The following is a 72,089-nucleotide window of genomic DNA, read 5'->3' on the forward strand; positions in this document are numbered from 1 at the left end:
CCTTTTCTTTAAAGGAGACAGTGATCCTGGCTCATCTTATGGTGTCCACCACAAGCTTATTTTTCTATAAAAAAGGTTCATTCTTTCACCTCACAAGGAAAAAAAAATATATTGGAACATCAATTTTTGACACTTCTCCTTAGCACTTACAGAGTGACTGTGTGATACCTTAGCACTCTCAAAAAGAGTGCTAAATTGCAACAGGAAAAATGTAGATAAACTTTAACTTCATTGCTAGGCCAAGACCATGAGCTTAGTAAGATCTACATAGATATAAATCATGCTCATGTTTAAAGTTGCCGTTAGTCTGCATTCTAAAACAAATTTTCTAAATTTAATTCAATATTTTCTAAATCAAAATGGAGGCAGAGGAGAACAAATTGCTCTATGAGCTCACAAGCCAAGTCTGTCCCAGACTGCAGACATATAGCCCAAAGAGGAAAAGTCGTTAATTCCCTACAATTTAGCCCTTTCAGTGGAGGACACTCTGTACCTCTAGATAAATGCTCTCCTGCCTCTGCTTCTACTATCTATAGCACAGAGGAGCTGAAAGTTCCTTGAACTGCTCAAATTCACCTAACATTAGCCCAGTCCTTTCCCAGTTAATCTCCCAAAATCAAGTTTCTGCTTACTAGGATGCGGTCATGTACCAGGAACTGAGAAGGAAAGAAAGGAAGTGGCAATTTGGAAAGGTTTCTATTTTTAGATCAGATATAAATCATTTAATGCCTTACAACAAAAGAGAAATTGAAAACAGACTTTGTCTTCAAATCTGCTTCCACCATCATAGAAATTGTTTTGCAGACTTGTTCCTTTTCCTTTTTATGCAGAAAGTATTTGAAGCAAACCAAGGGCTCTGAAAGAATATAGAGAAGCAGAATTATCTCAGAAGTTTCAGATGTCTAACAGCTTTATTGATAAAAACTGCTCAGAAATATACCTATTTTAACATCCAAACAAAGAAGAGAAATTCAAAAGTTATTCATGCCAAAAACAGTCATACATCTCAGACAATAATTAGAACTTTGTGATTTAGTTTTACTTTAAATTCCCATCCTGAGTTTTCTTATGAGGGAGTTCCGTGGGAATTCACCCTGGGAGGATTTTAAAGCACCCAAGTATTTGCAGTTCTGATTAAGGACTCACAAACTCTTCCACTGTAGCAATCAGCTGAATAATGCAGTTTAGATTTAAGTCAAACCCCATCATAAAGTGCTTTGGAGAGTCTTCCAGACATGCAACACTCCTGAGACAAAACTTCTGTCTCCTGCATAAAAATCAAGGCTTTCCACTTAGGGTTACAAGGAAGAAACAGAGCATGAGTCCACCTCATGTCCTTACAGAGGATGATCTGAATTTCTACCTAAAGTAATACAATTATGCCCTTTGGCTAATGGTCAAAATTTTTAGGGAGAAATGGCCGTACTGAAGAAGCAGAAACTTGATGTAATTCATCATCTGAAGAGCCTCAGATGTTCTGTCCACTCTGTCACCACAATGGTGACATAGGAGAAGGATTACTACAATGAACCACTTAAAACAAGAAGAATGTGACCATACTGATCTGAGGACGCCTCTTTTTATTGCCATTTTTATTGCACACTTGTGAAGGTAGAAATGTTAACAAAAGGCTCAGAATATGATATTTGTAATAACGTTCAGATCTGTGCTTTTGAAAATGTAAAGAAACCCCCAAATCCCTTGATGGCTTAAAAAGGGAGGACACAGGAACAGTCTTTTGCTGTCAAGAATTTTAATATTCAGTATAGCAAAATACAACGTTCTTCCATTAAGAGAAAAATATTTCTAGAGATGTTGAAAATCCTGCAGCGTTGATCCTGAAAATTTTTTTTTTTTTTTTAACATTATTTGTCCCATTTTTTAATAGTGTCATCCAAAAATTAGGCCTGGCAGAAAAATACAGATGAGTGGGTTCTCCAACACAGAAAACATATTTGAAGCATTAATTGTTCATTACCACTTCAAGCAAACTCCCTGTGCTTTTTCTGCTTGCCATTTACAATATAATACTGAAGTATTGAAGCATAAAAGAGTAAATTTTGTATTTTTATTAAATTTCAGTTTTAATGGATGTTAGTTCAAGTAAGAAAAACCTACAAACAAAAGAACAAAGAATCACAAATCAAACCAAAATATAAGTAATTAATCTATGCATTTTTTCTGCTTTGGCTTAAAAGTAAATTTTATTAAATACCATGGATGGGTATTTTCTTCTTGGCTGTCAATACATCATCATCATGATTTTTCATCTCATTTTGATATGAAATTTTCAAACTAAATATTCGGTTTGACTGGTCTTTGACACGGTTCCCACATCATCCCTCACTTTAAGTTGGAGAAGTATGGAGCTGATGTTCAGTGGATGAGGAATTGGCTGGATGGTCCCATCTGGAGGGCAGAGGTCAGATGGAGCTCAGCGATGAGTGACGCCCCATGGGGACCCACACTGAGCCCAGTGCTGTTTAATACCTGCAGCAGTGGCACAGTGGGCTTGAGTGGCAGGCACACCTAGCAAGTTTGCAGATGGCCTTGCCTCTGATGAGCCCAGTGCATGTGCAGGACAATGAACCACCACCCCCAGACACACAGCAAAGCTCAGCCAAGTCCTGATGCAGAGAGACTGCACTGCAGAGAGTGCCTGTGATGAACACAGACCAAGAAAGTCTCAGTGATTCAAAACATTTAATTTATAGTGTGGACAGCTGCTCAAACAAACAGACAATGATTTTTTTTTCCTTTTTTTTTTTTCTTAACACTAGCTTTCTTTTCTTAATTCTCTTTCATCTCCCAAAGTAGCTAAGGAACTTCATTTTCACATTGTAAATATTACACTTAAATATGCAGCTATATATAATTGACAGAAGGAATTACTTGCACACATAAATGACAACTCCCAAATTAGCTCTCTGTTTAAAATTAGGATGCCTAGTTTTCCCCAGCTCTTCTTTTTGCTGTTGTTGCTAGACTTTCTGGTATCTGTACCATCCCTCTAGCAGACAAGGACACATTTGTGTAAATTGGTTTTCACTAGGGGAGCAACCACCCCAGCAGGAGAATGAAGTTTGGGACGTAGCAAATAGATGCTCTTCAGAGCTACTCCTCCCTCTCATCTTGCCACAGGTTTGACTAAATGAGAGTCTGTAGAGAGCAATGCACCCCTGCTTCAGCTGGGCAGCTGGAGCAAGAATCACACGGACCTTTATTTTTTTCTCTGTCCCACAGGACTGGAGGTGACAGTCACTAGAAGTCCATGTGCTACAAATTAAAGGCAATCCAAAGAAATAAGTAATATCACATTTTAAATACAGTACTGGAAGGCAATTGTGGACAAAAGCACAGCTAGCTTCCTGCAGAAGGCCCAAAGAGAAAATTTCTTCCTTTTTTTCTCTGCATGTGAGAAGTGAGCACAAAGGACAAGAAATGCCAGTGACAAGAGATATGAAAAATAAAATCCAAACAACTTGAGTAGCAAGAAGCTGATAAAATATTAGTTTGGTCAGTGTTCTTGCAAGCACAGTGGAAATGCGTGATGGAGTTGCTTCAAGATGTAACATTTCCAGACAAGGATGGGTACAACTGCTCTCATGTTTCAGAAAGGTGAAAAAAGAAATGTGTTCTTTGCTATCTTGAAGGAAGATCTAATTGTATCAATTGTGCTCACTTAACTGAAGACATGTCACAAGCGAGGAACAAAAAATGGTGACTTTTCTTTGTAAAAATGAAACAGGCATGTAAGTTCATAGCCACCAAGATATTTTTGGCTCTTCAGGGGATTAGTGAAAAGACAGAGCCCTCTACTGGCCTCTGCTCCCCTCTGCGCTGAGACCTTTAGAGATCCCAGTGTCAACACTAAAAGCTTTTCTGCCATATGTAGTGTTCTTAGTCTAAATCTATCAGGATGGAGCGCAATTCAAGTTCCAAAAGCCATTGTTACACCTCCATAAAACTATTTTTGTAAGAGAAGATTGGTATCTTATCAGAATAGCAATGAAGAGATCTGGGTTAGTTCAGTTCCAGTAGAAAATGTTGCATATAAGAAATACTTTACTTTTACTAAAATAAATTAAAATCTTTGCTGCTGACACAAATATTTCCAACAGGTTCAGGTACTAAGATTCCAGAATATTATGGGAAGCACATTAAAGCACTTGCCTTTCCCCTAGTACAGATCTCATATCTATTTTATCCCCTTTATTTATTTTAGTTGAGCACTATCCCCTTGCAGAAATAGAATATGCACCATGTTATTGGCCCTCTGCAAACACAAACAGAACATACCCACCCAGTCCAGGCGGATTTCAGATGAGAGGATTGCAAACTTGAGACACCTTTAATTCTATAACGAGCACATCACTTTGGAAGAAAAATGAGCCGTTTTCAAATGTAAAAGACAAATCTGGTTTCACCTCTTTGCATACCCTAACAGAATTATTATCTATTAGCACAATGTTTGTTGTGCTGTTCATTTAGAGCACAGCACTTAATTTGGAAGAATTCTGTAATATTTTTACTTAAAATGTATATTGTAATATTTTTACTTAAAAGTAAAGGGTCACCTTTTAGGCCCAGAGCAGAGATGATGGGCACCCACTCCATTTTGTCTGCCCTGATTGCAAAGCATTCCCACATCTCCTTCCCAGCCACCTGACTGTACAATCTCTGCTTTTGTACCCGCTCCTGGTGTCAGGACAAACTTCCATCCTCTCCAGCAGAACTTCAGCCCCTTGCCTGGGGATCAGAAATTGTCTTTGACTGATGGACTTCCAGAATACCTTTAAGCAACTGAGTTAGGGCCCAGACCAAGTTAAAACAGTGCTGTACAGCATTATCCTGAAAAACAGTTTAATTATTGTAGCAGTGTGAATGAACCAACATTTGTAGGAGGGCTTTTACTGACTGAAGAGCCTTCAGCTCAGTTGGTTAGACACAGTTTTGCAAATGATGCCAAGCTTGTGAGTTTGATCCCTGTATAGGCTGTTCACTTAAAAGTTGAACTCTTTTTGGGTTGCTTCCAGCTCAAAATATTATGTGTGAAGGATGTACTTAGTGTGCAGGATGCCTATGTGTCAAGAGGTGAGAAGTCTACTCAGGACAGTCTTACTACTATACAAAGAAAGAAACACAAGTGGCTCTCAGGCATGCACAGTATAAACTAAACTTGTTGCATTTTTAACAAGCTTAACTTACATTTGTAAATCAAATACGGACAGCATGATTGTCTGAAGAGAATAAACAAAAACAAGAAATTGTGGGACACAAGATATGCAAAAAGCTGACCCAACAGACAAACAGGAGACATAAATTTGGTATGTGTTGTTGAGAAGCAGGAACCAACCATGGGCTGTATAGTTTTTGTACAGTGTTGCATATTACCTTTCACATTACTTTAAATAATGAGACCTGCAAAATGCTGGCCCTGGGGCAGGACATGATAGAGAATAATGTCTCATAGGTGTGAGAAAGGCACATTTGAGAGCCTCACGTAAACAGCTGACAGCACAGAGCACACACCTGCCTCTCTCTGGACCCTTCAGGCTTCCCAAAGGATACAGCTGTTTACAACAAGCCATGTACCACAGGCACACAGACATTCACTAAGTCACTTTGCAAGATGGGAAGAATCCCTCCTCCTCTGGGCTGCATCTTCTCTGAAGATGTGTTTTGGAGCATCGCAACAGACTCCAAATTCCTTATCTTGTTAGATCACACATGATCTAGGGTTTTCCAAACATCTGTGAACAACTCTGTGGCATATGTTACTTAAGTCCTAAGGATGTTGCCTAAGTCCAGGATGACAGAAAATTTCATTGTACATCCAGTCTTGCACATATTGGTAAGGGTGAGAAGAAACATATTTGAAGTTGCATCCAAGAACTGCCCAAAATGCCATATTGATGTGGGACATTAAAGGATCTTTCAACTTGCTCCATGGTTTCACTTATGAAGAGTGGGACATTAATAGAATAAGGGCTAATAATGGTACAGTTACTACCCTGCTACTACAATTCCCCTGGAAACAGATTTCAGCAGAATGGCATAATGTAATTAGGAAGAGATGTGGAAAAGATGATGGAAAGAAAACTTTAGATGCAAAAAGAAATACTATTTGGGGGATTTCTAAGCACACACTTTCAAAGCTGACCAGCTTTCACAGCAACACAGGTATGAAAACAAAACCAGTGGAGATCTTGAATTATATTTATCATAAACTTGGCTGGACTTACCAGTAACTCCTCAGGCAGGAAGTCTCACACACATGATGGATACAGCACAACTGAAGCAACATAACGTGCATTACTGGAAAAAAATCTGGACCACAAAGAAACAATAAATATCCCCTAGAAAGACAAAATATAGAAAAACACCCTCACAGACCAGTATTTTCAGAGAATTTATTTATAGAATTATTTCAATTTGGCACACAATTGGAAAATGCTAATACAATTTGGTGGGACAAGAGTAAAAATGCTGGAGTGTTGCTGATCCTTTGGAGAGAAAAAATGAAATATGTATTGCAAATAAGGAACAATTGGTGTACGAAACAATGTTACCTGAAAGTGGGGTCTATCAGCTGTAGAACACAAAAAAACCCTGTAAGACCTCAGACATTTCAAAATGTAGGCTGAAGCTGTTAAGAGGCAACTTTAACACAACCCAGGTTATTTGCTCTATTGACAGAAGTTGAGCTTTTCAGAATTTAGCTTAATTTACTGTTCCTATTTTATCTGGCTTGGTGCAGCTCACATTGAGTTCTGGGGGAATACTGCTATCGAGTTCAACAAAATCAGGCCTTTCACAGAGGGCCAATGCAGTCTCTTTCATAAGCAATGAAGCCCTGCACCCAGGGGAGGCACAAATGTCAAATGCTTGGAACATTTTAATGAAGAACCATTTTCTCCTCCTTTTGGGTGGTTTGACTTCTCCTTAGTCCATCTGCATCTTTTCTGTATGTTCAGTATCCCTAACTGCATAAACCTCTCCAAGTTCCTATTATTTCGTTGGCAACTATTGCACTTCTGGTTGAATCAGTCACTACCTTAGACCCAAACATTACCAGCTTCAGGATAAATTGGATAGTTGACTGCTGGAGTCCTCTCTCTCTGGGACTGCCTTCATCTCTGATCTCTCATTTTTCTAGTCCACATCGACTAAGAAAGGATCAAGGATCAGAATGGAACAGAGAAGAAGAGCAAAGAGGGAAAAGTGGCCACTAATTACTGGCTCCAGAGAGAGGAAACTGGATGAGCACTTCTCACAGAAGAGCTGCAAGAGCTGCTGTGCCACCTGAAAAGCAAAATATGTAAGGCTTCAACAGCTTCTCAATAGTGTGGGTGCATGACCTACTCACGGTGTGGGAAGACACAGCAAGTACTAGAACATCATTGCAAGAGCTGCCATAAAGAAGTTGTGGTTCAGCAGCCAAGCAACTGGGTCCTCAGAGTTACCACATTCTTCTCTCAGTGAGTTACATTACAGTGAAGGACAGATATAGTCCAGTTTTGTCACTGAGGACAGATTAGAAGACAAGACTATCGGTGATATTTTGGCAAAGTCAAATCTGTAATTTGTGTGAAAGGGCTTAAACCACTAAAGCACGGATAAAGGGCTCAGCATGAGTGGCCTGACTGAAAACCATCCATTGAGGTTTGCCTTGGTTAGAGGCAGTCCTTCCTGCCCTCCTCCTGCTTGGGCTTAAAATCCCACAGGCATTTATTTGTGGTCCAAATAAATCTTATCTCTACCATTATCTAACCCCTGAAAGACAAGAGATATTAAACAATTACTGCAATTTAAAAATAATTGTCCTCTGTTGCACAGCCATCTCCTTCTTTCCACTGCTTGTTTATTTCAGAAAACAGATCTACAAAGAGGTTGGGCATAACTGGGGAGACAGTAGCCTGGAAAAGCAGTTTTCTGTGCGAGAAACTGCTACTGGAGTGACATCCAGGAGACAACAAAGCAGCCATTCTCTGCTGCATAACACAGCAGAAGCCCAGAATGACACTTGCTCACTTCTCACTGCACAATTCTTGAGAGATGCAGACTCCTTGTTTTAGACATTAAATCAGAAGTATACAATACTGCACTACTGTTGTACAACCCAAACAGATAACAGGATGCTACAAAGACTTTGGAATACACTTATTTATAAACAAAAAAGCAGAGGTGAACCCCAATACTGACTCCCCTCCCCACCTCTGGTCTCCAGCCATTTACCATTAAAAAAAAAAGAAAAGAAAAAAAAAAAAAGAAAGCTTTTCTCACATCTGAAGCCAACTAGAAGATCTGTCCTCTGTAATAACCATGAAGTAAATATATGTAACAATATCACTAGATATTGTCTAGATACCACTAGATATTATCACTTTGCAGCTTCACCTGTATGGTTAACTCACTCTCCAAGTACGCCACATCTGCTAAGTATTTTCATTATTCTTACATGCTCTGTAGATCAGAATAAACAGCTCTTAAATCCATCTGTAAAAGTCTGGCAAACAGGTTAATCTCAAAACCAGTTAAATATAATATTCAACCCATTTATTTATGTCTCCATTTATTTAAAAAACATTCATTCAAGGAATGAAAGCTAGGACTCTTGGTAAAATATCTATGCTACCATACACTCTTTTTAGAAGAATGAAAGAGAATTCTTACAGCTTTAGAGTAATTTCACTTGCAACCACCTTAATCATAATAGCCACTCAAAATATCCACCACTGGAAAACCAATGCTAAAATAGTACATTATCTTCTTTTATTTGGAGTTAGAATGCTACCATGATTTTTTTAATTAAGATTTTTAAAAAATATATACTTTTGTAGGACCAACCTACAACATGCAATTGTTTTAAGTAACATCCCTAAAATTGCTGTGCGACAGCTTCAAGTGGAAAAGGCTAAGATGTAAAGAACACTGTTGTAGCCCAGCAGTGAGATTTGGGTATGGTATGATTTCCTACCCTCTGGGCATAAGGTTAAATCACATCCACACTGATGAGACCAACAAATATTCAAGCCAGAATTTAAGCAGAACGTTTCAGAATGGAGTGTAAACACAGTCAAAGAAATGACAAGCAGAGTGTTAACACCATACAAACAAAGTGCACTGGGATGTGTGCACTAAGCAAGCACTTGTGAACACTTGCTGGTCTGTGTAACAGTTACATTTATTGCAAAATGACATCTGAAACTGATATTCACCAGCTGCTCACCTATTCTCACACCAAAGCAGCTGTTCTTTAAATTACACTGGGAGACCACAAGCACTACCCTAGCCTCAACTGTGGGAAATGAGCTCAGGCTCTACTACAAGTAGTTAACTGGGCACCACATTCTCACCTCTTCCTCAATTTCACCAGGAGTGAGATTAGGCCAATAATGGTCCCCTGTGAAAGGTACTGAACATTGTGATCCGTTGCAACAAGGCAATTTAGGATATTAACGTGTCTAAACAAGCACAAGTCTTCCTAATGGAAGGCTTGGCATTTTAGCCAGCATGTGGGAGGAAGGAAAGGAGGGCCTCTCCTAAGATACTTCGTTTTCCTAAGGAAAAATAACATAGGCAAATACTTTTGTTCACTGGTCTATGCCTTCAACAAGTAAGTCCTTGTACATTACATAACATTTTTCATCTCCCATACAGGAAGTCTGATCACAGCTTATGCAAATAAGTGATAGAAACATTCCCAGAATAAAAGCAGTCCCCATTTTTAGGAAGTATGTTTACATAGGATTTCAAGCTGATTCTAAAACCCCAACTTGCCACAGATTTCATCTTAATTGCCTACTTAAATATTGTGCATTTGATCTCTGTGACACAAGCAGGTTTTTATACTAGGCTAAGTATGGCTATTTCTCATATTTAAATTTTTAACTCATGTTCTTTAACAAATAAACATACAAACAGCTGTTTTTATTAAATTTGGCTTTAAGACATTTAAATCAGCCTTAAAAAGCAATCTTCTTGTAAAATCTTAAAACCTTGATAAAACATTTCTTTTATTCAAACCGAAGTTTGGAAGATCAAAAACTTTTTGAAATAGATCAGATCCTTTTTTTAAAAGGGCATGATCACTTATTTGTCATAGCATATAGCAGTTTCTTAAATTTAAGAACTGAAAGTAAAATTGCTTTGTGTATTATCTACATGTGTAAAAGTTAATTTCAAAGAGCAGCAATAGTGTCTGTGTTGGAAAAGAAGTTCTCCAAAAACCACCTGTACCAAAAGGCTCATGAGACTAAGCTTCAGTCTCCTTTGCCAGTAAGTTTAAGAAATAAAAGTTTGTATCTGTAGTTAGGCAACATCTGGGAAGTCTTCTGGAAATGTGAACTTCAGATAGAAGTTGAAAGCAGTATCTAAACATTCTCCTCTACTGACCTAAGGAGAAAAACCTTTTTTAATCAAAATAGCAGATCTTATTAACAACATAAAATAAGTTAAAGAATTAAGGATTTGGATCAAGCAGCCCAAGCCTTTACTGAACAAACTTTGAACAGAAACTATCTATATTAACTAAGAATTTTAGCATTCTTGAGGAGAGATGAGCAGCTTCTTTTCTGATAATTCAAATAACACATACATTTTAACTTTCTGAAACCTTTCAGGGGGATGCTGAGAACAACAATGCAGATGGTTTCATGTTTGGAGATAGAAGTCCACAACTTTTAGAGGTACAACAAATTGTCATTTCATATCAAGGGATCCACATTCTGTTCTGTATGTACCGGATTGCAAAGAACATTTTTCAGTAAAGTTTTGCAGACCCTGTTGTACTTCACGTGCCATATGTTCTTCAAACTTGCTTAAGCAGATTCAAGTTCAAATGGTCTCTCCTCTGTAAATTACCACAAACCAAATAAGCACAAGCTGTTTGGAATTGCTGAATTGCTTTCTGCAGGAAAGAGTCTGCTGCAAGCTAAAAAGACAAAGCTCTTCCTGGAGTTGTAGAAAAAGTGCTGGTTTACACCTTGTGTTGGATGGAAATAACCAGTCAACTTACTATTTCTGTTAAACTCATTCCCTATGACTCTGTCCAATGGAAAAAAATCCAAACATAACAGGTACTGAAGGAAGAGGCTGCTTCTATAGGCACAAAGATCACATGATTAACAAGCCCTACATTAGAGAAAAATCTAGCATGCATCTTCAACACTACTTGCAAAAAACAAGGACAAGAAGTAACTGCTAAAAACTATACAAGGAAACGCTGCCTTCTTTTAAAAAGGTATAAGGAAATAATTACACTGATTAATAAAACACTGATATTCACAACCCACCTGAACTAAAACTGGCTTACATCTTCAGGAAAGAAGTCAAAAAACATTTCCTTTTTTATCTTAAAAAGCAGAGAGTGCCACACTGTCAAAGATAAACTGCTGCTGCATATAGATTTGAATCGACCTTCTTGTGCTTTCCATTCAGGGGATACAAAATACGAGGTCATGATTCCTGATAAACCGTTTACAGTTATCAGATGCCTGTAAAAATCAAGCTTTTTTTCCTACCTAATTTATTATGGAATCACTAAAACTACAATAAGATGTAAAAGGTTTCAAGAAATTCCTGTGAGAAATGCTTAGGTTATTTTACAAAAAAAAAAGGATTTTTCTTTAGTTCACCAATATATACGGTAAATGCACCTTGAGTATAAGAACTGCATGAAAACAGCCTGAAAAAAATAAAACATGGAAACTGATGTGTGAGACCATCATCCTCTTCCTACTTCCAATTATTATTATTATTATTTTATTATTTTTAAATACCACCACTGACAAAACCCAATGCAAGATATAGTCCCCAAACCCACACCAAACTGCTTTGCTTTGCTGTGCATCTTTTCCAGCAGGTTTTCACACCTGCTTCTTCAGACAGAGCATCTGGAGGCTACAAAAGCACAACTTGTACTTTTCCACCAGTCATGCTTATTTGTGTGACGTTTTTTCCAGATCTGGAAGTTTTTCAATTAGTGCTTTATGGTTCATGTTGATACTGGCTATAAGTCCTCCTTCATTGCCATCTGAGCCAGTGTAACTAATTTCTTCACCAGTCAGGGTGGTCATATGGCCACCCAACGCTTTCAACACTGCATTTCCAGCACATATGTCCCACTTCTTAATGTAGGTGACATGGATATACACATCAGCTTCTTCTTGATTCTTTTCAGGCACGTCAAGGAGGGCCAACACTTTATAACCTAGAAGAAATGGGCAGAGGTAAAAAAAAAAATTAAACCAAGCTTTCCTGTCAAAACACATTAAAAAAACAAGACCAGACACTCAAATATAGTTCTGCTCTTATGTTTACTCATTCATTTCTCAATCTCTGTATCATGCTCAAGTCTATCTTTTTCTCCCTGGCTTTTTACTACAATAGAAGGAAGATGTATACACCACTTTTTAATAAAGTACATCAGCCCAGGGCATCTCCCGTTATTATTCATTACACAGTACAAAGTAATTGCTTAAAACAGTATTCTTTTATGGAGTTTTTTCAATTTTTCAACTCTTCTACCAATATTCTTGTTTCATTTATCTGTTCATTTCTTCATCTTCTTAAAGAGAGTCATCTGCTATAATCAGTTACAATTTCCCTTTCTTTGTCATTTAGAGTCATTATCAAGAAGCAATACAAGACCTTCTTGACTAAACAATCTGTAAGGGAACTCTGGCTTTTGGCATTAAAGACACAAAGATACATTTCTGCAAAAATAAGCAAAAAAACCTAGTGCCTCCAATTTATATTCTGTCAGTAAGACGCACAAGGACATTGCGTAAGTAAAAAATATTCTAAAATTTCTTTAAATTGAGTATTAGGCAGATTAAAATGGACTTTAGTGATACTAATTTTCTCTTTTGACATAAACTTTAATGGTCCTTTTCTTAATTATTTTTAAAATCAACCATACCAACAGCTAACTAACAACCAACAGATTTTCTTCCATGATTGTACCTGTGGTCACACAACCCTCTTTCTCCCACTGCGGCATGAGTGCCTTCCATGAACACACATCAGTGTTTCAATGAAGGGAGCACAACAACATTGCCGGCCCAGGCTTAGACTCAGTAACACACTGACTTGTGAACAGCCTGAAGTCTGAACCAAGTTTGCATGTAGGCTCCTAAATACAGAAAAAGCTCTGTCCCTATTGTCAAGTGCTTGCTTTCAGTGATGTGAAGATCATTTAGCAAGAGGAAAAAGAGAAGACACCACAGAACGTCCTTTTGTCTAGTAACAGCTCCACCATTAAAACACTCAGAAGCAAAACATGGATAGGATGCTTAAAGAACCAAACCTGCTCCACCAGCGGGGATTATCACAGTTTTATTTCCAAATGTCTGCCGTGCAACCTGCTCAACTTTTCCTGCATGGGAGCGGGACACAATAATCCTTGGAGTCTTCTCATTGTAGGAGGAACGAGCTTTTACATTTGACCCACCATCCACCATTGCCCAAGCTACAAGAGAAACAAAAATTCTACTAAGATTTACAAAAAACAATCTCTGCTAAGTGTAAGGATAAAAGGGTACTTATTTAACAATATGTAATTGATACCTCTGACTGAATATCTCTCACTACTGTAAAAGAGAAAGTTAGGGCTGACAGAGGATGGGGTGCACACAAAGAGGCCACACACATTGGTGCATATGGCATTATCCTAAGCCTGACTGGTCTTGTGTAATACTTCCAAAAAATAGAATAAGAAGGAAAAATACAACGTAGTTAATATATAGAATTTGTAATTGGAAAGCCACCAAAGTTAAAAGGACGGCTCCTAGTCAAAAATACATCCAGTATTTCCTCAGACAATGTTTTTATGTAAGAACAAAAAGCCCCACTACCCTTTAAAGCAGATACGCTATGGAGCCGTTTTGTTCAGAAGGATAGTAATGCTCAAGAAGGAAATAAGCTCAGGAGGATAGTGCTACAAAGAAAAATATTTGATGTTGTGTTTCAGAGAACGGAATTTAGAATCCACAACCTCCCACTTATTTCATCATGAAGTTCAAAGCCAAGCTTGGTAGGTGGTATCCCTTAACCATTAATCTGACATTTACTTAGTAAAATACCCAGCAATTTCATCTCAGTAGAGAACCAGATTGTTTGGCAACAGACTGAGCTCTGTGTAATAACAATGCTACTGCCCTTTATTGCTTTGTGTTTGTGTGGTAGTATTAGGAATAATCTGACTCAAAGCATATCAGTATTTCCAGCTTGGAAAATGAATACTTGTCACACAGAATGACAGAATTCATTGCATCTCCTCTGATTCCCTGTCTGAACATCGCACACTTTGCTATTATCAGAGACAAATTCTCAACATTACAATGCTAAAAACCCATTTCTTCAGATAGGTACTGATACCCAAAAAAATATGTTCCTAAACCTCTAAGATTCTTGAAGCATATTGCAATATAGTACATACTTAAGTGACTGATAATTAAATTCATATTTATATGATAGCAAAGTATTTAGCACAAAATGTTGAGTGTTTGGCGAACAAAAAAAGAACAACAAATAAAAAATGCATTTATTCAGACTTAGTTTTTGTGCCAGAGCTACTGCAAAACTTCAGAACTCTAGAGGTCAGCATCGCCTAAGGGAAAAAGTAAACAGCAATTCCTGTTTTAAGTACACAGTAAGACATGAATACTTAAACTACTTTGAAGCTTTCAGAAGTGCATGCAAATTGCCAAACTTGCAGCAATGCTCACTGTTACATCATTAATACTAAAGAATTAATTACTTCACAGCCGTGGCATTAAAAACATGTCAGATAATCAATAAGGCTATGCTAGACAGTCTTGCCTGTTGCACACAAACAGCTGTCATTAAGATTTTTATTCAATCTTTTTTATTCACACCAAATAAGCAGCAGCTCCTGGGTATATTATCACAGACCCAAGCTATTCTGCTAAATGAGCAAAGCACTCTTTTTGCTAAAAACTGAAAGCACACATCAAACCTGTCAGTATTTATATGCTTAACTATTTTTTTGTTTGTTATAAGCACTCTAACTGAAGGGATCTTAGCACTTTAAAATATTTTCAGTTAATTTGTTTTAAATGCATCATTTTTATTTTAAACAAGGGCAGCATTTTCCTTTGTGCTTTTGTAGCACGGAATGCATCTACAGCTCTAATTGTGTGGTCTGCTGTAGTGCCCTTTTGCTACTGGTACTATTTTCTCATTTATACCTAGAGATGTTCTCTCAAACATCAAATTTCAGTTAATACTATGACTGACTGTCATGGAAATACGTGAAGGCGTGAAGATACCTGTGTATGATGAGAAGGGCTTGTGTATCACACCTATTACTGGTTTACCATTTACAGCCACACAAACCATGGTCGTGACATACTGTCGAAGATCCTCTGTGGACAAAACAAGAAAGTGAGCAAGTTTAAAATCAGATGCCAAGAACACAAAAGGAAAATAGACAGGAGATTATTCTCTGAAGACTAGTTTATATTCTGCCTCTTGCAGTTATGTAACTTTGATGTATCTTCAAATTACCTTTCAGTTTTCAAAAGACTCTGAAGACTTTTCAGGTTTCCAGCAATTTTTCCTGTTCAGTAGATGTAACCTATACTCCTACTAGATCTAATGCTCCTACCAGATCTAACAGCTGTGTCTTATGCAACATGTATTTTCATAGCAATCTGTGCCTTCCATTCTCCCTTCTCTGCCTCACCTCCTATCTTAATTGGCTCAAAAATGATAATTCAAAAACCAAAGAATATCCACTGGAAAGGATAATTGTATCAATTACCTAGTCACAAAAAAAAAAAAAAATCCCACTTTTCTAGCTGCTCCTTAGTACTTTTCAGCAAGAATTTTAGTTGGATTGCCTTGAACTGCTTATGTGACATTCTAACACATTTGAAAAGGGGGAAGATGAATTATGCATGCTTTTTTGAAAAATGACAACAAAAAATTACTTATATCAAGTTAAATAGGATACTTACTTAGTATTACCTTTAAATAAACAAAACCAAAAATCTAAGATACTCAGAGTTGCCACAGTAATGACTAAAATAAAGAAACGTGTAATTCCAGTATAATCTGTAATTGACAGTTACCATTTATTATAGCAATTAGTTAGTTGTAAGGATACCAAAGTAATTTCAGAGTTGGAATATATAAAAGCAAATGTTGTAAATTGAGAACTACAGAGATTTCATGATGCAATCTGTTCATTTAAATCACGCTAGCTTTGACATAAGACACTTTAACAAGAGATGTCCTTTTAAATACTTACTATCTTGTCTCCAGTGTAAAAGGCAAACATCAGAATTACACACATGATTTGTCAACAGGAATCAGCTACCTGTGTATTCTTGCGTAGCATCTAAGGGATCGATCCAGACAGTGACACTTTCTGCTGGCACCTCTTTAGGCTGTATCTTTTGCTTTATGTCTTCAGGAATACTGTGATCCCAGGAGACCGTCTCCTGATCAGCTGTATCAACACGCTCCTCAGAATTTATCTGTGGTGAGACAACAAAAGCAGTTGCATTAACATATCAGATACAGTAACTGTGACACTTGGGAAAATTACAGGTTTATTACATTTATATTTTATCTTCCTTCATTCACCTCAAATGCAGGAATTTTTTCATTATTATGGTCATGTGATAAGCAATGCAAAACCATAATCCAGAATTTTACTGTGAACCACAGCACAGCTGGACACTGTTGCTTTGGCTGCAGGTCTCTCTACTGAACATTCCCCAAGTATGAATCACGTTTTTTTAAAATCAATATTTAAATGCAGTTGCTTCAAGTACTACAAGCAGAACATTTGACTCTGGAGAATCATACAATACACAGACAGTAGGGGGTCTAAAATTCAATTTATACAGACCCGTAGAAGCACATGGAAATGTAAAGATATACTATCACCAGATATTGTGCAGACTCTGCATGACTTGGACAAGAAGAAATCATAGTATGTACATATTCCTGCTGCAAGCATTGAGTAAAAAGTAGAAATTTAAGCAGCTCAGTTGAATTTAACCACTACACAACTGTCAGACGAATTTATTTCACCAACAAGTAAGTAATATCCCATATCCATTTTTAGGGTAGGTTGGGGTAAGGTCCTAAGATGGCCCAGGAAGAACATTTATTAACAGCAGTCAAAAGTCACATTTAAGCCTAACCTGCTACCCAGCTTAATGAACTTTACTCCACACCAGAGGGCATTTCATCAAGCAGAGTTTGACCTGTTAGTGGAGCACACAGCACCAATCTCTTGAATGGAGTAACATACTGCAAAACCCAACACAACGTCCTTGTGACTGCAGTAGCACAGTATTTCTGGATGACCAGAGACACAGTTGTCCCAAAAGTTGTAGGTAAATGACATGGAAAGACAAGGAAAATGAAGGAGCTATCAGACTACATTTGACTGTAACAGACTTCATGAGCAGGATTTTTACATAACTCCCATCATGACAAGAAAATGCATCACACACACCTCAACTGTAACAGGGTATTAGCCAAGGGTTAGGGGCCATTTTCTCCAAGAGAGCTCCAAACAAAAAAAGGAAGCAGAACTCAGCAACTCCAGCCATACATCATAGCTGTCTTCTCACGTAAAACCAATATTTGAAGCACTATATGCCAAACACGGAGCTCTTGAAGTTGCCGTGACATTTACAAATTAAACATCTGTCACTATACAATAAACCTGATGATTGCATTTTCCCCCAGGGAAAACAGTCCTGCAAAGTCAAGATGAGTAGTTCCACAGACTTGGCAGTCTCAACATAGCCCAGGGCAGTCTAAGTTCCACTACAGCACATGACATACTATCATAAAAAAACATTTCCTCAACAGAAGAAAGGGGCCTCCACAAAGTTAAAGGGTTGGAACCAATGCTCAAAAGCAAGAATATCTTGTTAAACCTGTTGTTACAGTACACTAGAATGTAAAGTCTGAAACTATCTGAAAGGTACTGTTTTCAGAGAAACACCACCTACTAGCTCAGATTTTGTAGCAGTGCTGTGACACTGCAGCATTTATAATGCTCATGAGGAGTCTCTCTCAACAGACATGATTATTCCACTAGAAAAAAAACTGGGGAAAGAGTGATAAGGTTGCAAAGACATCTCGAGAAAGTAAAAAAACCCACAAAAACAAACCCCCAAAGTGGGTCACTTATTCTTCCATTTATATGACCATTTACTCTGTAGCTTTTGCTGAATATTTGCTCACCAACATTTAAAACTTCTTTTATTCCTCCTGGTTTTTCGGGTTTTTTTTCATTAATGAAGGAAAATATACCTGGAAAACACACCTCTGTGTTAATTCCATGTTCCTATTTGTCATTCTCATTTGCTGGCAGCCTCCAGAGGCCATGACCTTACACTTTAAACTTTTCTCAAGCAATATGGGTATAAGTTCACTGCAATCCCAAATCCTCACTCAGAAATTAGGAGTAGCTGTGGTAGAAAGACAATCACAAGGCCAGATATTTCAGGCACTAGACCTTACTTAAGCAAGATGCTCTTGGGTTAATTGCCCTACAGCTGTAAGGTGTAAAAGCCCATCGGGGGAAGCTCTGGAAGCTGAGCACTGACATGAAGGTTAACTACATTTTGGCAATATTCCCAATTATGCTTGAAGCAAAAGCCCTCCTCACAAAGAACTGCATCAAACACAAAGGTTTAATAAAATATATGTAAATCAGTGCATGAAATACTGCTGAAAAGTTAAAAAGAAAAAACCCACAAACCATTATTTCCTAAACAAGGCAGTGTGGCTGCATCTCACCAGTACAGAGTTTCCCCAAAACCAGCCCATAAGGTGCAGAAATTCCATAACAATGAGGGATGCTGCTCATGGGAGCCAGCAGCAGAAGTCCAACACCAGGATCAGTCCATGGTGAGCCTTCCAAAACAGCCAGGAGTTTCCAGCCTTCGGAAACCTCTGCACAGAGAGCACTCCTGTCCAGCATGCTGGTGACTGGAACACAGATCTGCTCAGGAACACAGGAAGCAAGACCAGTGTACCACAAACTTGTCTGGATAAATGCAGTGCTCTGAACACCCAACAGTCCTGGCTGCCCAAAGACTTGAGGGACCCTCACAATGGCTCTTTGCCCTGTGCTGATTTAGTACCTAACAGCACTTCATGCAGTCTTTGTGGCAGCTTATCACCCAAAAAGCCTGCTTGAATACTACCTAGCTATCCCTGGCATGGCGCACAACTTCAGGCTTTTTCTTGGTCTGAAAGAGTGGAACACAACTGTAGTTTTGTCTTTGAATTCACTCATCAAAGGTGAAAAAATATACACAAACACACATCCTCTGAAATCCAAATCTTAGTGCTGTTTCATTAGAAAATAAAAAGCACAACACAAATACTATCACACCTCTATTATAAAAATACCAAATAAGCTACTCAAGTTGAAAAAAAAAAAAAAACCAAACAAAGAAACCAAAACAACATCCCCACACAGAGTTCAGGTAACAAGAAAAGTTAACATTTACCAGTCAGAATATGAGCATAAGAGTATTCCTGGTATTACCTTTAAAAAACAGATTGGAACAGGTTGCCCAGAGAGGTAGTAGATGCCCTATCCCTCAAGTGTTCCAGGTCAGGTTGGACAGGGCTCTGAGCAATCTGAGTTGAAGATGTCTCAGCTCATTGCAAGGTTGGACCAGGTGGCCTTTGAAGGTCTCTTCCAACCCACATCATTCTGATTCTATGACTCAATGGATAAGTCTATTGATTTGAATGGGACCAAGGAAATGAAAAGCCTGGAGGCCTGCAAGCCTGGAGTGTGCACTGGGGAACATTAGTAAAACATTAATAGGTGATTGTTTTTGTTTTGTTGGTGCATGACCTACACAGCCACTTCACCAGTGATTATCATGCCCAAGATCATGATCACGCATGCCCAAGACTCAACTTTGCAACCTATATCCACCCGACATGAGATGGAGGAAAGAAGTGGAGAGACAAAAGTAAATGCAAACATTTCCAAACAATAAACCAACAGTGATTTCAACACCATCTTTCTGAGTGACTGAAAGATGTCCTCTGTGGATGGTGGAAGATACCTTATAATTACATATACCTTCTGTACTAATGTCTAGAGCAACCACTAAGAGTTCACATGTCTGTCCAACCTGGTGGCGTTCTAGATGGAGTGAGTGCAACAGTTGACAAGGGTGTCAAGACCAGCTGGTGTCACCTACCTAGACTTCTGTAACGCCTTTGATTGGGTCCCACATCACATCTCCATTATTTGATTGGGTCCCACATCACATCTTCCAAGTTGGAGAGACACGGATTTAAAGATTATTCAGTGGATAAGGAATTGGATGGATGGACACAGCCATGAAGTTTGAGTCAACAACTTGTATGTCCAGGTGGAGATCAGTGATGGTCTCCCTCATGGCTCTGTTTTGGGACTGGTGCTCTTTTACATCTTCATCAATGACAATAGTAAGATCAAATGGACCCTCAGCAAGTTTGCAGATGATAAGAAGCCAAGCAATGCACTTGACCCAACAGAAGGAAAGGATACCGTCCTCAGTGACCTGGACAAACATGAGAAGTTGGCTCATGAGAACCTCATGAAGTTCAGCAAGTCCCAGTGCAAGATGCTGCACCTGGTTTGGGGTAATCCCAGGCATGAGTACAGACTGAGGGAACTCACTGAGAGCAGCACAACAGAGACACACCTGGAGTTTATCACAGATGCGTGCTTGCAGCCCAGACAGCCAACTACCTCCTGGGGTGCATCAAAAAAGCAGCATGGCCAGCAGATGGAGGGAAGTGATTCTCCCCCTCTCCTCTGCCCTGGTGAGACCTCACCTGGAATGCTGCAACCAGGTATGGAGTCCTCAGCATAATAATGGTGTGGACCTCTTCGAGTGCGTCCAGAGAAGGGCCACAAAGATGATGAGAGGGATGAACACCTCTCCTATGAAGGCACGTTGAGAGCTGGATTTATTCAGCCTGGAAGGGAGAGAAGGCTCCTGGGACACCTTAAGGCAACATTCCAGTGCTTAAATAGTGCTTATAAAAAAGGGGAGAATAACTCTTTACGTGGGCAGATAGGGATAGGACAAGGGGAAACAGTTTCAAACTAAAAGAGGAGAGATTTGGCTTAGATTTTAGGAAGAAATTCTTTACTGTGAGGGTGGTGAGCCACTGGAGAATGTTGCCTAGAGAAGCTGTGGATGCCTCATCCCTCAAAGTGTTCAAGACCAGACTGGATGGGGCTTTGAGCAGCTTGGTCTAGTGGAAGGCATTCCTACCTACTACAGGATACAACTATCCCTTCCAACACCAGTCATTTTATGACTCCACAATACCCACAACTACACACCTTGAAAGGCATACTGACCTATGAGATAGCTGCATGGGACTGTAATTGATTTGCTCTTATGTGACTGTGCTTCAGAGATGTCCCAACTCCAAGGAGAGTGGTTCAACCAGCAGTCTTTGGGATTTCCCCCACTTAGAGACCCCTTCAAACACTGCTGCTGCACTGCACTGCACCAAAGAGCAGCCCTACAGCCCCACTGTGCTACACTGACTGTTTTACCTCCTTTGGCTCTGCTTCTCTGTTTTCCTCCTCAAATGTATCAGAGGTGAAAGCTGTCTCAGCTTCTCACAGCATCTGTACATACACATATCCTGTGAAGGAATCAGATGCCAAAAGCTCTGAATGTAAACACCCACTAGACAAGTCAGGACATATCAATATGCTCAACAGGAGAGCACTCTCCAGGAGAGCAAAAATCACTCAAAGCACCATTATTTCCAGTATCTGAGGAAAATATCTAATATACCCTGGTTACAAAACAAGGCTCCAGAATCTGTTACAGAGGGAGGGGCGTGCTTTCACACCAAGATCACACTAAGACTTAGCTCACCTGCATCCAGGACTATTCATGATCCCTCCCTTCCAACTTTCAGATTTGGGGGTGGTGAATAGCAGTTTTCACTACAAATGAAAGCTGCTTCTTCAAAGCTTAGGTTACTTAACTCTGAAAATAATGCAAACTGTGGAATCAAAGTACCACTTATTTTTGTAAATTCAAAATTCCTTTAAGCTTTAAAAAATTTAAATAGTAGCCTTACCAGCATTGTAAAAAAAAACCAAAAAAACTTGGGTTTTATTCAACACATTGACATTTTTAAACCCAGCTGCTTGCTTTTGAAAAGGTCCTTTTCCTACTTAGATTACCACAACTCATTAGAAAGGAAAAATAAGCTTTTACAGATGATCTTCATGCCTTTCAAAAATGTCCCTCTTGCCAAGGTTAAATTTACATTGTTTTAGTAGGGCAGATTTTGTTACGAAAGGAAAGAAGACCTTGCAGAATCATATGGTCTTCTGAAAAAAAAAATAAAAACAAAACTGATTAAAAGGTAATTAAGTTTAGAAACTATAAGTTTAAAGTCCTAACTTTTAATTAAATTTAAAACTATAAAGCATATTTGTATATAAATGTGTAAGGTATAAAATCATACAAATGTATAAAATAAAGGCATAAAACCCACTGGTCTCATGTTGCCATTGATTTGATCAGAAAACAACAAGTATTCTATAATTATACCACAACACTGAAAAAGGACACATGCCTTTTTCAAGGCACCTAAATCAAGGCAGACAGAGGTTTTCCTCTATCATCAACTACATCTTCGTTTATTTTAGCAACAAGAAGTTACTTAATGCAGAAACAAGATGACAGAATATGCAAAGAAGAATCTGGACAAGTCTAAATGTCAAGAAGCTCAATTAGTGCTTATCAACACTCATTAGGTGACTTTGGCCATTAAGCCAGCAGGAAGCAGACTGAAACAAACAGGATTTAATAAATGACAAAGACATATCCAATGACAACTCTGCTTCTGCGGACTTACAATGAATAGAGGTTGGTGAAAACAACAAAAGTGGAATTGAGGAAATCAGCACGGATCACAGGATTCACTGTTTCCACCGGTAACCTGCAGAAACAACTAGAATTTTAGACCAGGAAAATAAAGCCACTTGTTCATTAGCTCACACAAGTGGTTTCAATAGATGGCAAAATTCTCCATAATAGTTCTATACAGACCCAAGTCAGCAAAGAGAAAGAGATGACTTACTTGTCACAAGAGCTGTAAAACCAGTAAAATAGATAATACACAAAAAACGTCTACTGTTTGTGAGTGGCTACACTAAGAAATTCAGCTCTCCAGATGCTCAGATAATAGATTAAACACCCGCAGTGTACAAACAAGCCAAATAAACTATTTGTAATTGCATCTGAAAAGATAATCACAGAACTCATTAGCATAAAGTTACAGTCTAACTTCATTTTTATGCAGAGAGAGTGGGCATAAGTCATCTGGCATCATTTGGAACCCATGTTAGAAGATGCATCATCTCCAGACAACACCTATTACAGAGATTTCAGATTAACATTCACACTTCTTACTTAGAAACCCACTGGCAGTGGGTTCTGCAAAGATCATCCAGGTCAAAAGAACATGAACTTTATTAAAAGCCTTAAGACCTGAGGAGGCTATTCTCACAACATGAAAAGACAGAATCACAGAATTTCTAGTTTGGAAGGGACCTTTAAGATCATCGAGTCCAACCCATGTTCTAACACCTCAACTAGGTCATGGCACCAAGTGCCACATCCAGTCTTTTTTTAAACACATTCAGGGATGGTGACTCCACCACCTCCCTGGGCAGATGATTCCAGTATTTGACCACTCTTTCTGTGAAAAACTTCCTCCTTAACTCCCTTGGTGCAGTTTGAGACTGTGTCCTCTTGTTCTGTCTGTTGTTGCCCGGAGAAAGAGACCGACCCCCAGCTCACCACAGTCACCCTTCAGGATGTTGAAGAGAGTGATAAGGTCACCTCTGAGTCTCCTTTTCTCCAGGCTAAACAATCCCAGCTCCCTCAGTAGTTCCTCATATGGCTTGTGTTCCCAGCCCCTCACCAGCCTCATTGCTCTCCTTTGGACACGCTCAAGCATCTCAACGTCCCTCCTAAACTGCGCGGCCAGAACTGGACAAAGCACTGAAGGTGTGGCCTCACCAGTGCCGAGTACAGGGGAAGAATGACCTCCCTGCTCCTGCTGGCCACACTATTCCTGATACTGGCCAGGATGTCATTGGCCTTCTTGGCCACCAGGGCACACTGGTGGCTCATGTTCAGCCGACTGTCACCAGCACCCCCAGGTCCCTTTCCACCTGAGCACTGTCCAGCCACACCATCCCCAGCCTATAACGTTGCAGGGGGTTATTGTGGCCAAAGTGCAGGACTCGGCACTCGGACTTAATGAACTTCATCCCATTAGATTCTGCCCATCCATCCAAGTCCCTCTGCAAAGCCCTCCGTCCCTCTAACAGTTTGACACATGCTCCCAGCTTAGTGTCATCTGCAAATTTACTAATGAAAGACTCTAAACCCTCATCCATATCATCAATAAAAATATTAAAAAGGACTGGCCCCAGCACAGACCCCTGAGGGACACCACTGGTGACTGGTCGCCAGCTGGCTGCAGCACCATTCACGACCACTCTCTGGGCCCGGCCATGCAGCCAGTTCCTAACCCAGCACAGAGTGCTCCTGTCCAAGCCACGGGCTGCCAGCTTATCTAGGAGTATGCTGTGGGAGACAGTGTCAAAGGCCTTGCTGAAATCCAAATAAAGAACATCTACAGCCTTCCCTGCATCCACTAGGCGGGTTACCTGCTCATAAAAGGTGACCAGGTTGGTTAAACATGACCTACCCCTCCTAAACCCATGCTGACTGGGTCTGAAAGACAAATTACTGAACCTACTCACTGAAGTGCAACACCTCTAAAATTTAAGTAGTATTTCCTTTTTTAAACCTACTTCTTTAACACACCTATCTTTCACACAGAATCAGTATCAGTTACAGAGCTTGCCATCGCAGATGAAATTCCAGTTTTTTAGGTATGGTAGTTGGCACTGTGATCAGAAGCCTGTAAACAGCAAGTTGAAACCCAGACAGTACTTCAGATAGCCTGATAAAAAAAGGAATGCTTGGAGTCATAAATCTTCAAAAGTCAGATTAATTTAGGAGAAAATCAAAGTAAAAGTGACATGTTCTTAAAGTTTCATTTCAAGCACTGATTGCAGCATTATCATGCATAAGCTTGAAATGTGGTATTTATCATCAGTCTTAAGTGGGAAAGAGACATAAGAACATTTGGATTTAGAATAGTGACAAGACTCATAAAAAGATGCTCAAAGACAAAGACTGGGACAGAAGACGACTTGATTTCCACCACAGTAACAATACAAAAAAAAGGGAGCAAACAAGATGAAACTCTATTCAGTATTTACACTAGAAAACAAGAGATATAGCTGGTGCAACTTTAGAACAAAAAGAAGCCAAAACAGCACAAAATGAAAATGTAGGGCAGTATACAATCTGACTGATAAGACTGAAATCTGCATCCTCTGAAAATAACTCTAGCATAGCACAGCAGTGAAATAGCAGAATCGTGTGGGTCACTTTAAAATTGGCTTTTTCAGTTAGAGGACAAGAGGTAATTGGTCAAACTGCAAGTTTAAGGAACAGTCTCTGTCAATCATTTCTGCCTTTGTGATCAAGCAGGGCTGCTCCTTCAGCTGGAGATGGACTGTAGTGGGAAATGAACCAGGGTATTCCTAAAATACCCTAAAAGAAACCTTTCTTTTAAATAACTTTTATTTTAAATTTTTACTTGGAATACAATCAGTTATCAAGATCCTGACATTGATCCCTGGACAGGCCTCATTAAAAGAGTAAGACCCTAAGGCATGATGCTGAAACCCTGGTATTATGAGATCATTTCTTCACAGAAGCTTTCCTGAGCAGAACATACCAGTGTTTCTGGCTAGTCTATCACTGAATTTGGAAATAATGCCTCCCCAGCAGCAGGCCAGGTCAAGCATCTCCTTAATCTCCTCACCTAATTCCCACCCTAGTCCTTATCACACCACCACTGTGTCACCACAAGAATAAATAAGGCTGCATGGAGAACCAACCAGGAAAAAAGTAACCCAGAAAAGACAAACAAAATAAATAAAAAATGAAAGCAGCAGAGGGTATGATTACAGCTGGATCAGAACTTAACTCTTTCTTAGCATGACAAATGAACAAGGACAACATATGCAGGAAAAGTAACACCTCAAGCCTGTAACTGCAGTTGAGAACTTAACCAAGAAAAAGCAATGCATATGTTTTAACATTAAGTATATTTTAAAATCAACTGTATAAAGATGCTTAATTGAACACACATACAAATATTTACTGCTGGATGTTAAGTGCAACCAGACAACACTGGGTAATACCCAAGGCAGCAGTAAGTGACTTGCCCCTTTGTCTCTTATCTTTCCCAGGTCTATTTCTGAAGGATATAAAAACACCACCACTAAATCTAAACTAAATCTACACAGTCATAAAACACAATTGGAGCTGCTCCTCTTTGGTCTTACCTAACAGAGCCTTGAGAATTCTGAACTGATGCAAATGCATCTATTTATATCAAACAGAGCAGCTGATGTCAGCAGTGGAGTTCCTCTTCCTCTGTAGAAGACAATACCTTTACTCAAGAGAACAAAGGCAAACACTTTCTGTGGGATTTTTTCCCCTCAGATTTTGAAAGGGCTTTTTTTATAAATCCTATCTCTTAGTATTATAAGGCTTCTTCCAGATTTATTTCAGCTTCTGCATGTGAGAAGCCTAACTCTTCTATCTTCTCTTAATAACCACACTTTGAGAGATTCAGATCTGCTCCAGAAAGACTGTTTGCATGCTTTCCCTTTGAATACAATGCTGACTGACTTAAGTTTATTTCAGTTGAATGACTATTTCACTAGGTTATTTTGAAATATTGGAAAGCCACAGTTATTCTTAGAGAATCACAGAGTAATAGAATGGTTTGGGCTGGAAGGTACCTTCCAGATCTCACTCCAACCCCCCTGCCATGGGTTGGGACACCTTCCACTAAACCAGGTTGCTGAAGGTTTATCCCACCTGACCTTGAACACTTCCAGGGAGCAGTCACCCACAACTTCTCTGTGCAACCTGGTCCAGTGCCTCACTACTTCCACAGTAAAGAATTTTGTCCCAATGTCCAATCTAAACCTGCCCTCTTCCAGTTGAAAGCCACTCCCCCTTGTCCTGTCAATACATGCCCTTGCACAAAACTCCTCTCCAGGTCTCCTACAGCCCCCTTCAGGTACTGAAAGGCTCTGTAATGTCTCTCAGGAACTTTCTCTTGTCCAGACTGAACAACTCTATTTCCTTTGCTTTACAAGCATATTTTAGCACCTAGCTTTTGTGCTTGTTCATCTTCTTCCTGGATGCACCATTTGGCAACAATTTAAATACTGAGGTACTCCTGTTAAGCTCAAGAACTTCGGGATGTGAGAAAATAAGCATTTTGCATAAGCTTACTCTTGGAATTACTGCAGTTTTTGTTTGACAGCTTTTATTAGCATCATTCTCAAGCAAGGAGAGTAGAGGAGGTTTACTTGACTTCAGCAGCATCTTTTATTCTGGAGTGTCACTCTGTACAGGGGGATAAAACTACAAATATAAAGTAAGATATTTCTTACATTATGCAATTTGCACTGCTTCAGAAAATCCTCTATAATCCTTATATTCACGCCAAGACTCAGCAGGTCTGTTCTATGAAAGAGCTGCAGTTTTAGATGGGTTGCTCTGAAGTTATACTTGAAGGATTAGTAGACTCAGATGATACCTTGCCTTCACACCTGAGCAGCACACATAGTATGTATATAGCAGTAAAATAAAGCTTTTATTTTAGTCTGGGCAAATGTTTATGAATACATCTTCTTCATGGACTTCAAGAGAAAAAATGTCTTATCAGTATATCAACAGCTTAGTGAGTATTTTTTATCACCACATGAGGTAAGCTGTTATTATCCCCATCATGTTCTCAGGATTCTTAATGTCCCACAGCTGATCTGTTAGACTGAATAACTCCAGATCACCTGAAAAATTTGTCAAGTACACTCATCCCAGATATCCTCAGTGCTCAAGCTCAGTCAATCTAAGGAGGAGTTGGGAAAAAGAAAAGACAGATACCTGGTGTCTTCCAGTTCCACAGACCTATGCACACATTTTCAGTTTTATACTGCCTTTGAGAACATCTGCACTTTTGAAAGTACCGTTTATTCTTAAAGACTAGCAGCCACATCACCTGTGCGAAAAATAAAAGGGAGTACCAAAGTTTTTTAAAAGTAGGTGTTCAAAGTCAACACCCCCTGCCAGAAAGACACAAGTCAGACTGTCACTGCTAGGAATCCCAGGCTCCAGAGCAAGTTTACATGTGACCACAGAGCAAGCAATACACAGTTCACTCTGTTCTTCAAATTCAGACAGAATCCCCAGCCTTCTCAAGAAGCACAGACAACTCTTACATCTAGATTAGTCCCTCCATCTGTGAAAGGGAAGAAAGCATAGAGATTTCAAGCCAGCTAAGCTGTAAAGCCAAGATCTCTAAGGGCACTGAATAATGTAAGAGAACAGGAGTCAATACTTTTTCTTCCTTTAACACTAGGCCTGTGAAGGTGCCTTGTCACCAACACACAATCCAGGAATCTTCAGAACCTGCATAATCATCCTGTAGAGGAAGATCAGTCACATCTCAAGTTAATTCAAACACTGAATAATTTATTGTTTCCTCTAGATTTCATATTCAATAAGTTCTTTACAACACTTTAAAACTCCACCAAATCAAACAAACAAAAAAACCCAAAAAAGCCAACACACAAAAAACTACACATTTTTCTACGGAACTTTCAAAACAGCTACAAAAAATCGAATAGTAACTCAATAACCAAAAAACTGGACTTAGCTATTTCTTCTCTCAACCCATCCAGCAGAAGCATGCAACCACCATCTCTGAGATTCAGACTTAGGGCTTTCTATCTGTTTCAAATGGCCATAAAAAGCTAAGGAATTTGACACCAAAAGATGCAAGTTCCCACTGATTGAAGTAAAAGCAGAAACAATGTCAACAAACTCAAAAAATCCTTAAAATAAAGTTCAAAGGTTAGGGTGCAACCTTAAGAGATAGATCCAGTTTCCAGAAGTGAAGGAGAGCAGGAAGGGGTGTACACCTCTGAAAGCAAAGTAAACTCATTTTGCTCAGTAGGCAGTGATGCACAGTATTGACACAGCTATGCTTATCAGCTGTCCCACAGCCACGAGCACTGAACACTGGGTTATTGCAGCGCTGTGTTCCTAAGCTTCGAATTCCCAGTCGCGGCTCCCGCCCCTGGCTCTCCCCACAACTGACGGCAGGAAGGACAACTGGCAGGAAGGATAACTACCGAACAACGGCGTTCCTAATCTCTGCATCTTAACCGTAGGCGGAATTTGCGCTGCACAACTGCCTGTATCCCTAACCACAGAGCTCATGATCCGCAACAGCGAGACCTGGTGTTTCCCCCGCCCGTCCATGCCAGGGGTGTTTGATGCTGTTTCACCTCGCGTGGCTTCGCTTGCAACACGCCGCAACTCCTTCCCCTGCAACCCAACACCCACGGCGAGGAGCGTGAGGTGGCACTGCCACAAATTCAGCGGGAGGGGAAGGAAAGAGCACAAACGAGGGCAGCGCTTCCCGCTGGCGGTTACAGACCGGAGAGCCGCCGGTGCGGAGCAGCCCAGCACCGGAGCTCCACAGCGGGGTCCCAGCGCCGGAGCTCCACAGCTCCGGGGCTCCACAGCGGGGCTCCACAGCGGGATCCCAGCAGCGGAGTCCCAGCGCCAGGCCCATGGAGCAGCAGCCCCCGCCCCACGGAGGGCGCCTGGCACCCACCTGCACGGCGGGGAAGGCGCCCTTCAGCAGGTAGAACATCCTGCGGTTAGAGAGGAGGTCGCCGGTGGTCAGCTGCTCCTCGGCCCCCTCTCGCGTCTTCCCCTTCGCCTTGGCGTTGAGGACGTTCCCCTCGCGGACCCGCTTCACCTCCTCCCCGCCCCTGACGGCGGCCAGCACGGACACGGCCAGCAGCTCCCGCAGGTCCACGGCGCCGCCGGGCGCAGAGCCGTGGGGCGTCTCGGGCCCGCCGGCCGCCGGCTCGCTCAGCATGAAGAAGGCGAAGCGGCCGGCCAGGAAGCCGGAGTAGAGGTGGTAGAGGACGCCCAGCCCCAGCAGGCAGAACACTGCCATGCCGAGCGGCGAGAGGCGGATGCCCATGGGGGCCATGGCCGCGGGGCGGGCGGGTGGCGGGGCCGGGCAGTCACCACAATCCCATGGCACGGCCGGGGCGCTCCGCTGCTGCTGCTGCGGCGGCGCCGGGCCGGCTCCACGCTCGCGGCCGGGAGGCAGCGCCGTCTGTATCCGGGTCAGGCGGAGGCGGAGCCCGCCGCGCGCACTGGGCATGTCCCGCTGCCCCGCGGCCGCCGCGCTCCCGGCAGGAGCGTGAAGGGTTCTGCCGCTCCCTGCCGTGCTCAGCCACGGCAGCCCACGCCGGCCATCGCCCGCTGGCTCTCCTGAGCTCTGTGGTTGGGGTGGTTTTTTTCCTCATCTCCCTCTAGGCAGCAGATGCGCCAGGAGCCCGCAGCGGCGGGGCCGAGGGAGCTGCTCTGCCCGCAGGGCAGCACCCCGAGCCCGAGCCCGAGCCCGAGCCGAAGGCGCCCGGCACGCTGGGAAGGAGTTTCTGATGGAAGTTGCTGTTGGCATAAATTGCCGCTAAATTTCTGAATTTCACTGTTAGCGGTGCTGAGCATCATTGCTGAGAAATTATTTTTTTCTGTCGTAGTGATTCGGGAAGTTTGGGACTTTCTACCCCTCTGTTCCTCGAAGAATTCTTCTCACTCAGTAAAATGAAGCAAATCCAAGTGTTTCCTCAGCCAAGTGATGTGATAAAAGCCTACCTGTCTTAATTTATACTTTTTCTTTGCACCTCATTTGCTTTGGGGGAGTGTGAAACTTCATAGCCAGCATGGACATCTGGGCTGGGAACTAGGACAAGTGTCTGATTTCTTACTGTTCTTATTTCTGATTCCTTTTATTAGTTTTCAGTAAATTACAAACAAAATAACTATCTTAATTCAGCATTGTTTGAATGCTTTTTATTTGAGCAGCTTTCTTGTCTGTTGATACACAGGTTGTAGAAATGGATCTTGGCAGTGACTGTGGGAAGAAGTAATTATTAGGGATCATGCATTATAACTGGTTTTTGGGCTTTTTTTTTTAGTGTTAAACTTACACAATCAAGAATGCAAAAGCTATAAAGGCCAAAATTGAGACCAGCCTTGCAAACTGAAGTTGCCCTATAGTCTCCTCTGCATTTTACATTTTAATGGCATCTACATGTACATAGTTACATATCCAGTGTCCTGCAGGATTGTACCCTCCCTGAAGTTCAAATGTATGTGAAGGGAGTGAAAGTTAAAGGATAATAGAATGAGAAAACATTCAATATGAATTCAGGAGTTGGGATTCAGTAGTTGGGTTTTACTCCAACTATGTTGAGGTTAAACTTTATGTACTATTAGGCAAAAACTAGAACATCCATGTTTTCCAGCTTCCTGTTCCTTTTTAGGTGCAAATTGTTGATTTTTTTTTGTTGTTGTTGTTGTTGTTTTTTTGGTTTTTTTTTCTCTGCAGTTGCTTCTCTGGTAGAATGGGAGCTTGAAAGGATACACTGATAATTTTCTTTAACATTGATTTTCAGTTCAACCTTTTGTATAATAATTAATGGTAAGAAGCTGTGCAGCAATACAGGGTTGATCTTAGGGTAGACTTGTGTCAATAATGAGCAAAATAGCTAGGCATCAAATGCTGCCTGATGCTATCAGTAACTCTGTGTGTGTGTGTTCAGTAAACAGGAACTTTAAACTCCATCATGAGGGAGGAAACCCAGAAGAAGGAGGAAAACCTGCAACTTTATGAACTGGTTTGCTAATGAAAAGAAAGTGAAATACTAGGCTTTTTGTCCCACTGAAGTTTGCAAAGACCTTACAGAGGTGTAGAAAATTAATGGATTTATTACTTGCTACTTACATTTTTATGCCTGCAGTAAATGTAGAAAATATTAACAGTAATGTAGACTGTGAAGAAAATGGTGGACAGAGGGCTCCTTATTTCTGTGATACTATGTACCATCTGTGCCAGGTTTTAGAAGAGACTGTTCATAACTGAATGCAATCACACAACCAATAGACAGTATACTGTCAGCCTGTTTCTCTGTAGCAATCTTACTCTGTAATTACCAATATCATTATAAAGGTTGCAGTCTGGCATTTTCCATGTTATTTTCCCAAGGTCCCTAAATCAGGTTCTTCATGTTTATCCAGGGTGCTATTGGCTTCACCGGGGTTCCAGAACACCGCAGAGATCTTTGCAAAGTGCTCTTGGCAGATGGTATAAAGATAGTTTATGCAAGGTTTCTTTATTACTTCAACCTGTAAGATGAGTTTCCAGAGACCATGGTGCAGGCATAAAATGAAATCGGCTTGTGAAAAGGAATATGTGTTACTAGCAAAAGCAGATTTATCCCTTTACATGAGGGCTAAGGACAGATTCTAATGGAAATGTTCCTTTTGAAAATGGAGAGTGTGCTAGAGCACAGGGAGTTTGGTGTCTCTGCCTTTTAAAGCCTATGGCAAGAATGTATGAACTAGTGAGCTCCCATCCTTGTCCAGGCTAGCAGTATTTTGTCAACACTACTTTACAGTGCAGAATATTGTCATGCCTGCTTTGCCAGCGTTATTGCTGACTTGTGGAAAAGCAGGCAATGCCCACATCTTGCACAGCTCCAGCCACACAAGCAGGTTAACAGGGTGCGTCAGCAGCCACAGAAGTGCTGTGCTGCAGCAGTTTTTGTTTCTCTGTGACTCTGGCAGTTTATGAAACCATTCATGGGCAACATTCCTGATTGCTCCGTTTTTGTGTCAGCAGTTGCAATGTGTCTGTGGAAAAGACAAGGAGTCCCTCAGGTTCAGAGCTGAGTTTGGTCTGCAGCACAAGAAAAAGATCTGCTGTGTCTGTGCTTCCAAAAGGCTGAGAGAGAGTAGATGGCTGTTGGATGGTACCAAAGGACCTGAGGGGAACCTGCTGTGGAAGTGCCAGCACCAGCTGCAGCCACTACATTTCCCTGTCAGTGCTGGGAAGGCAGTCCATGACAGAGTCCCATACAAGGCCTTTCACAGCGGGGGATAGCTTTCCTTTGCATAGGGCATTTGACTGGAGCAGTGTGTGTGTTGGGCAGCTGTGCATAGTTGTAGTTTGGTTTACACAATCAGGTTCTTCCTTATTTCTCTCTCTTTTCTCATATTTCCTGTTCTTTTCTGGTTATTTTGTTTGTGATACCCCCTCATCCAGTCCTGTTTGCAGCAGCAGTGGCAGTTATGGATAGCTCATTCTTATATCCCATCTGACCATGCTGGGCTGAGAGCCTTGGGAGGGTTGTGCAAAGACATACCAAACCTAAGGGTATTATTAAAGCCTTTATTCAATGTAAAATAAAATGTTATTTTATGTAAAATAAAAGCAGAATGTTACAAAATGTGTGCAGCATGAAGGTGGACCAAACAAGGCAAAAAAATGTGGATGAATGTCTCTATTTTAGAGTGCATTCCAGTGAAGAGTTCCTAGGTACCTATAGTCCAGCTTTTCTCAAAGGTTTCCTCCCCATAGTGTGGTCCTTTGTTATGGATGCTTCCTTTTCATTTGTGGAGAAAGGATGGCTCCAAATACACCTGAAGGCTAGGCTGCCATTCAGTGGAATTTTGATTGGCTGGGAAGTTGGACAGAGAGAAACTAGTGAAATTCAACAAGGGCAGGTGTAGGGTCCTGCACCTGAGGAGGAATAACCCCAGGACAGACTGGAGCTGACCTACTGGAGAGCAGCTCTGCAGAGAACTGGGAGTCAGTAGATAGCAAGCTGACCATGAGCCAGCAGTGCCCTTGTGGCCAGGAGGACAAATAATATCCTGGGTGCATTGGGGTAAGAGTGGCCAGCAAACCAACAGAGGTGATCCTCCCCCTCTACTGGGCCCTAGTGAGGCCACACCTGGAGTTCTGTGTTCAGTTCTGGTCTCCAAAGTTCAGGAAAAAGAAGGAGTAACTAGGGACAGCACATTGGAGGTCCACAAAGATGATTATGGGTTTGGACCATCTCTCAGACAAGGAGAGACTTCCGGATCTGGGCCTGTTTGGTCTAGAAAGCAGAAGACTGAGAAGGAATCTCATTAACATATATAAGTTATCCCAAAAGTGGGTGACAAGTGGATAGTGCCAGACTCTTTCTAGTGTGCCCAGTGACAGGACAAGGAGCAGTGGCCGTACATTTAAACACACCAAGTTACACTTCTACTTTTTTACACTGGGGTTGGCAGAGCAGTGGAACAAGCTGCCCAGGGAGGTTGTCTCCCTTTCTGGCGACATTCACTCACTTGGACTTGTGCCTGTGTTGCTTGCTCTAGGTGACTCTGCCTTGGCAGAAGGGGCTGGAATAGATGTTCTCTAGATGTCCTTTCCAACCCTAACAAGTGTGTGATTCTGTAAAATATAAATATAGGAAGGGGCTATAATCTGCAATCCAGGTGGGAATTCTGTATTCCTCACTAGGGCAGGATCCAGGTCCTGGAGCTTGCAGCAGGTCACACTGCCAGAGCTCTCACAGGTATACGTGGTCCCCTGGTATGAGCTGTGCAGAGCCTGTTTCCTGCCTTCCTCCAGGTCAGCTTAGCATGGATACTGAGGTATTCTGCCAGCAGCCATGCAGCAATGCTCCTGGCTGTCTGACTGTCAGGAGAGACTGCTTTGCCCTCCTGCCTACTCGCTCTCACGAGTTTCTCAGTACACTAAGCTGTTTCCAGGGAATGCTGCTTGCAGCAAGTCTGGCTCTGTGCCAGGCTTGGTTCTGGCTTCGTGGCAATGCCAAGATTATAAAATGCAGTACCTATGACACAGGAGAAGGCCTAAGGGAAAACGGAGGAGCCTGATCCAGGAAAGGGCATCCAAGGTGAAAACAGATGCAAAGTGTGATGGGAAGAGAGCTGTCTGTGGTGAGGCTCTGGAAAGAAGTGTGGCCCAAGCCTGGATTTGCAGAAGAGCAGCTGCAGCCAGGTGCTGTAAGCTCAGGAATCAAGGAGTGGGAAGTGATCTAAAAGGACCTGTGGGGTGGTCTGGGGAATTCTGATACAGGCACCTTCTGCTTGATCTGATAGAAAAACAGTTAGATGAAATGTTTGGAAAAAATTTTAATGGACACTGGGTTTATGAATCAGATTGGCACTTAGCTCTAACTGAAGACTTTTTAATATGCTCCTGCAAGACCTTATGCCATCTTATGAGTACAGTCAAGACTAGTTTAGGAAAATGGGAAAGCGTGGAATTTAGCTTTTTTTTGAGTCACAGATTTGTTAGTAGGCCAGTTAGGTACAAGGCTTAACAGCTATTCTGAAAAAGAAAAAGTCTTTAAGGAGTCAAGTGTAGAAATATCTTCTGAATAAGTAAGAAATTAAGAAGTTTAGAAGGGAAAAGACTGAATTTGTGTGGAACCCTTAGAGGATTAGAAGAGTGAGCTTATCGGTAAAAGCTTATGTGATACATAAAAAGAGGCTCTGTAGATACAAGCTAAGCTATATGGTATGCAGAAGACTGCAACCAAAGGAAATATGAGGAGGGAGATTTCTTTATATTTGATCTTTGTGCAAAAAGCTTAAGTGCTTGTAACTTTGTCGGGTTTGGATGCTGTACAGAGAAATCCTTTTGTTTGAATTGTAAACAGCTTGGGAGTTAAATGTAATTTCACTGGTAACTGAACACCGAGACTGTGGAGACTTTAAACCACAGTTTACAAAATGCCCAGCACTTGTGAACTGCACTGAAACTGTACAGAGCAGTCTGGGAGACTGTCATAAAAATCAAGGAAAGCAGAAAAAGCTGCTGGTGACAGCAAGGAAACTGCTGTGCTGACAATAAAGCAGTGGAGAAGACATCAAATTGCAGGAATATTAAGGGATTTTGTGACAGCTTTCAAGTACAGCCTACACTTTGATCAAGTAAATTACTTAGCATGGAGTAAAGTTTAGGCATCCAAGATAAATAGCAATAGTAAATGACGTGATAGTAATTTCTGGTCTTGTACGCAAAAGTTAAAGTACGTAAAGTAAGTAAAAATGGTATCAAATCAGAACAGCATTTACATATGAGTTAGAAATATTTATTAGTGTGAGATACCCATTCCATTTATAAAGCAATTGATGACGTAAGTTCAAGGCAGTGAAAAACTGTATTTCAAAGCTTTGTGGAGAGTCTTCTTTAAAAGTCTGATATATTGCCTGAGGGGCTTAATTGCTGATGGACTCTAACAGAGCCTTTCAGAAAAGGTTGTGATGGTAAGACCATCTCAGCCAGGCAGAAGTTCATTTTAACACCATGCTGGTTAACAGAGGCACCTCCCAGAGTGAGCACAGTTTTTCTGTCCACCCAAAACAAGCCAGTATATTCTCTTGCTTCCTGCACTGCAGAAAGCTGCAGAATTGACACCGAATGCTGCCAGTTCCTCAGCAGATGGGTGGCAATCACAGCTGAAGGGAGGCTTTGCTCCTCTGTTGCCACACATGACTGTTTATTTCTGGCCTTGCACACCCTACCCCTAGATGTTCCAGAAAGCTAATCATGGAGCTCTTCTGCAAACCGAGCCAGTTAAAGCAGGTTTCTGTCCCTGTGTGGTGCTGCCCACCTTTAGCTTGGTACAAGCCTGAACCTGCCTGATCTCTCCGCAATGTGTCCCCAGCTGTGATTCCACATCCTCCATGCAGACTGGGGAGCTCATCCATCTGAAAACCCAGCAAAGCAAACAGAACGTATTTGGCATAGCATGCAGGTTCAGTGTTAAACTGCTCTTTTGGATTTTTTTCGTGTTTGAAGTTGTGTTCTAAGGAACTGGATGTCATATTGTGTCATGGGCTCGGAGTAAGGGTCAAGAACACTTGGAGGCTCCTAATTATTGTCCGTAAAATCCTGTGTTGTGAAGCTGCCTCCTGTACTTCCTGTTGCCGCTCCAGTATAGCTTCACAAAAGAGTGTGAATGCCCTCAAGAAAAGACCTTGTGCTCTTTGAATTTCTGAGGACAGTTACCTTGAAAGGAAGTTTATTTCTATGGGAAGACCCCAGGTCTTCCCATAGACAATGTATTTGAAGAGGGCAATCTAAAAATCTAGGGTGGTTCAGCACTCCTGGCAAAAGCATTGGTGCAATGCCAGCCCCCCTTGGCATGCCTTTTGCAGCCCCAACGTCCGTGGAATTGTCGGCTTTATGGTTTTCCAAACTCTAGCCTTTCTTGAAACCAGTGGTAATTAGTTGCTTTTGTTTTTTCCCTTTCTGCCACACCCATATCTTGGTTTTTTTATCTTCTATACTCCCTTAATTAAATTATCACTGGTTCACCTTGTTGTTAATATAAATAATGCTAGGTTTTGTCTTGTGTGAAATATTTATAGAATTACAGAATCATAAAATCACAGAAGGGTTCAGTTTGGAAAAGACCTCTGAGATCATTGAGTCTACCATTGACCCAGCACCACCATGTTCATCAAACCGTGTTCCCAAGTGCCACATTCACATTTTCTTTAAAGGCTTCAGGGTGATAATTCCATCTGTTCTCTGGGTAGCTTGTTTCAATGCTTGACAACTTTTTGGGAAATAACATTTTCCTAATATCTAGTCCAAAACTAGATACACTAGTTACACTCTCTGGTGTAACTGGAGACCATTCTCCCTTGTCTGATTGCTTGTTACCTGGTAGAGGAGGCTACAACCTCCTTTCAGGGAGTTGCAGAGAGCAAGAGTTCCCCCTGAGCCTCCTTTTCTCCAGGCTAAATAATCCCAGTTCTGTCAGCTGCCTCACAGGATTTCCGTTCAAGATTCTTCCCGAGTTCTGTTGCCCTTCTCTGGACATGCTCCAGCACCTCTATGTCTTCCTTTCAGAGAGGGGCTCAAAAGTGAGCACAGAATTCAAGGTATGACCTCATCAGTGCTGAATACAGGGGGACAATCACTGCCCTGGTCCTGCTGGCCACAGTATTGCTGCTACAGGCCAGGATTCTTTGGCCACCTGAGCACACAATGACTCATCTTCAGCTACCTGTTTACCAACACCCCCAGGTCCTTTCTTGCTGGGTTTCTTTCCAGCCACTATGCCCCAGCCTGTAGTGCTGCATGGTGCCTCTCATCCAAATTATCAATAAAGGTATTAAACAGACTGGCCCAGCAGCTGAGCCCTGGGGAACACCAGTAGAGACCAGCCACTAGCTGGATTTAACTCCATTCACCACCACTCTCTGGACCTGGCCAGAGAGCTTTTCACCAGTTTTATCAAGCCAGATTTTATTCAGTGAAAAGTGCACCCGGTCCAAGCCATGAGCAGACCTTTTCTCCAGGGGAATGCTATGGGAGACAGTGGAAAGGCTCAAGGAAGCCCAGGTATACATCATCCGTAGCCTTTCCCTATTCCACTAAGTAGTACTCCTTGTCATAGAAGATCAGGTTGGTCAAGCAGGATCTGCCTTTCACAAACCGATGGTGGCTGGGCCTGATCCCCTGGTTGTCCTGCACTTGCTGCATGGTGGTCCTCAAGAGGGTCTGCTCTGTGACCTTCCCTGGTGCCCAGCTCAGGCTGAAAGGCCTGTAGTTTCATGGATACTCCTGCACTTGTAGATGGGTGTCATGTTTGCTAACCTCCAGTCACATGGGACATGCACCTTTAGCCAAGACTACTGAAAATTTATGGAAAGAGGTTTGGTGAGCACTTCCACTGTATCCCTCAATACAGTTGCATGGATCCTATCCATCCCCATAGACTTTTGTGTGTCTAAGTGGTGTAGCAGCTTAGTGGCCATTTCCCCTTGGATTATTGAGGCTTCATTCTTCTCCCCATCTCTGTCTTCCAGTTTAGAGGACTGGACACTTTGAGGATAATTAGTTTTTACTACTAAAGACTGAGGCAAAGAAGGCATTAAATATCTCAGTCTGTTCTTTGACATCCTTTGCCCTGGCATAGAATAAAGATGGAGATACTCCCTAGTCCTCCTGATGTAATTTTAATTTATTTTTTTTTTGTCATTTTACTGACTTCATAGATTTCATTCTAGTTAGGCTTTGGCCTTTCTAATTTTCTACCTGCATAACTTAATGATATCCTTGTAGTCTTCCTGTGTAGTCTGCCCTTTCTTCGAATAGCCATAAGAAATATTTATGTCTCACTGTTTTCTGGTATAGTCCTGATTAGAATACTGAATTTTCAAAGGTGGACTTTTGATAATAATTTTGTATTACTTTATTTAGAAAAATTAGGATATTACAAATGAGATTTAAGGACTACACAGGAACACATAACTGAAATAATAATTGGTGTTTTGTCCTTTTAGTACTTTTTGAAGATGAAAAGGAGCAGTGGGAAGAAAGGAGAATGTTAGCTGAAGAATTATGAGTTTAAAGTAGCACCATGTTCTGTTCTCAAGTATTTATGGGAAACCTTTTGTCTGTAGTTATGATTAGCATTGTCAACAAATGTTTTATTGAGACATTCTGAAGTAACATCCCCTGTTAAAAATGGCATACTTCTGCTTGTATAAAAAAAAAAAATTGTTACACAGGTGCAATAGAATACTGTTCTTTTGGTTTTTACTAGTATTGTGAAGGCAATACCTTGATCACCATTTCTAAAAGAAAACCTGCATGCATCTTCATGTCAATTAAATATATCTATACAATGGGGTTCTTGTTTGTCTTTTCTTTGCTTCAGAAAGTGTCAAACTGTGGGCTGCCTTCCTTTGTAATTTTTTTGAGTGTGAACACGTTGTTCCATGATAATTTTGAAAATAGTAGGCTAAGGATAGGAGCAGGACAAAATCAGGATCTCATTCCCCATAGAAATGTGCTCTCGGACAGGAGGCAATGTTCTCATGCTCATAAAAAAGCATATTTTTGTATTCAAATAAATGGTTCTGTTAAACTGTGTGCAGCAATTGCAATTATATCAGTCAAGTGGATGTTTTTCTCAAGTACCTTTAGAGGTTAATCATGAAATTGTTCCAAAAGTAACTATATTTTGTTTGAACATTGCAGACTGGCATTTTATCTTTACATGTAATTATGACCCTCACAAAATATTCTAGACCAGTAATGCATATTTCTATTATTACTATTCTCCTGAGCAGTAAGAGTAACAGTAACTTTTTAAAGAGGCTAAAATTTGATGCCTTAAACAATTTTTCCTGGTTAGTCAAAGAAAATACTGTTAATTGATACATGTATTTTAATATTAAAGAGCTTGAAAGGTTTATTTAAGATTATTTTTGTCCTCATAAAAATGCATTCCTTATTTTGCTATATTTTCCTAGTTATTTTCTGCAATTGGCCCGTTTTAATCTGACTTTTAGTCCTAAGAATAATTGTGAACAAAATTTTGCCAGTTTTCTCCCAATGACAGTGTTTCTCTGGAATAAAATTAATGTCTTCTGAGTCACTTAGTCTGAAGCATATTGAATCCAATACAGTAAGGATTTTCCTTCCAAATCCTACCCCTTTCTTCCTGTTTTTCTGCAAGTGAATGAGCAAGACACTTCTTTGAGAGTAAAAATCTATATGTGAACAATTCTGTTAAAATTCTTTGCACCTTATGCTAAACCATTCCTCAGTGTGCAGTCTCAGGATGACCATGAACATGATAAATTCAGAATTCCAATTTTAAAATGTTGCCACTTCACTATGAAGGCCTCTTGTTATTGCTCTTCAATCACCATGTGCAAATGTCAAGTTTTGAAGCAAATGAACAGCCAGGGAAGCATTAAATGTGTGTTGTAGTTTCAGAAGGACAGAGACTAATTTTCATGAAGCTGAAGTGGCTCACATTCCCATACAGATTTGCTGTGGTTGGTTAGCACATACTGGGCAGATCTCCAACCAGATTCTTGCATTAACAACAAGGCAAGGAGAGTTGTTGAAAGTCACACGGAAGTGTTGGGGTGTGCTAGAACTGAGTTCAACCAAATATGTGGGTCCAGGCTCTAGATGAAGCTGGAAAATCTTAAAAAGAAGAGAGGGAGACAGATGAACACTGCTGTTCAGATATTAAAAGTGCATTGTGCACCATATTCATATTTGAAAAAAACACCTATCAGACTGGAATCAATACATGTTTTGTATTGATAGTTGTTTTGCCTATTGTCTATATTAGACCAGTGGCACTCACAGACCCTGTTCAGCTGTCTTGCTTACACCTTGCAAATAGGGACAGCAGAACTGGATTCTCAATACCTGCCTTGCAATATAACTTTTAACATTTGGATACTAATGACAAAGAGGTAGGGAAAAAGCTATTTTTATAGTAGGACCCTAAAGGAATAATTAGTTAAAATAGGTCATGTTATTCTTTCATTTAACTTTACCAGTGCCTTTCCACACTGTAAGAGATAACCTTAAAGGATGAGCCAGAAGTACCAGAAGGAAATGCTTGGTTTCTAATCCTTGCTTAAGCACAAAATATTTAGAGATATATGGATATGAATTCTGTCTTCCAAACCATTCAAGTAGTACCTTGCTGAACCTGACTGCAGTCGTACTGCTGCACAGATACAATCTCCCATAGAGTTTCTGCCTCTTCCTCTGTAGTCTAAGCAATATATTATTTCCAGAAACTTTAAATTTCTTGCTGATACATTTTGAGACATTTCATGAAGTTGCAGGTTACATTCTTATTGTTGGTCCCTAATTTCTGGACATTAAAATTCTTAGGTCTCAAGCGTTAAGAGTCTGCCAAAGTACTTGCATAGCTGGTGCTATATTTCTAATATGATTGCTGTCAGCATCACAGCAACAGTGTTCAGACCTTTATGGGCTGATTGCTCCCAGAGCTGGTGCCTTGTAGTGCACAGCACTAAATAAACTGACAGTCCATACCCCAAAAGGCAAATAGAAGGTTAAACTGGGATGTCATCATGAAATTAATTTCCTAGGGAGGAAACAGTGAACTTGGTAGAATCAAATTGTCTGCTGTTGCTAAGATACTGGCATATGAACAAAACTTCATGGTCAAAAAAATAAGGCTAACACATGTGAAAGAATCAGCCCTAGGCACTCAATCTCTCTTGCAGTAGAAAGCTGTCATCCATCAACACAATCACCAGAGGGCTACATGCAGCCTTAACAAGCATTTTAACATACTGGTGATGGATCTCAACAGAGGTGAATTTGTCCAGAAAGTGTTTGAAGCAAATGTCCATGTGTAAATTTGTCACACTACATTGCCTGAGCCAGAATTGGTTTAGCTGGTGCTCCAGGGATCTCTCTCTCTATGTGTGTATATATGTATGTATTACACAGACAATCATTGATGCTTCCATGTGTTGTGTATTTTAGATTTGTTCCACAGGACAGGCAAGAGATGCTGGGGCAAGTCAGAGTCAAAAGTGCTGACTGCAAAGCCTTTGTCTTGTACCATTCAGAATTCTCTGAGATTCTTAATAATTAAAACAAACAGCACAGTTCATCAAAGAAAAATTCAATAATTTGTGAAGTGAGAAACCCTACCAAGCTATCTCTACAATACAAGCAAAGACAATAATGGATCTTGTTCAAGCAAACACATGATTAAACCTGACAGCACACATTAAACATTTGATGTGGGCAACAGTCAATACTAATGGAAGCTCTTAGTGGAAATATCCTCTGAAGCATCTCATAGGTGAGGTGGATTGGAAACAGTGAAAACATGGGTACATTAACAATCAGGTACTGTGGTGAATTCTAAAACCTTCCACAAACAGCAGAAGGTTTAGACAAAAAAAAAAAAAAAAATCACAGTGTATGAATTAGTAGACAGCTAAAGACAGTTGCTAAAATGACTGAAGAGGTAAACTGTTTTGTTTCAAGGTTTTTTTGTTACTATAGTTCAAAAAACTTACTTCTTTTCTCATGCAACATATCTGTTGCATGTTGTTCCTAATTGTGTGTGTAAGAGCTCTCTTTAATGGGCAATTGAATTGCCAGAGAAATCCAGCTGTAGAAATAAGGCTATGTTGAATAACTGGAGGTCACACTGGAAAATAAGGAAAAGAAGATAAAACATTCTAACATTCTTTGAAATATAGCCTGAGCATTCTAACATTCTGTGAAAGAAGGTCTGAACATTCTAATAGTCCATAAATGAACATTTTGTGGTACATTTGACACAGCTGAAAGACTACTGATAGGATAAGAGGTGATGGACACAAACAAGAACACACAATATTCCAACTGCACACAAGAAAGCAATTTTTTTTTACTGCAAGGGTGGTCAAATTCTGGCAGAGGTTACCAAAAGGACTGATTGATCCTCCATACTTGCATATGGAGTATAAATTTAATGAAGTCTTGATGGCAGTATATTATCAGTGAGAGCTATTGTAAGTTATATCCATGAGGGGATTTTTTTTTTCTATTTTGTTATTGCTGATAATTCTAACTATTGGTGAAGTATCATTGAAACACAGATGTCTCTCTGCGTATCTCTTGCCGTGGGCACCTTGTAAATTTAGCACCACTCTAGAATGTTACTTAGGTAATGTTGCCATCTGGACATTTTGGAGAGGCTTACTTCTGAGAGTTATTTCACTCCTGAGAAAACAATTCGTATTTGTGGAGGCTCAGCTCAGCAGCTCTGCTGAGATGAAGGAGGCTCCTTGCTCAGTAGCTGATGTCTCAAAGCTGTAAATGCAGGCTGCAGAAACAGGTGTATCTCAAAGCACTCACTATGCTCAGTCCTTGAGCCCTTTTCTACAAAATTTTGTGATTTAAACTTTTTTTTAAATTTTATTTTAGATAGTAATGAAATTATGTGATCTCAGGGTTGATGGTCATTCAACCACATTAAAACCATCTATTTAGACCTGTATTTTAGTAGTGTTTAAATCACGATTTGCATGCTGTTCAGCTCCTTGGAAGCACTAGGTTTTTCCTGTTTTCAGAAGAGATAAAAGGAGGTGGGAATAACATTTGTATTATGCACTTTTAAATGATTATTTAAAAGTCAATAATGCTTATGTTCTACATTATCCTGGACAAATATCTGGAATAATTTTTTGGGGGGCTAATGAAATTAAAGTAATGGAAGACAAAATGTAAGTGATATTAGAATCTAATACAAGAAATATTCAGAAAATATTTAGAAATATTGGAATAATTAAAATAAAAAGGAATCAAGTGTTAGTTTTCTTTCACTGTTACTAAAATAATATTTTAAATAGCACTCTCTAAAGTTAGAAAAATAAGCCCATTCTGGATGAGTGGTTGCGTTGCTTGCAAGCTGCTTCAAAGGAAGCCATTATAAATAAATTCATTTGAAAGTGACTTGTTTCCATGTTCTAGTTCCATCTTCCTCTCTCAATTGCATTAGTTAAAATTCTCCATGAAATGAAAATGTGATGTTAAAGTCAGGACTAGCAGTGCTTGCTAGAATATATTTTATTCTCTATTACACTGCCTTAAACATAGAATAATTATAGCAGTGAAATTACTTCAGATTTATGCCTCCTTCAGTCAGAACCCACTCTGAGTTTAGAAAGGTGTGATTTTGATGTCATGTAAAACTTTCTCATTTCTATTAGGAGATGCTGATGTGTCTCATGCAGACAAAACCCAACTCTGGCAGGACTATGCTGTTACACAAAGTAATTTCTGTTTAATGGATTTTTGAGACTTCACACAGTCTTTTTGAAATATTTTCTACCTAGAGACTCTCAAACTGATGTAATTCTTGGTGTGTTCAGACAAGTCTCCAATTTTTGTCTTTCCAAAGCAACCAGGAGGCAGATCATTAGGAGGGGGGGCTCTGTGTGCCAAGGGGAAGTTGTTTGGAACAGGGCTCTGCCAGCACTGCCCCTAATAGCAGATGAAAATTGTGGTGGGAGAGCTGAAGGACAAGAAAAACACACACAAGAGCATAGTGGCATCTGGGTAGATATTATAAAGGGAATGGGAAAAACTGGAATTAAAGCTGCTCTTTGGTTATGTTGCTTCAAAGCATCATGACTGATTTCAGCTGTAAGGAGTGCTTTTCTTTGGTACTTTTCACACATCTCCCAATGGCCTAGCATTAATCCATGGGCCATCACTGCTTTGTGAGAATGGAAGACTGTTTCAGGGACAAATGGCACATATTTTCTTTATCCTAATGCCAAGCATTTTGGGCATAGCAGGAGACAGGATTGAGAGCTTCATATATTAGCAGGGAAATTAAGCATATACATTTTATAATAGGCAAGAATCTTGCACTCAGTTTTCTAGGAAGCATGGCTGTAGATTTTTAAAAGCATGCAGGAGCATGCCTATATTCATCCTGCTGTCTGATTTCAAGCACCTCCTGATGCTTCTTAGATTTTGAAGGGCTGTGCAAAACCTCTATACATTTTTCAAAGTGAGACAGCTTGTGTGGGATTTATCTCATCTACCTTTGTAATCCCAGTAATTAGGCTCTATCATAGTCTGTGGAAGCAGAGTAAAACCACTGTATTGCATTTATCAGCTCATAAACTAAAGTGAATTGTTCTCTCAAGCAATTTGCTTTTCCCTATTGAGTAGACAGGCAACAGAGGACGAGCTAGCTCTTACATAGCTAATGTCAGTTGAAAAGTACTCTGATCACATTATACCATATCCCTAAGGAAAAATGCACCCACCCACTGCCTCAGTAGCTTTCCTTCACAATATTAACCACAAAGTATTTAAACTGTGAGGAATCCTGCATCAGCCAGAACTTTGAGGTACAGCTATACCACTTCTTTTATGAAGGAGCTGGCCAAAGGGTTCTTAGTCTCTACAGGTCTAATTTTAGGACACCAAATCTAAACTAGAGCAAATATCCTCCCACTTGAGGAAGCATTCTATATGTAAAGATATAAAAATTATTTTTCCCTTCCTCAGTAGATTTTTGCATATGAGGTCCATTTCCTTCAGTTTTTCTTTCTCTTTTGTACACTCTAACCCTCAAAGAAAGAGCAAAACTAAACTGAACTCGGGCTAATTCTGGCTAACATGACTGGAAACCATGGAGGCCCTTTCTCCCATGAAGCCCACTGAAGTCACTGCTGGAGTGCCAGCCCCTGGCCATGCCCCTGACCGTGGCCTCCCCTCTTGCTGCCTTTCTTGCAGCAGACCTGCTCCCCCTGCCCACCAGCTGCTGGCTGCCCCACAGCCCGAGGCAGAGACAACAGCAAACAAGCATCATTTGCATCCCAGATGAGAATAAGGGAGTAAGATTTCTCGAGACAGCTAGCACACATACATGAGAATATTTTCCTATGCATGTGTTCACTTACATGCTATCTAGAAGATGTTTCTGCCTTGTGTCTAGTGGTCTGGCATGTTTGGTAGCTGTGGAAAATGACAACACTACAACTGGCTTCAGTATAATATCTTAATTCCAGAGTTCAGCAGAGAAACCAAGGCCACAAGGATTTTGCTCAAACAGTCTGTCAAGATTAAAAACAGAATACTCAGTCTAAATGATGGAGCAAACTTATTTACTTGGTTTTTAGGTGCTTGGTGTCTAATTAAACAGCATATGTGAATCCTTTTTAACCGTGGCCATTGAAATGTGAATAATTCTTCTATTCATTCTCAGATCAATATTTTCCTTGCTTGAAGACAGGGAGAATCTGCAGAGATAAAATTCATACAAAGAGAATGAAAGAAACTGAGTTTGAGATTGCTGTAAATTCATGTTGTCCTCATTATTCACTGTTTACATTTTCTGTCCTATTTTATGTGAAACTTCTATCTCCCTGCAGAGGGAATTCATAGTGTGAAATCAGTGAGCTCATGTTTAGCGACTGAAAAAAGAATTGTCAGTAAATAGAACTCAGAGAGTCATAAACAGATATTTGAGCATTTAACTGTTAGTAGAATTCCTTTCTGTGTAGTGTATAAACATATACTTCTGTCTGTATGACCTGGTGCCTGAGATCACAAATAACCTCTCACAGCATGCAGTTATTAAATAACTCTTCAATTATTGAATAACTCATATAATCAATCATAGAATCACAGAATGGCTTGGCTTGGAACGGACTTTCAAGATCATCCAGTTCCACCTCCCCTTCCACAGGCAGGGACACCTTCCATTATTGCTCAGAGCCCCATCCAGCCTGGTCTTGAATACTCCCAGGTTTGGGGCATCTACAACTTCTCTGGGCAAATTCTCCAGTGTGTCACCACTCTCACAGTAAAGAATTTTGTCCTAATATCTCATCTAAACCTCCACTCTTTCAGTTTAAAGATATTGCTTTTTTAATTTAGTAAAAATAAATAAATAAATTCAAGTGCACATTGCTCTATTCCAACAGTGAAACTACTAGAGAGAATAATGGGTGGATCAAGGCATTTAATATGCTTAAATACCTGTACAGAAAGTAACTTGACACTTAGGAAATAATGCAGTAGAAAACACCAGGACAGTCTCCTTCCAGGACTTCCATTGCCACCACAGCAGACATTTTGATCATTTTGTGAAATCTGACAGAGTTTCCTGAATGGTTTCCAGACTGCTTCCTAAGGAAGATCACAGAGTTTGAGCTGTTTTGTGTCACATGATGGTGTCTTTAACGTATTTCTGAACTGGTTTGTTCTTGGAGGATACGGTCACCACCAGCTTGAAGAGGTTGCACTGCCACACTGCATACAGCTGGTTGCAGATGAAATTTCTGATTTCTGAAGTTTCAGTGCCTTATCCATGCAGCTAGAACTCATGCTGACAGTCCATGATGGAGTCCTGGTGGTTTTGATAAAGGAAAAACAGGAGGCCCATCTGCTTCCATCAGGTCGAGCATAAATTGCAGTAAACATCAGCAATCTCAATACAGCTAACAGTATACCAACTTGCAAATTTGAGGTAGAGGGAAAAAAAGTGGGAGTAAAAATTGATGGGAAAGCCCCATAACTTCAACTCATGCAGTGTCTTGCTGAATGCAAAAGTGATTATCAGTTTTGTCCTGAAAATAAAAACCCAAAATTGGCAGGTTTAGACATATGTGTGTATATCTGGCTAGGAGGTTCTGAAAAATTTCCCTCAAAGCTTGGCTGAAACCTGCCAATAATTTTCTGACCACAAAAAAAACATAAACAAACAAAACCAAGTTTTAAGTGAAGCAGATACTACAAATCTAAGGGCTAATTGACTCCTGAATCTGATAAATAGGTAGATGGAAACGTTTCAAGTAAGTCTTCTGGTGAGAATAGGCTTAGGCAACTCATCAGGGTAGTACCTTCTCCTTGAACTGCATTGACTCCAGATGTGCAGTAACACATGCCAGGGAAGATGCATAAGGCCTCAGGCTCCTTACAGGATGAGAATGGAAGCACTAAAGCATGGAGCCAAACATACATTGCATTTGCAAGATAGGAAGATAAGGGAAGAGTCTAATTCTCAGCACCATCCAGAAGATTGACTTCCTCCCTGGGTAATAGGAGTAATGCAAGTCTCAGCTATTTACTAGAAAACTTGGGAGGCTGTAGAGCAGCATCTTGCTTTTCAGTTTTAGGCAGTTACTTGATCATCATTTAATCATCTGAGGTGGTTGCCAAATTCCCTTTGAGGGACCAAATTGGGGACTATTTAGAGAGTTTTCTCTCTGGGTATAGCTTTTATAAAAGCAACATGCATGGCTAATTACAAAGTAATAAAAGCTGGAAACTGAAATTTATGAAAAAGCTGGAAAAAAATTGTCTTTTAGTATTTCTTTTGACACAGTAAGTCCTGGGTAAGCAAACGTAAAATGAGCTTATGTTGTCCTGAATAGAAGCATTTAGTGCATTGATGTTGATTATCACGTGTTCTTTTGCCTCAAGCTTTCCTGTTTGCGCTGCATTTTTGCAGAAAGCCCCTGTATGTGTTTGTTAGCTGGGCAATGCTGAGAGCTGCAGGCTGAGAATCAGCCTGAGTTGGAGCTCTTCTCTGATGAATGGACTCCTGTAGGCATCTGCTTTCTGCATTGATGGCCCACAGAATATCAAGGCAAGGTGACACAACAGCTTTGCTTTTGCCTTTGAGCTAATGTCCAAGATCCAGCCTGTGTAAATAATACTAGACTGAACAGGTCAAGATTTCTGCTCTTGAGACAAAGTGAAAGCCTTGCTATAAGGGGTTATCAGAGCTGTTTTGAAGACACAGAGATTAATAGCAATATTACTGCCATTTCTGCTGCTGTCTAGAAAATACTGTCTCAGGACCCCTCCATGATGACATCTATTTGTAAACTCATCTGTTTGTATGCAGAGTAGTCCAAAACTGGTTTGATTATGGATAGTGAAAATAGATGTGAAGAGGGAGGCTGAAAGCAGTTGGCACTGGAAATGGAGAGGCAGCCCACGGGCACTGCACTGCTGTAGCAGCATTGAACACTGGTGACATGGGGCTCAGCCCTATGGGGATACCAAGTGTTTGCTCAGGGCTTTAGCAGGTTTCAGTCCAGGTTTCACTCTTAATGCTTCCTGTGTTAATTAGCTTAAAGCTGGCTCTGCTGCATTGACAGAGGCTCCATCTGCTTGAAGCAACTGCAATGTCACTCAGCCTGGAATGAGTGTACAGGAGTCAGAGACCAGACAAATTTGAGCCTGACTGGGAAAATTGAGACTAAGATGGGAAGACTAAAAGGTGGGGCCAGGAATGGATAGGATAAGAAATCTGATGCAGAGTAGAATAGACCAAAATGAGTAGCAAAGAGATGCTCTCTGCCTTGGTGTGATGCAGGAAATGTGCTATGCATGCTGAGCAATGCAGAAAACATGAAGTAATTCCTATGTCAGTGATCATTGCTCATCTGAGGCACAGAGTGCACTCGTGCCCTGTGAAAAGAGCTGTATGTGAGCATGTAATGAGAGACAATGTCATAAAAAGTGCAGAGAAAGAGGCTTCAGGGAAGCTGCACAGGGAATCTTAATCAGCCTATCTTGACTTCAAAGCAGAGTTGCCATCTACTCTATTCATTCTCACAAGTATTTTTGTCCATTATAAGCTCCTGTAGATTATCAAGTGAAAATATACTCTGTGTTTTTCGATGCAAGTAAAAAAACCTGTATCAGGAAGGATTTCTGCATCTTTCAGAGCACAGCATGGGAAAATAGCTGTACAAACTTTTGTGTAATTTTTTCCTGGCAGAGTTCCATATTGGTACCCATTAGAGGCAGAAAGTCAGAAAAAGTGGCTTATTGAATGGTCATAATACACAAAAATTGACTAGGTGAATAAAAGCCTAATTGTCTAGAAGTTGAGACTTTTTTCTGTAATGGGTTGTTGGAGGGCTTATTGGGTTTTTTGGGTGGAGGGAGGTGGATTCTTTATCTTTTCACCTCCTAAAACATATTGTAGTAGATAGGATAACATCTGCCTTTCTCGTGCAGAAAAAAACCCTTTTTTTCTTAACATGTTGAATTAAATCTGCTGATCAATAACTCACTGAGTTCACTATCTACATTTGATCCTTATCCTTTGGCTGAGGTGCTAAATGCAAACTCCTTTTACTGATACAAGCACAACAAATGCAGGTAATCTGCTGTCTACTTCCTGATAGCCAATGCTATCTACACTTGATCTGTGTGAGAGTAGATAGTGATCTACTATTACACATAACATCAGCAACATTTAAATGAAAAATGAGACTGAATACTTTTCAATAGGTTGTAGAAAAATGCAGTACATATAATAAAAAATAGGGAATTTCGCCCTGCATTTCTAAAACTTTTCTGACAGGTAATGTCATATAAAACTTCAGGCCTTTATCCCCAAATATTGTCTATGTGAGAATTCAGCTGAATCTGTTGGTATATGGAAGTCAATAAAACATGGCATTACAACTAATTATGTTGCTAATTTGCTTTCCAGAATTTTGTGAAAGACCCTCCCAGAAGACCCTCACTAGAAGACAGGATGGAAGATAGGGCAAGTTAGCTTGAGTTGCAATGCTCAATACCTACATCAAACTGTTATGAGATAACTAAAGTACATTTCATCTTCTTAAAAAGTGTCTGTAGACTTATTAACTTAAAGTCCTTTCAAGGTCATGTCTTCCTCAGAAGGACAAGTGTGAGCGACAACACACACAGGCTACCAAGGAACATATAGAACAGAGACACTGCATAGAGACAGCCTTCAATAACAAATTTATATACTGTAACTTCCCCCTTTTCTATGTTTTCCTGATGATCCTGCTTGCCCTTAAACCCCCACCCAGTTCTCTTAAGGTTTCCCATGCCAAAATTCCAGTAGTCACTGTATGACTTTTCTTCTAAGATTTCTTGAAAGCTAATTTCTTCTGTAATATCTGATAAGCAATCAACCCTGCTGGTCTGTTGCTGGTGGAGTGTAGAAGCATGGTCATCTTGGTTTGTAGCTCTGTAAGTAACTGAGTTTTCAGTTTCATAGATTAATTTATTTTTAAAAAAGGAAAAGGAAAAGAAAAACCATAGCTTTCTAAGTGTTCTAAATAAAGACAAAACAAAACTCAGTTTCTGTCTGAAAAAGGATTTTCAGGTTATTCCAGGAGGACAATGACAAAAGGAGCTTTTCTTCCCTTAAATTATCTTGATATCTAAGAAAAAAAAAATAAACAAAAAAATTTCAGAATGAAAAAAAAGTGGGGAAAAATGCAAAATGACAGACTGGCACATTTTAACTTTTTTTGAAGTTGTATTTCAGTTCTAGGGAGGCCAAGCCAATCAGATAAACTCAACATAAGACTGTTCAAAATCAGTCTTTCCATACACTTTCCAGTGTGAAAAGTGCTCTATGGAAAATTTGAGTCAGCTGGAGTTCATTGGTGCACTTTCTGTTATCCATCATTTATCTCGTGTTTCCATTGTTATCTCTTTGAAGCTGAGCTCTCTATACATGGTTAGATAGCAGACAGAAAGATGGGGTATTGCTCCCTTACTAGGGCTTGTGTGCCTACATAAAAATAAACAAAGGACTGGGATTTCCAACCCAGTGTTAGAAATGCCCTATTTATGGTCCTGATTTTTACACTGTGTTCAGTTTAGCTTGCTAAGGCACTACAGTTTCCCGTGCTGCATTACTGAATTTGTCATTGCTCCCAGCCAGCCCCAGGTGAGAGGCAGCAGTTCTTCCTCCCAGTCATATCACTGCATACATTTCCAAGCATCCAAAAACAATCTCTGGTCACCAGAGTTTTGCGCCTATGCCACCAGGGGAAGCAAGAAGCCAAGAAACACACAAGAGTACAAACAGCATGGACAGTGATCACTTCAGCAAGGGTCATGCAAAGGCACTCAATTTACTTCTTATTACAAGAAACAATTTTTTCCTTCTCATATATTAATTATCAGACTCCTACCTCCTCTTGTTTGTCTGATTATTCCGATCCTGCACATCTCCTTGCCCATCTGGAGGTGGATTGTCAGAGTCCCAGTTATCCTTGCCTTGTGTAGTCATTTATAATGATGATACATGTCCCTGAGCTCTGCTCAGAATATAATGGTACAAGCACAGTAGACAAGGGTGGATTGCATTTCACATCTGTTGCCCAGATGTCTTGCAATTCTCATTGCCCCTTTGGAGAGGCTAAGGTCAGTTGTGATAAAGACATCCATGTCTTTGCCTGAAGTGCTGGTGAGGAAACCCCATCTCATTTGTCACACGTGAAATTCCCTGTCCAATTTCCATGCTCACAGCGAGTGTCCTTTACTCAGTGGTGGTGAAGGGCTGCTGCTCACACAGGGTGATAAAGTCACATGTGCCTGGGACCTTGACTGGGCTGCTCACAAATTGTGTATATGTAAAAACTACTCCAGTTCTGTTAGCTTGTGGCTTAGCACACACCTCTGCACTCATCTTGTGAAAGGGCTGTTTCAAGATAAACACCTTCAGGATATGCTTAGTGCTGCAGAAAAAGCCCAAGGAGACATGCTAGTAATGCTGCATCTCTACCTCTCAGTTCTTTTACTGTTGAAAACATTTCCAGTGAGAGACAAACTGGTGAAAAGATAAATTGTTGCACCTATGGGTGTCCCAGAAGGGGTTTTTTTATCTCTAAAAAACTCCCTCTGCTCTGCTTTGTATGTGTAGTTACAAACTTTTCAGAGCAGGGACTGCAATGTGGCTTTCCCATTTCCACCCAGCAGAAGTCACCCTCTCCCCATTTTTTTTCCTCTGGGTACAATTAATATTTAATTAAGTGTATCCAAGGGAAGAGCTCCAAAAGAAGAAATTAAGAGAAACCTGTTTCAGATGTAAACTACTGACAAAACTACTTTTGTGAGAGGTGGATAAGCCAAGTTAATGTTCCAGTTCTGAGTCACACATAGGGAATTTGAATAGATGGAAAAAGAGCCGAGTAACTGTAGGAGAATGTAGACAGGTAAATTTCAGAAGTTGTGTAAAAGTTGGTTTTGATTAACTATCTTCTGATTTCTCGGTAGTGATTATTGACAACTTTTCAGGGAGAAGAAAACTTAAATTGAAAACCAGTAGTATTTGTTGGAGGGATAAAAAGTAAAAGCCCTGTGTTCAAAAGAACTTTCTTCATTTTTTTCAAGGTTTATGTGGCATTGGCTACCTCAGGAACTGAAATTTTGGAAAATAAATCAACATGTTGGAAGTGGGAGGTAGAAGAACAATTTTCTGTTTCAGAATCCCCTAGGGAATATTTGAGTTCAAATTGCTTCAGTCAAAAAGCAAGGTAACTGATATTTAATTAAGTGTAAAACCCACATGACAAATAATCTTCCCAGTCTGATCTGGAAAGGCCAGTTATCCCAATCAAAATAGAGCACGTAGGAGTGCAGGATTTGGAGAATGGTATTAGCTCAAGGCAATTCAAAATTTTTAATTTGATTCTTGTCAGGAGAATAGCAAATGTGCAATTTTTTAAAAAGTTGAACAAATGAGGTAGGGTCAAAGTTTAATTAGAAATTATGTACCTGCTCTGTTTTTGATGACAATAACCAAAACGTTGTAGACTAGGAAAAAAAAAGAATGAAAAAAGAACTGAGAAACTTCAGAAAATTTGACATAAGTAGAATGGCTTTACTGAATGCACATGTATCATTTCAGTCCTAGCCAGAGATTACATAATTCATCCTGGAGTGAATCAGTGTCAGCATTAAGGAAGCTAACCTAAGAGGGAGAAGGAGATGTTAGGAGTCATCCCCACACCTCATGTTGAAAAACACATGCCCTTGCTGCATTAGAAGTGTTATTCCATGGAAATAACAGGCAACTCTTTCTTAAAAAGGACTGGTTCTGAGTTTGGAAGTATGTCCTGGTTTTGCCTGAAACAGAGTTCATTTTCTTCTTGGTAGCTGACACAGTGCTGTGTTTTTTGGGTTTAATATGAGAATAATGCTGATAACATACTGTCATAATAGGATTTTGGCTGTTCCTAAGTGGTGGCTACCTTAAGACAAGGAATTTTCACTGTTTTGTGATTTGTTGATGAAGAGTTGTACAAGAATCCAGGAGGGAGCATGGCCAGGAGAGGTGACCTGATCTGGCCAAGTGTGAATCCCGTACCACAGAAGGTCATGCTCAGTGTATGAACTGGGGGAATTACCTGGAAGATCACTGATGAGGGATGCTCTGGCCATTGGTCAGCACATGGTGAGCAACTGTGTTGGGCACCCCTTGTTTCTCTTGGGCTCTGTTGCCCTGTTTCACTCTCTCTTTATCCTTTCTATTACTGTATTGTACTAGTATTGTTATTATTATGAGCATATTTATTATTATTGTATTTTGTTTAAATTATGTGATTGTTCTTATCTCAGCCCACAAGATTTATCTTTTCTTTCTGATTCTCAACCCAAATAGCATCAGGGGTGGGAGGCTGTGGGGGAGCAGCTGTGGGGCACTTTGTTGCTGGCTGGGATTAAATCACAAAAAAATATGACCAAACAGCTAAAGTAACTTTGACAATTTTTCTTTTGTTCTGGGATTTTATCCTTTAATAACGATGGGAGCACAATAGTCATAACAGTGATGACAATGGGTGCCCATTCATATGACTTTTTAGCTACTGCTCTTCTTGCATCAGAGCTTCCTGAGCTCAGGGCATTTCCTGGGAATTCCAGGATTGTTCTGTTTAATAACTGACAATGGTTCTCTTCAAAGTTGTGACCAGGCTCTACTTATACCCACAGAAACCTCTTCCCTTTAAGGGTGCCAAAGGCCTGCTGCACACTGATGAACAAATAACTTTCTTTTGATAATTTCTAACCTGGTTTTCATTAGTTTCCTTTAAGGCCTGTAAAAATTGTACCTGGCCTCTGCCCTATTACAAGAAATTTTGGGGGGAGGGGTGGCCACAAAAATAGGGAGGCCTGGCTTTTGTTTGTAATAATTTCATTTTCTTCATCTGGAATTAATTTCTACCACGATTCTTTCACTCTGACTAGAGGTTATTTCAGAATACTATATCATTTTTTTGCCATTGGACTTGACCTGATTTCTTCCAAAACTCATTTGACAGAAGAAAAAGGGGCATGCTAAATAATTCATTAGATACCAGAAGTACATTAAAAATGTATTTAACAAGAACTTATCCCACCAGGAAATCAAATAACAGCTTATTTCCTTAAAGCAGTCTTGATGGACCCAGGCCTGTATTTAAACATTAGAGACTTTCTTTATATTAATTGGTGGGAAAATGGTTCATCGTGCTGCTTATGCTCAAAAAGCCCCCCAAATAAATCAAAATATAAACCAAAACCAAACAAACCTAAACCAACAAAATAAAACAAACACAAAAGCAACAAATCAAAAAAACACCAAAACCCTGTGACAAGCTCAGCTGAACAGTAGGAACTTAATGAACCCAAATAAACAGTGCTGTGCTCAAACTCAGAATACATATACCTTCAGGCAGTGATCTTAAGAAAAACTAGTTTGTTGAATTATTTAGTGAACATGGCAGATCCTGGATAAAACCTTTTTTTTTTTTTTTAATCTGCTCAGATCCAGATAATTGGCATGTGTAGATAACCTGTGCTTGGAGGTGAGGGCTTATCCCCCCCAGAAAGAGGGGGGGATAAGCCCTCTGCACAGAGAAGTGGGTGATGTGGCAATTGCCCTGGTTGAAAGGTGAGCTTGCTAAGCACACAGGGCTTACTCTGAGCTCCCACAGTGGGGCAACACTGCCTTATGTCAGCGAAGATATTCACAACAATTCACTGTATGCTTTGAGAAAAACTGTCCAGAGATCTCCAGAACCTATTTTAACATCAGACAAACAGAAACTATTGATCACTGTGCTGTTCAGATCTCTTTCCTTTAACTCTTTGGATTTAACAAGAAAACATGCTAGTCTATGAGATCTGGAATACAGTCACATGGAAATTTTCAGAGAAAATTTCTTGTTTCTTTTTTCTCTTTTTTTAAACTTTGATTTCTGTCAAGAAATGTCAGTCTGAAAGAAATCAAAACATCCTGTAGAATTGTGTCAGTTTGTGGATCAGCTCAAGAGAAGCAAGGCAATTTTCCCAGGGAAATTTTCTGTGTTTTCCTTCCTGTCTGACATGCTCTCCTCCACCCTGTCTAAAAGGTAGATGCTAAGCCTGGAGTTTGGCAGCCATAGCCAAGAGCCTCGGGGTTTTTTATAATGCAATAGGATGTCTTCTATAGGTGAGAATGGAAAGAGGTCAACAAGGGTAACCTCATCCCTTTTAGACAGAGTATGAAATATCTCTGGGATTTTTTTGCTATGTTTTTTTAAAATGTTCAGGGGATGTAGACCTATTAATCTCATCTGTTAATGTGTAAAGCTTTTACGTGGGTAAATGTGTGAGAGCAGTGGATGCTGGGCACTGAAGAAGGTGGGAAGAGAATGAGGAATGGATTCTTATAGCCTAGCAATTTGAAGTCCTTAATGAATAAATGATTTCTTTCCTGTCCCAAGAACTTGTCCTGCAGAACACAGTACTCTGCAATAGTCTTAGATCAATGGCCTATCTAGGACAATGTACATTTTCAAATCCTAAACCAGATATTTAATTAGAAGGCATTTCCATTTCCATTACCTTTGTGCATCCCATCAATACTCCTAACTTTTCATCAATATTTCCTTTTCCACTCACTTTGAGAAGTGCAGGCCTTTGCAAAGAGTTATTTTGGCAATTAGGTAACTAAAGGAAGTTACCAGAGCTGCAAAAGTGCTTAACCCTAACTCTCACCCATTAAAAGCAGTGGTAACTGCTATATATTGCAAAATGGTGAGACCACCACTGGTTGTCTGCATAGAAAAGGTCCCTTCATTAACTACCTATGATTAAGACAGAAGAAATATATTGCACAGTGGGGAAATATTAAAAATATGATTGATTAATGCAAAACAAAACAAAACAATTATTAGCTTTCAGTTTTTCCTAGGCCTGTCATTTATTGTCTAGCATAAATTTAAATATAAATTTGCAGTACAAAATCAGATTGCAATATTGAAAAAAAAAACCAAACCAACAAAAAACAACCACCATGGAATAAAGTTCTAACTCTAGATAAATGTAAATTTCAATTTTAATGCATTTTAATCAAATGAAATCTGCTTAGTATGAGTAATATTTGGAGATTTTATTGTTTGCAATAGCTCTATTAAATGAGATAATACCAAGGAGTCCTTGTTTTTAAGTGATGCATCAGGTGTTGGGCCATTTTTTTCACAAGCAATTTTCCCATGATCAGATTTTCACTGAAATTTGATCATTTCCTATCAAAAGCGTATTCATTTGGAACAAGTTTATCACTACTGAGGCTAATTATTCAGTGTTAGATAAGAGAGCTGAGGGTCTTCCTTTGCAACAGATATGTTTCTGAGATCTATTGAAAACACACTTTAGTTCACAGCCAGATGCTACATTTCTCTTACCATTTGAAAATCTTTTATGTAGATGACACAACTGATACAGCAAAAGTAAAATGTACAGGTTTTGGATTTATGTTTTAATTATTTTTTAAATTTAACTTGTTTCCATTTCATTTTCCTCATAAAATGTGTATATTCTGTTCCCAAGCTGGGTCAAAGAATTGGTAGCTATAACTCTACATATTATTATGAAGTTAGGCAAGACTATGATGTGTTGTTTTTTTAAAAAAGTAAAAAGGGATACCTGCAGATTTGAGATGTGGTGGAGAGAACATTAAGAAGATGTGAACTTAGCCTTACACTATAATCAGGCTTGGTAAGACATAAATTTTCAAATGAACTACATTTATTGGTTGTAGTTTCACATTTTAATGTGAACTATATAATGAAGATATATTAATGACTCATTTTATTTAATTATATAATGAAGATTCAAATCACATTAACTAAATTCCATCTTGGTCCCCATCCCTATTTGGTGAGTCTGTGCCTTCAGGGTCACCTTACTAATAGACTGGAACTTGACTTATGTTTCCAGTCATGCAAATAATTAGTACGACCAGTGGTAATGAAACTATTAGAAGAAAACTAATTACCAGTTGAAGTATTTGCAGCAACAGAGCCCCAGATCCTTAGATGTATTACTCAGCTTCCTCACTAAGGAAAGGATTCAGCCTTCTTCACTAATTTTGACTGAAAACATGGAGTTATTTTCAGTAATGAAGGATGAACTAGGGTGTCAGGAAAATCCATATTTTCTTTCTCTTGGTCTCAATGTTTAGGTTTTACCATGAATCACATATGAAGCATGACTCATCAGAATACCTTTAGCCTAGTCACATTCCTGACCATTCAGTGGTCTATTACACCCTCTTGCAGAAAATTATCTGATTTCTAATGGGTAACCACAACTCTTTCTGGGTCTGAGAAGCAAAGTAATTTCCTGATATGCTAAATGTGAGAGCCCAGAGAGAATTAGATTTCCAAGACCAAATGCTATAACCCTAGAACCAATTTAAAATAATTCCATCAACACCTGCAAAAGATGTCATTTCCATGACCCACCATTTGAACTTTGTGTCCAGAATGGCACTGTATTTCTTTCTTATATTTCAGAAGCTTGTTGATAACTGATTGTGGCTGCTATAAGATATTATGGAATACATAGGTTTTGGTTGTGGTGAAACCTACTAGAGCAGTTTGGGATCATCCATTGTCTCAGAAACCTTTACAGTGCACATAATGTCTGAGATGCAATGCTTTATGAGTAAAATAGAATCAAAGGAACACAGATTGATTAGGGTCAGAATGGAGTTTTGAAGTTCATCACAGAACCATAGAATGGCTTGGTTTGGGAGGAACCTTCAAGACAATTCACTTCCAAACCACCTGCCATGGGCAGGGCCACTGTCAACTAGACCAGCTTGCTCAAAGCTCCATCCAAGCTGGCCTTGCATGCTTCCAGGGAAGAGGCATCCACCATTTCTTTGGGCAGACTGTTGCAGTGCCTCACCACCCTCAGAATAAGAATTTTTACCTAATGTGTAATGTAAACCTACTTTCTTTCAGTTGAAAACAAAATCCCTTGTCCTCTCTTTACATGCTCTTGTAAAAAGTCCTTTTCTGTCTTTCTTCAAGACTCCCTTCAGGTACTGAAAGACCACAATTAGGTCAGCCTGAAACCTTCTCTTTTCTAGGCTGAAAAGTCTCAGCCTTTCCTCATAGGAGAGGTGCTCCATCTCTCTAATTATCTTGGTGGCTTCCTCCAGACTTGCTCCAACAGGTCCATGTCCTTCCTACTTTCCGGTGCTGCGGTCCCCAAAGTTGGATGCAGTGCTCCAGGTGGGGTCTCATTAGAGTGAAGCAGAGGGGCAGAATCCCCTCCTTGTCCCTGCTGGTCAGGCTGCTTTGGGTGCAGGCCAGGACACGTTTGGCTCTCTGGAGTGCACATGCACATTGCTGGGTCATGTCCAGCCTCTCATCCACCAGTACCCCCAAGTCCTTCTCAGCAAGGCTTCTTTGGACCTGTCCATCCTCAGCCTGTGTTGATACCAGCCCTCTAGTTCAACTCCTCAGTTTGCATAGGGTCACCTAAGAGAAGGTTGCCCAGGACCATGTCCAATCAGGTACTGAATACCTCCAAGGACGGAGACTCAACAACTTCCTTGGGTAACCTATGCCAGATTTTCTTTTGTGCAATTGGAATATCACGTGTCCTAATTTGTGTCTGTTACCTCTTGTCCCATCAGTGGCCACTACTAAGAATAGTGTGGTTTCCCCACCGTCGTTTGTTCCCATAAGGTGTTTCTAATCAATGTACATTGATCAGGTGCCTTTAAGTCTTCTCTCAGATGAGAAGTCTCATTTCTTTCAGCCTCTCCTCACATGGAAAAAAAGAAGGAAATTTTCAACCTATCATCTAAAAACATTTTGGAAGGTTTTCCTAAATAAGAAATTTGAGACATCGGTCTTGATGTAGTTTTCCTCATAAGCTATGCAATTTCAGTTCAGTGTACAAGTGCCAGATTAAGTCATTAACAGGGTGTTAATTTGCCAGTTTTTGTCAAGAAGCTCATCTGAGCACTATGTTGCACATCTGGAGATTTCACACATGTTTTGCCCAGGCTGGATGCTTAAAAGCACAATGGTGGCAGAGCAATGCCATGATTACTGTTCAAGCTATGTGTGCGTTGACAACTTGCACTGTATCCAAAATTTCCAGGCTGTTTTGATCCAAAGCTATTGAAACAGATATGAAGATGGTGCAAGGAATAACTGTTGGGTGAATCTGCCATGGTCTTGCTCTTGGTGGGAAGGTGTTGGCAGTGAGAACCACACATTGTGGGGTATTGCTCATTGCTGGCTCAGAAACCTAAAAAGGTGCCAATGTCTATCATCGAGGACTCAGGTAGGCTGTAGTTGAATGTAGGCATTGATTTGCTTTGCCAAAGAAAATTCTTTCTCCGCAGTGTCTCAACATAGAAGTCAGAAGTGACACTTGCTACAATATTACATAATTTTTGAGGCCTTGGTTTGTGAATCAGCCTTGCTGGGCAATGGACAAATCTGTGCTCTTTGGCTTGTAGATGGCGTCAATTTTCAAAAATTCAGTTAATAGTTTTGGTCCCAATTTTAAGGTTTTTTTTTTTTTTTTTCTGGTAATATTTCTAATTAAACAACACTACCAGTGTTCAGGAAGCTTCCACCAATGACAAAAGTGTCTTCCTGCAGACATCATGATACCCCACTTGACAAATGTGCTGCATTCTTCTGCTCTGTATGTGCTTATTTTGATCATACCTTTAAAGGCTCAGGGACTGACATTCCCTAGCCTCACAATTTGAAAAGAAATCGAAACCCTGCAATATATTATGTGCACATCCCTAAATCTCTGATCTCTCTGAACCTGAAGAAGATTAGTGGTTGCTCAAATTGTTTCTGAGCCTGTTCTTTGTCAGTGTTGTTTGTGGCACTGCACAGCCTGTGAGCACCTGTCACTGATCAGGACTCTTACTGCACTGATGACTGCACAAACCCCAAACAGGGAGGTGCTCTGTGGCTCCAAATCCCTTAGATCACAAAGGCACCAACCTCTGTTCATCCTGGAGAAATTAACCCTCCGAGCACAGGTTTATGCCTCCTTATGTCTCATTATGCATGTGCTAGAATATTTTAAAGAACAAGGTGGTAAATGTTCTACTTATTACAGGTGACAGTTCTGTGAGGCTGAAGAGATGAAATTCAGAGATGAATACTTTTTTTATATCTGTATCCAGACTATCAGTAAGTCAAGCAGTGTCATTCTTTCATGTCTCCTTTAAAGTTACAAAACACTTGACCCTTATTTTCCAGATTGTGAACAGTGGCATGGAGAAATAATGTCCCGGCTCCTTCAGGGAATTTGTTGCAGTGCAAGTGCAGATTTCAGTGATTTTCCCAGCCTCCAGGGAGCAGCAAACTGCAGCTTCCCAAAGTCTAGGTTGATAACATCCTACCAAAGATAGTCTGCTTCCTTCATCCACCAGCATTTTTCCACAGAAAAAAAAAAAACCAAAAAAAAAAAAAAAACCCCAAAAAACCCCAACCAAACAAAAAAAAAAAAAAACAAAAAAAAAAACAACAACAAATAAAACCCCACCAAACTAATGAATAAAGCTGCCATAGCTCAGTCCAGGAAGAAAGATTTTATTCCATCAGATAAAAGGAATGTCTACTATAGTCTGTTTCTCAGGGCCTGCCAACTAACTTTAGATAACAGAGGAATTTTTTATGTGCTACACTACTTTCTCACTAATCTTATTTTAAGAAAAGTAACATAATGAGCATTTATTTGGGGCACTCAGTATATTTTTCTTAAAGCCAGACAAAAAAGGAAATCTGGTACTTGTTTTATTTTTGCTTTAGCACTTTATCTGACAGCTTGACATAAGAGCAGACATAAAAGCATAGCTCTGTACAAGATATTAATCTTAAATGATCACAAAACAATTTTCTCCAGATTATCTAACACAGTATAATTGGCAAGGGTGGATCCTGTGTATAAAAATAGTTTGGAGATTTTTTTTTCTGGAATCTATTTTAAATGCTTTTATTAGTTAGTTATGTGGGCTTTTTCTATTTTTTTTTTTCCAGGTTGCTTTATAAATCTTTGGAAACTCTGAATTCTCAAGTGCTGTCTCCTGACAATGAATTCTGGAACACTGACCAACAAAAAGCCGTGCAGCTTGAATGGCACTTGAGCAAACTACTTTCCCAGAAAAATAGAAAGTGCTTGATAAGTGTGTCTCAGTCTTGTAGCTGGATATTTAGGCAGGCTTTTGAAAAGTAGTGAGTTCACAGTAGCCCAGTGGGTTGCCATGATGGCTCTGAAGGTGTCACACAGTGACCCTTTACCATGAGTTGGATCAGATTACAGGCTGTGTACACTGGCATCAAATGAGAGCAGTCAGACATATGTAAAATATGGGAACAGCCTTTATGAACTCAGTACAACAACTGATGCTTTTTAATTTGGGATCACAACATTCCAAACCTGGTGATGCAAGTACAGTTATCCTGATGCCCTTCTTAATATGTACCAGAAGAAAAGTATCAGGAATAGATATTAAACTACTGGAAGGTCAAGGCAAATGCTAAAGTGTGGGGAATTCATTAAAAAAACAACTTTGACATTTTGACAACCGGATAAAGTTAATTGATTGTATTTTTCTGGTTTTGAAATCTCTTAAGTTTTGCATGTTCCAAATGTTGCATAGGTTTCTGAAACCCCAGAGCAAAATTATAAGATGTGATAATCAGGTTCCCTTTTCATCATGTGTTAAGGTCTTTTTCTCAGCAGATCTCAACTAGAGTTACAGATTTCTTTATTTTTTTCTGGAATTGCTACTGTGGTATCTTTCTGTATTTTAATACCAAATTTTGTAGTGTTTCTTCTTTTTTATTAACAGATTTATTGAGGGAATATGATGTCTGCAACATCAGGGTTTTGTTCTGTTGACATCCCAAGTGCTCCTAATGCATCACCTCTTTCTGGTTCCTTGCCCCCTGTGCCAGACACCTTGCCCAGTGGCTGCCTGGGCAAGGAGCTGGCTGTCCTGTTCTGTAGTGTGGTCACAGCCACCTTGCTCCTTGCCACCTGCCTTGCCAGCTCACAGCAGCACCACACCTGCCTCTGCAGGAAGGGCTCTGGGGAGGTGTACACAAGTGAGAGGAGTCAGAGAGGCTGGGAGTGCATTAAAGGAAGGGCATTTAGACAAATTAATGAGGAGTTGCTATGAGATGCTGTTATGGGGTAAGAAGCTGCACCAGGGAACTGGCTATTTGAAGTGCAAATCTCTAAGCTTTTGTTGTCTCATCTCTTAAACACCCTAATGACTCCTGCAGTGCTCCAGCCACAGTTCAGGAGCCCTGTGCCTTCCTGCAGGGCTTGCCCTTCCTCTGCTTGAGGCTTTGCAGGAGCCTGCTGCAGGCTGGGAGCCCACAGGAGGATCTGTGTGAGCTGTGCCAAGCACTGTGGAAAACGGGGGCACGGAAAAGTGGTGCAGAGCACTCCGACCTGATCCAGAGCTTCCTGCAGTCAATGGCACTTCCTCACCTCCTGTGCTTGGCCACACAGCTCTGGGGTGATCCCAATGGGTTACTTGTGTGGAAACAACTCCACCTTGCCCATGTCAGAACTTTTTTTACCTTTTTTCCTTCTGTTGTTACTACACATTAGAGGGAAGGAGTCCAAGAGCCACAAATAGCCTGTCTGGATCTGTACAGCCTGGGACAGTACTGCCTGAATGGCAGTCCCCTCCCTGAGCACAGGCAAGGGAAATGCATGGGTGTTAGCTGCAATTTCGTTTCTCATACAGCAGATGGAGTTTTTTATTTATAATAGCACAGCATTCTGTCAGAGAAAGGAGAGATGGCAAAACCCCAGCCAAAACACTGGAGCCAAGCACCCATGGACATGGGAAAGTTGCCTTCTGGATCCAAGTGTTGGAGGGCTCTGGCAGGCCCACCTACCTCAGGAACAGATGTAATTAATATTTGACTCGAGCTAGCTGATCAATCTTAGATAAATTGCTTGAAGGTTAATCACAAGGTTCTGAGTCACTTTTATTTTTACTTTTACCTGAATTCTTGTGGGATTTCTGCCACATGTGAAAGGAATATAGGGACTTTTATGTGCAAAGGAACTACATAGGGGGAATCTCAGTGCCACCATGAAGTGTTTGGTGATGGGAATGGTAGTGATTAGGTATCAAAAGGACTCAGCAAGTCTGTGTACAAAAATGTCTGTTCTTGGACAGATTTATAGGGGAAAAATCAAGAGCTGAATAATTGTCTTATGCATTCCAGCATGTGAATCAATAATAGTGCTGCTAATTGGGCCCTGGCAGATTTATTCAGATGCAAACCTCTCAGTTTATGATTTAGGTCTGTCTCATTTCCCTGCAGCTTTCATTCATACCACTATTATCTGAGGTCGCATGAAGCAGTGCTGTTAGCTAATAGACAGCTGTTCACCAGTGGCTGAATGTCAACTTGCATAAAAAGAAAAATATTATTGCATCCTTCACTCAGTGTAGAAGTGTGGATTCTCTGAAATCACTCCAGCTGCAGTGGAGTTACAAGAGCCAGGTATCTAATCTAGAAAATACACTGGCATAATCTAGATGCAAAGTGCTGCTCAAAGATAATTCATTATCAATACATTGCAGTGCTCCTGGCCAATTGCTTAGTGCTAGATATCTCTAAAAGTAAATTATTACCATAGAATATATAGTAACCACTTCAGTTTATGTTTGCAAATTACAATGAGAGCTAGCTGAAATTCCACTCTAGCTAGAACTTACTTTTTTGTCCTGGGAATTTTTCTTCAGTTGAAGATTACTTCTGTTCTGTTTTAAGCCTTACAATTTCCATAAATCTTACAGATTATTTTTTTATTGGCAGTTGTCAATTACTAGCAAAATCCTGAAATTGGGTACTGGGTTGCAAATATAGTAAATGCAATGATGCCCTAAACCCTGACAGGTGAAGGACAGTGGGCCTAAGAGTATTATTCTTACTAAGAGCTCTTTTTTTTTAACTTTTCCTCAGTAATATTTGCTGATCTATCTGTCCTCAGGTACTAATAATTTTTCATGTTAAATAGGATTTCATCAAAACCTCCACTGAATGGGTAGTAGATCTACAAGGTAAAGCACTTGTATGTAGTGCCAAAGGTAAGTTTGCCTGTGTAATCAAAGATTTACACTTTGCATTTTTGAGGCTGCACCACAGTCTTTCAAATAATGGCATAATGGCATAATCACACTCTGGCTTTCTCTCAAATCACTCAGTCTTACCAAGAAGGACAAAACTGGTCATGCTCTAAGCTCAAAGTGGTCATTTGCTCAAAGCAATCATTTTTACCCCCTTAGCTTTGAGTCCAGTTGCACAGCTCTCAAATTCACAGGTCAAGGAAAATCAGGGAAAAGTGGGGGAAACAGTGAGGGAGATGAATGGGGAGTCCAGTTTTATTTATTTAAATATTTATTTATAACATATATAACATATGTATAATATATAATACATTTATATTATATATTTTATTTATTTATTTATCCCATGCTAAGCACAATATGTCCCTGTGAAGTTTCAACCAGGATGAGCCCTCTGCCATCTGTGCTGATGGTGAGGCAGAAGTGCTGATGTACCCATTTCACTCAGCCCACACTGCAGTGTCCTGCTTGAACTGTTGCCCTGGAGAAGCATCCCTTCAGATTTTTGTACAGAAAGCAGTGACAACCCACTATTTGTGAACAGGCCACCATTTCTTGTCCTCACAATTGTGACCTGTGCATTGCTAGTGTGCCCAGCCCCTGTGCAGAGTGGAGAGAGAAGGGGGCATGTGAGCTTTCTTTGGGAAAGTGCTGCTGCTGGGGCTGTGTGTGCTCCCTTCCTGACATCCCTCATACATTGCTGTCCCTTTTCAGGCTGCACAGGAAGAGTTTGAGGGCTGTCAGTGCAGCATGGGACACAATTTGGGGATCCCATAATTATAGTGTCATGTAGGTATATGTAATGGTATCTGAAGCCTGCAGTGGTAAAGTAACATCACTCTGCATCTCATAATTGCTGAGGCCTACTGGCAATTGCTGTCTCTTTAGAGTCAAGGGATGATAACCCTCACCACAGATGGCTGCAAGGTTAAACCATTCATTTATTCTCCTCTCTGGAGGTATTTGAATCTGACCTCAGATACTCTGACCCTAATGTTCTACACTCTGATTCTGAGCATTAAGAAGTGTAGGATCCAGACAGACTGTTCAGGTTTAGCAGTGATTTGAATTCAGCAAATTGTATAATCTGAGCAAAACACTTTTGTAGTATTATGTTCTTAAATATAATAATTAATAAATAAATCTATAGTAATTAATAAATTAACCTAATAATCTACGTTTCCTGCCCTTCATTAACTGCACATGTGATTTTGTTTCTGCTTTGTTTTACTATGTCACATAATTAAATATAACATCTATTTTTCTCAAGCCACTGAGCACATCTGCCAGCATATATTTAGTGGCTGTGTTGTAATGGATTCCCAGTCTGGTGTGCTGTAGTAGACCAAGGCCTGGCTGGTACAACATCACTAAGTGCTTTAGAGAAAGCAGACAGGATTGCTTATGCCTGTAAATGTAGAATAACCAGGATGCATTTGCAAGGAGACAATATGTTTTGGTTTTGTTTGCAGGTTGCTGCTTTGCATGTTAGCTCATTCTGTAGAGCATCTAGAAATTGAGAGTTCATCTGGGAGAGCTGCTCACCCAGTCCCTGCATGCTGGGGCAGGATCAGTTATCAATACTGGGAACAGACTGAAGTGAAAGAATATTTTTCTGAGACAAGCAAAATGTAAAATAAAGTAGATTAATTAGAGCAGCTCTGCTTCAAAGGCTCCCTTTTCTTTAATATATTGATCACAGTGTTCAAAGATCTGCGTGATGCCTCCTCCCCCCAAAAATGTTCCTAATTGAATATTAGACTATATTCTGATCAGACCTCATGTAAATTGCAAAAGCTGAACTAATTTGTCAGCATTAAGTGAATGTCAGAATTAAAGGCAGCTTCAGTGCTCAGTTAGTGTGCAAGTCTGTGATTTCAACCTTCTTTTTTTCAAAGTGAAGAATAAAGTTGCAGAGATTCACAAGTGTGGTGCATGGTCCATGAAGGAATATGGAGATTTATTCACCACTTACTGCTGCAAAATTGAGTCATTCCTACCCAAGTCAACCCTTCAGAAAGGCTTTGAGACGTTGAGTTCAGGCAGTGAGGAGAGTGGGAAAGGAGCTTGAGGAGCTTAGCACATGTGAGTTAACAAAGAACAATCCCTCAGGTTGTTTGCAGAAGTGGCAGAAGTCTGCTTTGGCAAGCCTCCTCCCCCCTTCTCACCAGGTTTTTTTGGTTTGTTGCCTCCATAAGACAGTCTAGGAAGCTCCTCATCCTGTAGGAGTTGGGAGGTAGACAGTAATTCCACTGGTTAAAATGGGCCAGGTGATATGATCCAGGGCAGGTGATTTGGCCTGCATGTGCTGCTTTGGGCTCCTCAGCACACAGGGAGAAGGGGCACTATTCATCTGACACTGAGAGAAAATCTTCCTGCAGGTATTGTGGATGTTGAAATGAAGGGCTAGGCAAAAGAAAGAATTTTTTTAAAGTCTGTTAATTCTTACCCTAACAACTTATTAGCCAAAGCAACCTTATTTTAGCAACTCTGTAGCCAAAACTAGGGGTTTTTATATTCCTACCTTCCACTTACTGATAGCTTTGGTAGGAGAAAGAGGGTTCAAAAGCAGCTGTGTGTGTTTTCCCCCCACCAATGTCTTTTTTCTCACCATGCCTGAGAGTTGCTGTGGCTTCTTGTGCACAGATTTCAGCTGGTGGGCAGTTCCCATTAGCTGGGGTGGCTACAGCAGCTGGCTCTGAGCTCTTCTGGCCCTCAGGCTCTGTCATGTACTGCTTTTGTCCTGACAAAAAGAAGTGTACATATTGTAGACATATCATAAGCACAATTTTTTTCTGAACCTGAGTCAATAATTTTAGTCAAAAAATGAAAAAAAGGGGAATATACCAAAGAGAAGAAGCATTCATTTAGACATTTTAATAATGAAAAATATCAGTCTATTTATCTTGACATATTCTAGATAAAAAGTTTCTCATTTTCATTTCAAGAGAGCACTGTTTTCATTTAAAATTGATCTGACTCTAAAAGCAATGGTAACAAGAGAACAACAGAACTGAAACATTGATTTTTCTTTTGCCTGAGAAAAACCTTGAAGGCTGACCTAAAAAATGTTTGTCTGGAATTGGGGTTTGCTGTTCTTTTTAGTATGTGGCAATTTAAAAAAGAAAACAAGATACACTGCTGTATTTTTCCTTCATTCAGTAGTGGTCTCTATCTTCCTTCCCACTCCCACCCACAAATCTTGTTGGGGTAGCACATGTCCTTGACCAGATCTTGGTGTAACTGACACACTGTCAAGAAATGAGACAGCCCTTAAGTGATATTTATTCATTATCTGTGCTTTCATTAAATCCTTACAAAGGGCTCAGTCTCTAATAATCCATTTTCCCAACCAATTTCTCGTGCAGTGGCACACAGCACAGTTACATCTGTGGCTAGAAGTGAAAAGCAGAAGTCTACACTTGTGTAATAAATAGCCCATAGATGTAGTTATAAATATCATTAAAAATCTATTTCTTTTCAGAGGCTAGCAAGGTTTTTCCCATTAGGAGGAATGCTGGAGAAGGCAGGTAGTATGTATTCCAGTGAAAACTACCTGTACTTGCCACGTGAAGTATCAGAGTACATAACTCAGATCTGATACTGACCTTTTCATCATGTTACAAAGCAAGGCTTACTTCATCAGCTAAGCATGACCTGAATATATCTCCATTTTATTTCTCTCTGTGTTCCCTTAGGTGAAACTTTCATATAGCTGTAGCTTTAGTGACCATCTAGAGAGTTCAGTTCTCACTGTTCCTTGTGGAAATTTCTTTTCTTCTTGTCATGGATTACCTTAATAAGGCAGCCTGTACTCTTTGAGCAGCTATTGCTAATTACATGAAACTGAAGAACATTTGAGATTACATTTCAGTAGTTACAATAATGAGACTACCATAATCACTAAAATCATATCCAGAAACTGCTTTTCTACCTCTGCTGTCCAGAGAAAGAAACCAGCCAGTGTGAATGAGGGAGTGAGACATGACTGTTTGAAGGGAAGACCTTCAGAGCTGTAAATTCCCTTAATAGATCAGAAATATTTATGTCTATTTGGCTTATTTCAGCAGGGTAACTGTACTGCATTGTGAAATGGACCACAAGCATCTCAGCCTAAGGGTGTTGGCGGGGGCCTTGGGTGATTTGTGCTCTCATCTAAACAAATGCCCTGAAGTCCATAACTGTGGAGACATCCTTTGCCTCACTGATTCAATCTGGTTTCCATGAGCATCTATTTGATGACTTTTGTCTTCTTCCCTTTTTAAGCACTATTCTTCTTCTGAGCTGTCTCCTTTCACTTGTTAGTATTTATCACTTTGTGCTTATGGTACACAACTTTATTTCTGTCCATGGTGACTTTGGCGAGGAAGGGCTTTTATCTGTAGTTACATAGGTCTCACAGAGAGCATGAACAAGTTTGGGCCAGGAGCTCTATTTGTGAAGGAGAGATGAGACATTATCTGAACACCACCAAATGAATTAATATGAATGTCTAGCATGGTCTGTGGAAAAAAAATATTCCAGGTGATTATCTTTAACACAAGCTTGCTCTGGAGTCACTCATGCAGTTAAGCAATTTGGAAAATACTATCTAGTTAGCACAGTAGTGCACAGATGCTTGAATTTTCAGAAGTCCACTGCTTCATTAATTACTCACTTAGCAATGAAGCTGTAAACAATGTGAATGTTAACATTCCTCTATTGGCCTCAGCTAAAAAAACCCCTGATCAGCTGTTATATGACTCCTGGATCCCTCTAATTGTTAAAAAAAAAAAAAAAGGGAATTGGAAAACTTGTCTCTTAGAGGTTCTACCAGACTCCAGTAATGCTTTTTTGTATTCACCCAAGCTGAATTTTGATTATTGTCCAGCTTATTTCCTTTGAACTTCCAGCTCAGGCTTTTTGTCTTTTCAAGCATTTAATCTCTGTTTTGCTGATGCCAGAGTTCAGCTTATTTTACCCTGTGTTTGAAATACTGTTTTCTTCAGAAGCTGCAGGTCATGGATTTATCTACAGATTCTCACAGACACTTAAGGTCAATGCCTGCCTCTTTTTCACCAGTATGCTGTTGTCATCTCTCTATTGCAAAGCTCTGTGTACGTGTTCAGTCAAACTGTGCTGTTAAATTTCCATCTCAGTGGACTGAAAGGTTATTTAGTACATTTATATAATGTCCCTGACCATCCTAGGTCTAATAAAGACTGATGCTTAAGCTTGGCATCATACACTGGCCTCTGCCACTACTTTCAAGTGATTAATCAGCCAAGGCATAAAGATCTGCCAAAGCATAAACCTTTGTAGATCCTGTGTCTTTAGGTGACTGGCAACTTGTTTGATGTTATTTACATAGTGTCAGGGTTCATGTAGCTGACATAGCCCAGAGGTATAAGCAAATCAAGAACTGTAGTGGGAAGAAAGAATGTTGTATTTCACCAATGCAGCTAAAAATGCAAGTCCCCTTTTAAAAACAGGACCAGGGTTTGCACATTCAGCAGCCTGTGTGTATGGAGGAGGGTTATTCCAGTTGCATAGATTACCTGTTTCTTCTCCATAAGTTTTCAGTGTGGGGAGAACAACATCCTTTGTGCCCCCAGAATTGCCAGTGAACCTGCCTGCATTATGTTTCTGAACCTTTAATTTCTGAAGAAATTAATCTCCTTATTTTCAGTGCTGAATTTCACATCTTTATCCAAATTTTCTGAGAACTCTGCTAAAAAATGCTAAAAGAAACTTTAAATTTTAAATAAATGCTGTGAACTACTGCAGCTCTTGGGGTGGAAGATCAGTGCTCCACCACCCACAGAGGATGACCCAGCTGTGCAAGACCCCAACAGAGACCCTGGGAACACCCCTGGGAGATGAGGGAAAGGAAACCAGCCATACCTGCACCTGCCCACCTCCTTTTCCCACCTTTGTTTATGCCTGTAAAGTGTGTTTCACCCCAAGTCCTTGTCAGCACAGCAGTGGCACAAATCTATGAGGTTTGTTCACTACCTAACTCCAGCCCTTACTAAAGCCTTAAGGTAGAAGAAAGAAGGAAGTTTTGTTTTCAATGAGGGTGGCAAAATACTGGCACGGATTGCCCAGAGAGGTGGTGGACGCTGCATCCGTGAAAACATCCAAGGCCAGGTTGGGTGGGGCTCTGAGCAACCTGATCGAGTTAAAAATGGTCCTGCTCCTTGCAGGGTGGTTGGACTAGAGGGCCTTTAAAAGTCCTTTCTGACCCAAACTATTCTATGATTCTTTGATTATAGAAGTAAAATGTCATGTAAAAATGTTAAAATCGGGACCAGACTCCCATACTAAAAGTGATTTCAGCATTTATTATAATAAAAAGAAAGGCTTAAAACATTGGGTTCCATGGCCGAGCAGGAGCAATCCTGTCAAGGATGCTGCAGCACCGGTGCTGGGTCTTCCTCAGCAGCGATGTCCCCGATGTGGCAGGTGGAGT

General features: G+C 40.2%; 1 protein-coding gene across 1 annotated transcript; it reads right to left on the reverse strand.

Moving 5' to 3' along the window:
* Positions 1–11,718: 11,718 nt before the first annotated feature.
* On the reverse strand, positions 11,719–30,640 carry BPNT2 (3'(2'), 5'-bisphosphate nucleotidase 2). The gene is made up of 5 exons (XM_064387013.1): positions 29,851–30,640; positions 16,349–16,508; positions 15,297–15,392; positions 13,313–13,474; positions 11,719–12,214 (listed from the first exon to the last, which is right to left on the reverse strand). Exons 1-5 carry the CDS (start codon positions 30,412–30,414, stop codon positions 11,943–11,945), a joined length of 1,254 nt encoding a protein of 417 aa, XP_064243083.1. The 5' UTR covers positions 30,415–30,640; the 3' UTR covers positions 11,719–11,942.
* Between the last annotated feature and the right edge of the window lie 41,449 nt (positions 30,641–72,089).

This window comes from Passer domesticus, chromosome 1, assembly GCF_036417665.1.
Source record: "Passer domesticus isolate bPasDom1 chromosome 1, bPasDom1.hap1, whole genome shotgun sequence".
Lineage (NCBI taxonomy): Eukaryota > Metazoa > Chordata > Aves > Passeriformes > Passeridae > Passer > Passer domesticus.

Bases quoted from the DNA above. Each gene is read 5' to 3' on its own strand.
- BPNT2 (XM_064387013.1), bottom strand. From the start codon at position 30,414: ATGCCCAGTGCGCGCGGCGGGCTCCGCCTCCGCCTGACCCGGATACAG. The intron at 15,393-16,348 runs GTAGCTGATTCC...TTTTGTCCACAG, and splicing joins TGCTACGCAAGAATACACAG to AGGATCTTCGACAGTATGTC. The intron at 13,475-15,296 runs GTATCTTCACGC...TTTCTCTTGTAG, and splicing joins GCCCTTCTCATCATACACAG to CTTGGGCAATGGTGGATGGT.